The sequence below is a fragment of the Electrona antarctica genome (genome assembly GCF_951216825.1).
Source record: "Electrona antarctica genome assembly, chromosome: 8".
NCBI classification, from domain to species: domain Eukaryota; kingdom Metazoa; phylum Chordata; class Actinopteri; order Myctophiformes; family Myctophidae; genus Electrona; species Electrona antarctica.
The window spans coordinates 6,951,559-7,022,682 of NC_136789.1; the positions used below are offsets into that span (position 1 = coordinate 6,951,559).

The 71,124-nt window shown below is 40.9% G+C and overlaps 8 protein-coding genes across 9 annotated transcripts; all 8 read right to left on the reverse strand.

The window, feature by feature from the left end:
* Nucleotides 1-921: 921 nt before the first annotated feature.
* Nucleotides 922-15,365, reverse strand: LOC306927952 (transmembrane protease serine 2-like). The gene is made up of 14 exons (XM_079507841.1): nt 15,246-15,365; nt 14,815-14,867; nt 13,001-13,193; nt 12,179-12,271; nt 11,587-11,703; nt 11,127-11,256; nt 10,346-10,462; nt 8,927-8,967; nt 8,352-8,520; nt 6,504-6,676; nt 6,296-6,391; nt 3,990-4,132; nt 3,647-3,799; nt 922-1,416 (listed from the first exon to the last, which is right to left on the reverse strand). Exons 2-14 carry the CDS (start codon nt 14,827-14,829, stop codon nt 1,408-1,410), a joined length of 1,449 nt encoding a protein of 482 aa, XP_079363967.1. The 5' UTR covers nt 14,830-14,867; nt 15,246-15,365; the 3' UTR covers nt 922-1,407.
* Nucleotides 15,366-16,967: 1,602 nt separating this feature from the next.
* On the reverse strand, nt 16,968-27,019 carry acat1 (acetyl-CoA acetyltransferase 1). The gene is made up of 12 exons (XM_079508060.1): nt 26,866-27,019; nt 26,266-26,313; nt 25,999-26,116; nt 25,752-25,847; nt 24,931-25,031; nt 24,021-24,164; nt 22,993-23,143; nt 21,652-21,747; nt 20,692-20,805; nt 19,543-19,607; nt 18,480-18,637; nt 16,968-17,371 (listed from the first exon to the last, which is right to left on the reverse strand). The coding sequence occupies exons 1-12, from the start codon at nt 26,914-26,916 to the stop codon at nt 17,251-17,253; spliced, it is 1,263 nt and encodes a 420-aa protein (XP_079364186.1). The 5' UTR covers nt 26,917-27,019; the 3' UTR covers nt 16,968-17,250.
* Nucleotides 27,020-28,531: 1,512 nt separating this feature from the next.
* Nucleotides 28,532-32,394, reverse strand: LOC306927931 (collagenase 3-like). Its single transcript, XM_079507818.1, has 10 exons — nt 32,291-32,394; nt 31,840-32,090; nt 31,518-31,666; nt 30,583-30,711; nt 30,298-30,459; nt 30,042-30,171; nt 29,787-29,923; nt 29,511-29,673; nt 29,268-29,371; nt 28,532-28,799 (listed from the first exon to the last, which is right to left on the reverse strand). The coding sequence occupies exons 1-10, from the start codon at nt 32,384-32,386 to the stop codon at nt 28,594-28,596; spliced, it is 1,527 nt and encodes a 508-aa protein (XP_079363944.1). The 5' UTR covers nt 32,387-32,394; the 3' UTR covers nt 28,532-28,593.
* A 4,708-nt stretch (nt 32,395-37,102) lies between these two features.
* On the reverse strand, nt 37,103-37,624 carry LOC306927616 (translationally-controlled tumor protein homolog; the record flags this gene model as incomplete). Its single annotated transcript, XM_079507417.1, has 1 exon — nt 37,103-37,624. One exon carries the CDS (start codon nt 37,622-37,624, stop codon nt 37,103-37,105), a length of 522 nt encoding a protein of 173 aa, XP_079363543.1.
* A 752-nt stretch (nt 37,625-38,376) lies between these two features.
* On the reverse strand, nt 38,377-39,147 carry LOC306927781 (proteasome subunit alpha type-3-like; the record flags this gene model as incomplete). The annotated part of the gene is made up of 1 exon (XM_079507633.1): nt 38,377-39,147. The coding sequence occupies one exon, from the start codon at nt 39,145-39,147 to the stop codon at nt 38,377-38,379; it is 771 nt and encodes a 256-aa protein (XP_079363759.1).
* A 1,890-nt stretch (nt 39,148-41,037) lies between these two features.
* LOC306927932 (collagenase 3-like) lies at nt 41,038-44,225 on the reverse strand. Its single transcript, XM_079507819.1, has 10 exons — nt 44,099-44,225; nt 43,587-43,834; nt 43,295-43,443; nt 43,054-43,182; nt 42,753-42,914; nt 42,510-42,636; nt 42,263-42,396; nt 42,010-42,169; nt 41,819-41,922; nt 41,038-41,386 (listed from the first exon to the last, which is right to left on the reverse strand). The coding sequence occupies exons 1-10, from the start codon at nt 44,195-44,197 to the stop codon at nt 41,277-41,279; spliced, it is 1,422 nt and encodes a 473-aa protein (XP_079363945.1). The 5' UTR covers nt 44,198-44,225; the 3' UTR covers nt 41,038-41,276.
* A 6,532-nt stretch (nt 44,226-50,757) lies between these two features.
* On the reverse strand, nt 50,758-55,543 carry mmp13a (matrix metallopeptidase 13a). 2 transcript variants are annotated; one of them, XM_079507658.1, is made up of 10 exons: nt 55,461-55,543; nt 54,364-54,611; nt 54,098-54,246; nt 53,752-53,880; nt 52,746-52,907; nt 52,507-52,636; nt 52,255-52,388; nt 52,003-52,162; nt 51,812-51,915; nt 50,758-51,149 (listed from the first exon to the last, which is right to left on the reverse strand). In XM_079507658.1, the coding sequence occupies exons 2-10, from the start codon at nt 54,519-54,521 to the stop codon at nt 51,040-51,042; spliced, it is 1,236 nt and encodes a 411-aa protein (XP_079363784.1). In that variant the 5' UTR covers nt 54,522-54,611; nt 55,461-55,543; the 3' UTR covers nt 50,758-51,039. The 2 variants fall into 2 exon arrangements, with proteins under 2 accessions (XP_079363784.1, XP_079363783.1); XM_079507657.1 differs by lacking the exon at nt 55,461-55,543 and adding an exon at nt 54,830-55,029.
* A 6,341-nt stretch (nt 55,544-61,884) lies between these two features.
* Nucleotides 61,885-70,444, reverse strand: LOC306928082 (collagenase 3; the record flags this gene model as incomplete). Its single annotated transcript, XM_079508001.1, has 12 exons — nt 61,885-62,006; nt 62,100-62,203; nt 62,667-62,826; nt 63,232-63,368; nt 63,904-63,996; nt 65,612-65,669; nt 65,917-66,078; nt 66,337-66,462; nt 66,581-66,729; nt 68,346-68,599; nt 69,514-69,524; nt 70,414-70,444. 12 exons carry the CDS (start codon nt 70,442-70,444, stop codon nt 61,885-61,887), a joined length of 1,407 nt encoding a protein of 468 aa, XP_079364127.1.
* Nucleotides 70,445-71,124: the final 680 nt, after the last annotated feature.

The following is a 71,124-nucleotide window of genomic DNA, read 5'->3' on the forward strand; positions in this document are numbered from 1 at the left end:
CAACAGGAACACCGCTTTAAGCACATCCCCTCTCGTATATCTGAATCTTACGGTTACCATATAAACCTTTAGCCTCCAATCGGTCAAGAGCCAGTGTGGAGACTGGAGAGCTGCTTTGGGCATCCAGCTGAGTTTGTTTGTTCAACACGCTGGGGTCCTCTTGCCTGCCCACGTCTCATTTGAGGCAACAAGAAAAAGGCAAATAGATGAAAGGCGACCCCCCCAGTCGTGGATGATGCAACAAGGGCCCTCATTCTAAACAGGCAGCTTTTCAAATTAGTGGCTAATTGTGGCATCTGTTAACGCATTGAAGAGGTGTCAGTGAGGTATCATGGGTCTGTTAATTGGTACAAACAGGTAGCAGATGTAGGCTCTGGGATTGAGCATCTGCCAATTAGCAAGCCAACCTCCATGAGCACTGATTAGACAGCCATGCTGATGCTGATGGTGATGGTGAGAGATGAGAGTTGGGAAGGAGATGAGAGGAACAAAGAGAGAAAAGGTCTCAAGGGGACAGGCGAAAAAGTTAAAGAGTTAAAAGAAGATAGTTAAAGAATTGTCACTCCTGTCTCCCAGCAATGAGGAAGAAGATCAAGACCTGACGTGTGTCACTCAATGGAGGAAATCAATTCAGAGTAGACGGTGCCAGTGGAACTTCAAACAAGGCGCTGGTTTAGAATTTGTTTCTTGTCATGCAACATTGTAGCCTAAGGGGAAGTGGTCAATTGGACACATGAAACAGTAATATGGTAGAAGAACATGCTGTGCCCTATCTTGCAAATGCTATAGCACCATCTTGAGGCTAAAATGTCTAACATTTTTTTTATCACAGCTCATTCAAATGCAATGTCAACAAATAGCCACCAGTAGACGCCATACCAGTTCAGCTGATAAAATGTAATGAGCATTTGACTTGTACCCATATGGACGCATGGGTTCAGATCAGATTGGGGTGACAGTAACATAAACCACAAAACTCAGATGGAAACAGCTAAATTAATTTATTTTTTGTTTTGGCCTAGTAATTCACCATACACTAGGCTATTTATTAGATATCAATGCACAGTACAACCCCAATTAGATTACTTCTGCTGACAAGATCAGCAAGGAATGATATTGTTCTGCTGGCATAAAAATAAAGCAGTTTTATAAAAAGTCACACGATTCCATTTAAATAGTAATCACATAAACTGTACATATAAAAGTAAATATTCAAATAAATGAAACAATGAAAAATCCAACATTAGACTAATTGGGGGTTTCCCCCATACTAATCAATTTGGGTGTAGGGTCATTATATGAAAAGGGGGAGGGGGAGGTGAAACGGGTTGGGAACACCACAAGAGAAACGTGTTAGTTAAAGTGTTGTTTGATCATCAACATGGCTTCTCTTCAGTGACTTCTCCATCAATAATTCTGTTAGGATAAAAAACAACATCAGTCTTAGTAGACATCTTATGTGCTGTTATATTGTCTTGCTAATTAGTTATTTCAACATGCAAAGGGTTTTTGATTTGCTGGTCTAGTTGTATGAACTACCTCTCAATCTCAAAAGACAAGTTTTTTGGATACAAGGGAGACAGCAGCCACAAATCAACACAATACAACAAGACAAACTACAGGAGGTGCTACTTCGAATCCAACTATAGTCAGTTGCACAGAGAAAGGCCAAACATCCCTGATGAATGTGTCACAGTTCCATCATCAGACCACAAAAGTGTTAGAACACCCATGTGTCTCTAGTATCGGACTTAGGTGAGACTTATTTTCTTTTGTGCTCAACATTCATGGAATATGACTCGTAAATCGTTGCTCGGGGCAATGTATACAAGATACAGAAAAGCCACAGAGGAGGAGAACTCTCCAAGTCTCCTTGGAAGAAGAGCCATGGCCACTAATGGTGGATGAAGTAGAATAATCTGATAAAACAGTAAAGTTGGGTTGTCTCATGTAGGTCCCCAGAAATCTGAATATCCCAACATACATATAATAGACCAACAATAACAGTAAACTACACACTCAGCTGAAACTGCTACAGTACACCAATGAATCACAGTCACAACAAAAGTATACCAATCGCAGCAAACTACTACTGTATATAGCCGGGGAGCCACAACGCCCAAAATTGGACAGGACCTGTGATGTCATGTGGTGCAAACCACTCCAACAACTGGCTTTGTACCCGTGTACCCGTGTTTGTTCGTACCAAAAAAACAAGCATGGTTGCTATGGTTAGCAACCAAAAAAACGAGCATGGTTGCTATGGTTAGTATGTGACGTCACTGACATCACAGATATCACAGATATCACGTCAGAGTGAATCAATCTCTATATAATCAATCTTATCGAGAGTACTTATGACATAGATGCTTTCCTGGTTCTAATGTACAGTAACTATAACAATAAATGTGTAGTTGCACCACTCAGTTCACACGGGTGTGATTTTTTCTATTCATTTGGTCATTAAGGTCCACAGAATGAGAGGCCTGCTCTGCCGGAAACATCGCGAAAAAATAGTTATGGCCATTTTTGTATACCACACCATACTGTAGAGTGGACAACCAATATACGGCAACATTTCCCAAATTTCATCATGCTTTAAGTAGAATGTGACAATTATTGTGACATGTCAAACTAGGGGGTTTTCATGATTCTGAATCCATTCCAAGCATTAGTTTTGCATGAAAAACACTCCTTGGCCTAAATTCGGCCATAGCCACAAAATGTGCTGACCTCATCACTTTTGTGCTGACCTCATCACATTTGTGATGACGGCTATGGCCGTTTTTAGGCCAAGGAGTGTTTTTCGTGCAAAACAAATGTTTGGAATGGATTCAGAATCTCGAAAACCTCCTAGTTTGACATGTCACAATTGTCACATGCTACTTAAAGCATGATGACATTTGGGAAATGATGCCTTATATTGGATGTCTATGGTGTGGTATACAAAAATGGCCATAACCTTTTTCGCGATGTTTTCGGCAGAGCAGGCCTCTCATTCTGTGGACCTTAATGACCAAGTGAATAGAGAAAAATCACACCCGTGTGAACTGAGTGGTGCAACTCCCCTCTCCCCCCCCCCCCCCCTCCTCTCTCTCTCTCTCTCTCTCTCTCTCTCTCTCTCATTAGCAGGCAACAGTGCAGCACTATCTCTCGATCTGTTTTGGCACAACAGCGCCCCTACTGGTACTCATAGTCATACTGGTGCTCATAGTCACATTAACGTCACATAGGTGAACACGGACATTGCTGTTCCTTGGAGTGGTTGCACCACTCAAAAAAACACAAATAAAAAGTACAGCATGACATCACAGGTTAATCCTTAACCGTTGAGCTTTTGGGCCTGTGGCTCCCCGACTAATACAGCTCAACTGATGTTACAGCAATCACAGCTAAGATACTTTAGCATTCCGCAAATGCGGTGTAGTGTATGTTTTGAAAATGCACTTGATAAAAAAAAGTTTCATAATGAATTGAAAGAGAGTCTATTCTAGTATTGAATAAGAATCCAATACTAGAATAGTACAAAATGGCTACAGACTGGTTAAGGCTACGGTACCTGTGTTGCTTGCAAGCACATTCAAATTAAATGATGTAGGCCTACATTAGGTTTGGCTATTGGCTTTGGTCACCCTTCCGTAAATACCTTCATTTGTTCATATATCCAGTCAATGAAATAGGAGACATTTCCATAGATCCCAGGCCTATTCTTCCATGCACATCCTATACCCCAGCTTGTGTCCCCTACCAGCCACCATACTTGTCCCTCCTTGGCAACCAGGGGTCCTCCACTGTCACCCTGCAGTAATCAAGAGCAATTTAGTGTCAAGTTAGTGATGCAGGGTTACGCTATAATGTGTATGTGCTGATCTCCTAAAACCTCCAAAAATATATTTTCAAGCTAATAACACCAGACTCTTTGTCTGTGCCATCTGTGTGCAATGTCTAAGTTATTAGTTAGCATTATGTATGGGGGGAGAGAGACTGACCTGACATGAGTCCACTCCTCCTTCCAGTTTGCCAGCACATATCATGGTTTCGGTTACTTTTCCATCCAACACCTCCTCTCTGTTGCATGTGTCTCTGCTGTAAATAGTAACCTCGGCCTGCATTAGTGTGTCAGGGGAAGATCCTAAAGGCAAAATTTGAAATTGTACTTAATGCTTACTCCTCCATTTACTTGTACATTTTAAAAACTCCACTGCCATTCATAACAAATGTAGCAATGAGAATAAATTGTGGGAGAGTTAGATGAGATTTATCAATGGAGTGTAAAATCTGCCTCAAATTCGAGCATTGGTTTTGGAGTACACTCACATCGGCATGGCATTTATGAAGTGATCCCAAACTGCTGATCATTCCTTAATTTCGTTCCGAGCGTTAATAAATGTGACGGCTGAAATAAATCTGGCACACCCTATGAAATCAAGCCTCGCCCTCAAACAACGTATGGAAACCATAGTTACATGTAGGAACAAGCCAATTAAAACGTTTCCCCCGCTTGCCTTGCTGCCCGCCTCCCCCCCCCCCCCCCCCCCCTCACACACACACACGTTTGTAGGCTATATATTAATTTTACCCATTTGTGCGCAGTGTACGTTAAAGCAGTTATGTAGCCTAGGTAGGCGAAGACGATCCCAGTGAAACTGCTCACTGCTGTGAGGGCTGTGGGTGAGTGATGCCTGCACCGCACGTTAATGAGAGATAACCATGGCAAGGCAGTCATAAATAATCAACGTTTATGGAGTGATTGATGAATGAATCATAAACATATGGATGAAGGCTGGTGTGTGCTGGTGTCGCTGTTTAAACGGCGCCCGCCGCGGTCCCGTCCCATAAGCGCTTAGCCTATCTGACCAGATCTGCCTTTTATCTGAATTACTGTTAAAGCACTTATTTAAAGGACAACTTTAGTTTTTTTCAACCAAGGTTCATGTTTTATGTTGTTATTAGATAAAGTAAAAGATGAGTGTTCATTTTTTTTCATTTGCTGCTTTCTTTCGTTTTAGGGATTTTAGCTGTCAAAACAGCTAAAATCCCATAAAACGAAAGAAAGCAGCAAATGAAAAATAATTAACACTCATCTTACATTTACTTTCTCTAATAAAAACCTAAAACATTAAATGAACCTTGGTTGAAAAAACTAAAGTTGTCCTTTAAATGGGTGAATGATTAAGCCCCTTACACCTATAGCCTACAATTGCAAATAGGCAAGCTATATACTATATGCTGGAAATAAAGGCGTGCTGTCCATTTATGCCTAAAGATGTTTTTTATTTATATAGGCTGCGCTCCCGAATCATCTCACAAGTGTGCTCGCATATATATGTTTAACAAGGCCAGTAAAGCACTGTTTGATTATTTGTACATTGTAAACATGTTATATTGTTTTTAATTGCGCGATATTAATTGCTTGTAAAGTTGGAAATCTCTCTTTTTACATGTATACACATACAGTTTTATATTAACATTTTAGGAGTGAATACATATGTTTAGATGCCTGTGACAGCCTGTCAGCTGGTCAGACAATGCTGCTCCGCTTTTCTACGACATAAAAACAGGTGAAGACAAAGCCTACAACAGCTCCCTGATATTTGGCCAGGCGCACGTTCAAGTTCAAGGACATGCGGGAATAATAAATGCCTTCCAGTGGGACGTGCATCAAGGACCTCCATAGGGAGACGCTCGAGAGCCATCCTAACCAGATTGCCCGGTAGACAGAGAGCTTTGCCTTCTGTCTCAGCTCTCTTTTAGTCACAACAGTGCGGTTCAGCGAGTGCAATACCGCCCCTGCCGCTCCGATTCTCCGGCTGATCTCCTTCTCTGTCCTCCCCTCACTCGTGACCCAGAGATACTTAAACTCCTTCACCTGGGGGGGTAATGTCTCATTCCCTACTTGGACTGCACAATCTGTTACCTGCTGAGAACCATCGCCTCAGATTTGGAGATGGAGATCCTCATCCAGAACAGCAGCCGTACCCAGACAGCAGAGAGCTCTAGGACTCAGAGCAGCAGTCGTACTCAGACAGACAGCAGAGAGCTCTAGGACTCACTGACTCAGAGCAGCAGTCGTACCCAGACAGAGAGCTCTATAGGGACGTCGTACCCAGACAGCAGCAGAGAGCTTTAGGACTCAGAGCAACCAGCTTATAGTTGCTGGTCTGTTACGTTAATGTTCTTTGTTTGTTTGTTTGTGATATAGTTAGAGGCCTTGAATAAGCTCTTTAGGTTTTCCTGCGTCCTCCTAGTTATTTTCATGTCTTTTGTATTTGACATCCAGCCTATGCTGCCTCACCTTGTGATCTTAAGGCTCCCCATCCAGTGATCCAGGCTTGGCGCCCAGGGGAGAAGTTAACACCAACATTGGGAAGACATACAGGCCTCACTTCTCCTAAAGCAGAAATATCAAGCTGGAAGTTGGACAAATATATCCACCAGAAATATACAGGTTGCATGGACTACAAAATAGTTGTAATTCATGTATGTGTTGGAAAATCACTTACGTGAAAATGTGAGAGGTGTACTGAGCCTCAGCAGAGCAATGTCATTGTCACTGGTTTCTGGGTCATATCCTTTATGATTGATGATTCTTTCAACTTTATTGCTGCTAATCCAGCTCATTGCAGCCAAGCTCACATGGCCAGAATGCACCGTCCACAACGCAGGCTTGGAGTACCTAAGGAGGAAATGAGAAACAGGTGACAGGTCAACTATGATATATATATTTTTAAAAAAAGATAGATTTGATTTGAACACACAGCAAAGAGCAGACCCGAGGCTGGCCTGCACGTGACGTGGACTATATAAACTTGGTGCACCAGTCCAATATGTACAGTAGGTTTATGGTCAATAATGCACAGAAGAAATACAAGTGTTCCCGCATGTCGGATCGTTGGTCCGTCGGATCGGCGTGTACATCCCGTGTCAGCAACAACCCATAGTAGCACTCAACTTGCTTAATTCAAACTTAATTAATAATAATAATAATAATAATAATAAAACTTTATTTGTATAGCACCTTTCATGACATGCAATGCAGCTCAAAGTGCTTTACAGGGCAATGACGAAAGATAAAAAAAGAAAAAGGGAAAGAAAAGCAAGGCATAAAACAACATTAAATTAATAGTAATAATGCAATACAGTGAGGACATGAATAACAACAAAGAATTTAAAGATCAACTAAAAGCAAGGTTGTAGAAGTAGGTCTTGTGCTGTGCTTTAAAAATGTCTACAGAGGCTGCCTGTCAAAGGTATAGTGGGAGTTTGTTTCACGCTGTCGGCCCGTAGAAGCAGAAAGCTGCTTCACCGTGTTTTTTAGTTGCTATTTCTTTAGGCACATCGAGCAAGCCAGCTGTGGAGCACCTGAGGGGGGCGGTTTGGGACATATCTAGGCAGGCAGTCATGTAGGTAGGAAGCTGCGAGACCATTGAGAGCTTTATAAACAAGTAAAATCATTTTAAAAACAACTGGAAGACAATGCAGTGAAGCTAAAACTGGAGTAATGGTAATTGAAGCTTATTTGTAACTTTTGGAAAATGTAAGCTGTTTATTATCATTTCTTCCATGGGTGTAGCCCTGATTCCAGGTACAGCACCTATATGAGGTGCAGCACGCTACTGTAAAGAGCACAATTAGGCAATTGGAAACACATGCTGATCAACCCCATTTCCCACCAGGATTAATTAATCTAACACGCATTGCCAAGGTTTTATCGCGCGCAACCCTTATTCTGAAGAGCCAAATATCCGTAACCGGAAGTTACAATGACAAAATGCTGTGTGGGGTGTCTTGACCGGTTGTTGTTCTCTTGGTCGGTGGTGAAAAAACCCGACCGCGAGTATCATAGCACCTGCTGTTTTCACCAGAAACGACATTAATTTCGCCGATTTGGAGATACAGGCCATTTAAAGCAGCATATAGAGTGCAAGTGGATGCGTGCCCATCTTCAAAATGGCCCACTTTGACTGTTATGCTAACGAGATCTGATCCGATCAAAACATGGATTAAAGAATATAAACCCTGGAAAACGTAGGCTACGGTTCTGGCGGGCTACACGACTAATTTAGTCCTGCGGTTACTACGGTTCTGGTGTTAATCCTGGCCACAAATGCTTAAATAATAACTTAAATTGAAGTTCTTACTTTGTACTAGTGAGTCAACTCTGTCTGCTGTTTGTGTGTGTGTGTGTGTGTGTGTGTGTGTGTGTGTGTGTGTGTGTGTGTGGAGTGTGGTAACAAAGATACAGATTATATTGAATGAGGGTCTGTGGCCTAAACCCTAAAGCATATAAAACTGTAGGTCCTTAGAATTTAAAAATGTTGAGAATCAGTGGTCTAAAAGAATAGACTCACGTTTGGAAGCAGTGAGCAGCAGACAAAATCCAGTATGGGCTGATAATGGAGCCTCCGCATACGTGCTGACCATTAATTTGTAGACTGACCTGCCATGGCCAGGCCCCCCTCACTGCCTGTGTGCCCCCCACAATACGAGTCCTGGGGGCTGCATCACTCACACCACATTCTGAGGAAGGGATTTAAAAACAATTCCACATTTAGGCAACAAGTTCATTCACAATTAAGCACTTAAATGTTTATTTTATGTTTATTTGACTTAAGCCTTAAAATAAACATTTAAGTGCTAGTATTAAACCAGGACACCATGCAAACATCAAATGCAGCACCCATCCAAAGATGCCATCCAATTCTAAACCATACACTTGTAATCTGTAATCAAACAAACATATATTTATATGAATAGTATACTGTAGCATTTGTAATAAGCAAACTAATCACCTAGACTGGCCCGGAATCCAATAGGCAGAGCCCAGATTATTACCAATGAAATGTTCACTTAACATATTTTACTGGTCTTTTCCAATTTTCACAATTTCACTTATAACCAAAGTAAAGTTAAAGCAACAGCTTACCAATACAGCGCAGGCTGACAGCAGGGACTGTGCAACTTTGACTGCAAAGGGGAGTGACACACAAATTAGTTTTATGTAAAGCTACAGTATCTGTTCATGTACTACCCTAGTTCATGTACAACTTGCTATCTGCATCAACAACCTCCATTGACATTCATGAAACAGAAAAGTTCTTCTATATCTGAAGAACCAAGGCCTGGCCCGCAGGCCTTCATTTTGAGGCCCTTTGAGAACTCTACCGCTGGGTTCTGTACTGTATGAACGGCAGCTCGAGTGTGACAAACAGTGCATGTGTGAGTATTGAGTACCAGGACACTATTAATAATAGACAATTCGAAAATACGGAAATAAAATATCCGCATTAGAATGAAGACAACTAGCTCCATTCAAACTGCATTTTACTGTGGGAGGAGTGGGGAAAATGGAGAACAGGGGCCATCTATGAAACAATTCAAGGCCAACATGCAGGACAGGATGATATTTTTATTGAGTATTAGAAAAATATCATTTTGTTCTAAATATCCATAGGCTGACAAACATAGTAGTCCGGCAGCCGAGGTGGACGGGTGGGAAATTTGGTATATAGTCTTTTTTATTGGCCTAAAATATTGTCTATATACATACATTCATGAATCCACTTGCTGACCGGCTGAACGTATTGGGCAATTCTTTTTATAGGGGTTTCTTGTGACCCTACCATTAACATCCTATGGCAGGCAAAAATGTCAAAAATGTCAAACTTTCCCTTTGCTTTAAGTAGCATGTGACATGTCAAACTAGGGGTTTTTCATGATTCTGAATCCATTCCAAGCATTAGTTTTGCACAAAATACACTCCTTGGGCTAAAAACGGCCATAGACATCATGACAAATGTGATGACGTCAGCACATTTTGGGCACAAGTGGCTATGGCTGCTTAATTGTCATATTGTGGAAATGTCCATAGACATTCTTTTCCTAGAAATACCACCCTACAAGTTTGTTTTTTTCAGCCAAGGTTCATGTTTTAGGTTAAGTAAAAGATGAGTGTTAATTGTTTTTCATTTGCTGCTTTCTTTCATTTTATATTTTGTTTTTATTCGCTATTATACATAATAGACAAAGAAGTGGCTAAATGTGCATTTTTACTATTTATTTTCCTTCTTTTTTTTACAAAATGTTATAGCGATTTCTTTATTATTATTTACTATAGTCCTACTAGACCCAAGGAACTTGTATCTGGCCACAAAATATCACAGGATCTTTCTCTAATAACAACCTAAAACAAGAAAACAAAAAAGTTGTCCTTTTAACCCTGTAGTTGGTTGACTGGAGTCTCTCAGGGCTATATAGTCTCCATGACTTTTCTGATTTTACTCTACATAACATTAAATATCTTCGCTATGGAAATATGGGGCTTTGTGATCTGGTCCATACGTACCTGCGTTTTAGCAGTGACTGGATATATTTTCCAGGTGTATATCCAGACTTCACTTTCATGTAGCCTCCATGCGCCATGGATCCTACACTGATCTGAGTAGAAGAGACATAGTCCCCTCTGTGGAATATACAAAGCAACAACATCTCTGTGTTCATTTTACTTGACTGTACAAATGGAACCAAATGGGCCTATATTTCTTTTGGTTACATTTGTCACACCTTGAGACATACAAACAGATAAATTAACACTGAGAAAGTGAGAATTCATTTTTGGCTAAAAGCCTCAACTGATGAAAGCTGAATTTAACTGAGTTAATCTGTTTGTCAAGCTCAAAATCAATTTGACACCAAGGTTAATGACCACTGGATTTAAAAATGGCTGCAGGGGGCTCAGATCCAGAGAGGTGTCACAGGCAGTGCTGGGTCTGAACACCTTGACACCTTTTACTTTCATTAAAAGTTTGGAGCCATACATAAACTTGTATGTCCTTCAGACAGTCCAGCAGTGTATACTGTCACACAAAAGTACAAAAACTATCCGATCTATTTTTGCTCATCAAAGTGATTAATCTGCCTGTGGGTTTTACAAACATTGAACCAGTTAAAAGTATTAACAAGAGCTTGTGACTAAATAATACGTCTGGGTCAATTGGAACACATGGTTATTTTATTATAATTTTCTTATTTTTAAACATTTCCTGAAAAGTAGTAGTTTTGGATATGTAAGGTTTCCACCCAACAGCACTGGTAAGAATACATGACCAAGTGGAGCGGTACTGCACCTCTTGTATCCGATTTGTTCACACGTAGCTTTTCCGTATTGGTCATTCCAGTCTTCTGCACACACCGGCCTCCATGTTTGGCCTTCTGGAGAGTAGCTCTGCAGGAGGAAGTTGGTCCCATGGAGGCGAACTAGATAGCAGAGAAGCTGGCGTTAGGATTACTAGTTCACTTCCAAAAGGAATTAAGGACATTAGACATGCAGTAGGGCAGTGGTTCTAAAAGTGAGGTCCTTGAGGGTGTTCCATGGTTTCCCCAGTTAAATGATTGATTAGGAACCAAATTACTCTCACTGAGGATTTACAGTGTAGATTTACTTGCCAGAGATAAAAAGATTGTAAGCGTTCAAAATATATTGAAATCTGTAAATAGCCTAAGATATGTTTAAAGTGTACGCTGTTGAACCTCAAATGCATTGACCAAACATGTGGTGTAAGAGAGTGCATGCGTGTTTGTGCTTACAACACTGGGATTCATCTTGTCCCTTGGAACAATCCTTGACACCGTCACACCACTGGGAGGCGCTGAGGCACGCCCCACCATCACCACATGTCTTCCCCAGCAGACACTGGTAATACACTGTAATGCACGCACACACACACGCACGCACGCACGCACGCACGCACGCACGCACGCACGCACGCACGCACGCACGCACGCACGCACGCACACACGCACACACGCACACACGCACACACACACACACACACACACACACACACACACACACACACACACACACACACACACACACACACACACACACACATTTGCAATAAGGCTCTAGTAATTTATAATGTGTCCTTCCTAGAAATGTAGCGGAGTCAAAAGTACAGTATTTGTCTTTGAAATGTACAGTAGTGTAGTGAGAATCATAAGTGTTCAAAAATACTAACTCAAGTACAGGTACAAGTAAATGTACTTGTACTGTTACTGTCCACCCCCACATGAAACATACAATACAGTAGCATACTTTTATCTTGGATGATCAACAAAATGATGACTAATGTCAGAAGGTCAACATCATTTCAATGGAACATGAACAATAACTTACAGAAGTACCACAGCAAAGCTCCTGTCACTGCCAGGACGGCTAAGACTGACACTACGGCACACAGTATCCATCTACACTGGATTCTCTTCCGTTCTGAGTGATGGTACAGACAAAACACAGGAAAACACTTTTTTTGTTAATTAATGTTTTTTCTTAGCTTCTTGATTCAAGGTTTAACAACATTCATTACAGTAAGAATCAGTTGTAGGTATTAGGATTCAACTAATATTGCAGTCCACTGGAGTCCTGCAAGTAAAAACAATACATTTAAAATAGTTGTGGTGGTTAGGTACTATGGAAACATGCAAACTCTTACATTTACATAATTCTGAAAGGTACAAAAACAGTCATGCAACATACTGTGAAATAATAATCAATACATGTACATGTACATAATAATCAACATAATTCATCACTGTCGGGAAGAAACTACCTAACTACATTTTTTAAGTTTTAGATTTTTTTTCCCACAAATGAATGCTATTAATTGAACACCCTTTACGTCTGTGTGTTGGTTAAAAAAATATTGAACCATGAATGAAAAGTATTAAAAAGCGCTTCGGACAAAACCTCTTAACTCTTAAACCTCAAAACCTCTTAACTCCATTGGACCCTCAAACTGGTTAATTGATTTGTTGATATTTAAAACTTAAAACCGCCCAAGACACATTTTCACATCAAATTCATCACGCCATACATCATGTCCTCCTAATAAAGCACACTTCAAACCGCAATATGAGCAAACACCGCACCTAGAGAATTACACATTACATACACATTATGTAAGAATGAGGTGTACTAATTGAATAAGGAGTACTGTACCTTTCCTCTGGGTTGTCGGGTTTTCGGCTTGTGCAGGGGTCACAGGGTGGTGTGTGTTAATGACGCTGGGGGTGTATTGGGGTACACCATCTGAGGCGTGGTCTGACGGGAGAGGGGGATACACCGGGGCATAAGGAGGCGGTCTTTCATCCCCATATTGAAACCCTCGGTTTACATAGTCGGGACCTGCTGTCTGGGGGAAATCAGAAGGAAATTAACTATTTAAGATGATTCACGGTTCTCAATAACAGTGCTTCAACCTTTTCAGGCATTTGAACTGGAGTGGGGAGTCTAGGAACGCCCACCCCGACAAGCTTGTGGCATTTGAGTTGAGGCATAAATATTGTGAAAATAGCAGATCTACAACCCCTACGACACCTTGCAATGCTGAGGTGGTGTGCTTGTAGATCGACCATTTTCACCATTTTTGCCTCTTTCTTATATTATTTGACAATTTGGCCCGCCCTGGGGGTCACATGTTGAGAATCGCTGCTCTATAATCCAACAAAGACACATTTAATAAAGGAAAAACAATTTGGGTCTTTAAGTATATATAATGTTGATATTGGATTGATCAAGTCGGTAAGACAAAAATAATAACATAACATGTTTTAACCACTGAAACACTAGATAAGATAAGATAAGCTCTTTATTGTCACTGTATGAGACATACAACGAAATTCTGTTTAGTGCAACCACAACATATAACAGTATCAACAGAGAGAACACAAAGGACAAAGAAAAAAACACTGATGGGGCAACTAAACTTCATGGCATAAAACTGTTAGTCCGTCATAGTCCAGTCCAGTCAAGTCATCTCAATCCATTAATAAGTATTCTAATGCACCGTTAAAATAGTAGTAAAATACACCAATAAAATGATAAGTAGATAAAATAAGGGGGACCACACAATCACACATTTAAATAGATGGAACAGAGTCCGAAGTTATACTATACATAAATACTGAGTAAACCAATACTTAGTTGATCGATATCGGCTCTGAATTCACCATTCTTCTGATTGTTTGGTTCCTGACAGGCTCTTTCTGCCTTGTTCTGCCTTGGTTCCACCTTGTTTATGTTGAATTTGCTAAAACATCATTTTTGGAAAAGTTACTAATGTTGCTATGGAGAGGGAAGTCTGAAGCTCTCTGGTTAAGCTGTTGCCCCCGCGACCCGACTACAGATAAGCGGTTGAAGATGGATGGATGGATATAGTATAGATTTTTTCCCCACACATTCATATAGTATGGAGTGTCAAATAGAATCTAATATTCATTAGTAGGTAAGACCGTAGTAGTCTAAATGTTCTTCTGAATACTATACAGTCAAGACTCCATGGCATGCAACTGTCAAGGAATCAGGATGGTGAGGCAAACAGAGTTGGAGACAAAGGTTTAGACGAACACAGCTTGGTGGTCAAGTAGTTCAGTTATGAAAGCAGGGATCGGAACATAGCCCTACACAGAGATAAGAGGGAGCTTGAGTCATAAGACCAGGCAGTACTCAAAATAATAAATACCTGGCCTGTGCCATGACGTCTTGACTATAATATTCAGAAGGCCAGAATATATAAAACCAAGGATGATCAACATGAAAGACAGACTAATGCATCATATCTGACAATTAAAAGGCTGAGAAGAAAATCACTGCCCTGTGGCAAACATTTTTGTGGACTTGTGTCCTGTTGTATGCAACTCTGATGAAGACCTCACTGTCTGCTGAAGTGTCATTGATTCATATCTTGAAATATTTTGCATATTGTCATGCAGTGGCATTTGCATGTGCCCTGCAAACACAGGAACTACATTTACCTGATCATTGTTCATACTGATGCCGCTTATAGTGGTCCAGGAAGTTGCCAAACCTGTTAAAGGATAAAGGTCAACAAGCAATGAGGTGATATGTCAAGATATATTGTTATATCAATTCATGAAACTCAAATGGAAATGTGAATATTTCATACCGGTATATGCATATTTAGTTACATATTTTGTCAAGTCAAATAGTTTTGTCAATCAGCCAAATAAATACAGATGAATGAAAGGCTTTCTCCGGGTTCAGTGTACAGTACACAATAACACAGTGACAACACCGATTTAGGCTTAAATAGAAAGCACACTAGACATACCCTATTATGAAAATGAACTGATCACATTTCCCCAAAAGGTTCATCCATTAACTGCGTATGGTGATTTTACACACCATTATTTGTTTATTTTATTCCAGAATTTGTCTGACTTACCTTGAAACTCCAAAGTTCTTTTAACAGTCCGATTCTGTCTATTTGTTGTACTCTCCTCTCCTCTCCTCTCCTCTCACTCTCTGAATCAGGACATTCCTCCGCTATGCCAGGTAATGAACAGCCATGGCCACACCTTTCCCTGTGTGTGCTTAAGCTAGTGTGCCAGTTGATGTGTGGGGATACTTGAAATGACATAAACAAACAGTAAGCACTCTCTGATATCGGCCAAACTGATACTAGAGAAAGACAAATGTGTTCTTCCTAACCAGGCCTTGTGATTAAGTGAATAATGTGAAAGCAATGCGTACACGTTCACAGCAGTCCCGTAGAGTCCAACCAACAAGACCACATATTGTTTCCTCATTAGCCAAACATGGGTTACTAAGTACTGTAGGTCAAGTAATATGGCCCTGCCCTTAACGTATTACTGTTTATCTATCTAACATTGAAACCTGTTTCCTATCCAATAAGATGAAAAGGTTTACCTAAAAAGTTCCAGATTGCTGAAATCAAGCAAAAATAAGTTATAAAAAAACAAGTTAAAGAAGAACTTTGTATCACCAAATGAAAACGAAGATTTCAACAAATGCAATTTTACTTGATTCAGAAGTGTCATTTATAAGAAAAGGGTAAACTTAATTTGTTCCATAACACCTGACACTAAACAATGGCCATTGAAAACCAGTTTCACCTGCGGTTTCTTGAATGAATACGGTCAACACAGGATGCGGTAAGTGGTAACATAAAAAATTTACAATCTAGTTGGTTAATTAAAGCAGCCTCCCACTACACCACTCCTGCCGTTTAAAAACCTTAGAATGTGAGCCAGAGCGTCATCATTCAACAAGAGGTCCATAACTGGACACTATTAACGACCTCTTTCTGTGGCAAAATAAGCACTAATTTAGTGTAGTAACCCTAGCTAGTAACATAAATATATTAACCATTTTGATGCCAATGCCTCTACAAATAAAGAATCAAAAGATTATAGAGGCAAGAAAGCAGATTTGACGCTTACACTGTGTGTAGGATTCTCAGTCTTCACATGCCCCAAGTTTCCCTTAGTGTTTAATCAGTAACTGGGTATTGTCTCCATCAGGTACTCGCAAAACTAGCATAAACTGAGTTTGTGAAAATGACTTCACACAAACTGCAATGGCCTCAGGACTTTGAGACTTAGTCAATATTTAACATGGCATATGACTGTTACGTGCTAGGAAAAGGAAATACTTAAAAAATAGCTACAAGGAAACATATTTGAGTGTACAGTCAACTGTACACCTATCTGACTGTCAGTAAGCCATCATTACTTTTTATGTACATGGTGATGATCATGTACAGTAGAGTATGTGGATTGGTTGGATATATTGGAATCATTGAAAGAAATTGTCCGAAAATAATCGGACAATTTCATCTGTCACTTTGTTTTAGGGCATTGAAAAATACAATCTCTGACACCTACTGTACAATAGCAAAACAGATAACTGTATAATTAACCAGCAGGAATTAGAACAATGCATTAACATTGTGTCATGTGTATATTAATGACAAAAGAAATTTCACTTGTATCGAAGGAAGTTGCACCATCTAGTGGCCAAGTAGTTTCAGCTTATTCATAGATTATCAGAGATATTTACCAACCAGTAAAATGAAAACAATGTAATCAGCAACTATTCTACAACAATAAAACTAAAGAAACTACAGATAGACCAGCAAACACCATTCAATTTCATAGAAACAATTTATTCAATATGTCAAGTAAATACTGTATCAATCTTCAAACAAAGGAGTGTCTTTAACATGGGAGTGTTCAATTAATTTATAGGGAGTTTGTCAAGTAAGCCAGCTGGTATTTAAGTTATGTAAGTCAAAACAGATGTATTATACAGGGCAAAAGGAGTCTATTGATATGTTAACAATACTTACAGTACATTAACAATACTTACAGTACATCCAACAGACAGACATATAGTTTGTCAAAATATATTATGTAACGGAGATGTTTCTACAACTTCTGGATGATGATGGAAGAAGCCCCTCCACCTCCATTGCAGATACTGGCCAGCCCATATTGGCCTGACTTTAGGTTGTGCACCATATGACCTACGATCCTTGCGCCGGACATCCTGAGGAAAAACAAACCATCTATTAACTAAACCCCTTTCAACCTGGCATTCCTATTGTGGGGCATTTCATTCTAGGCAAACGTTCATGTTCAATTCATTTATAATTTGTTGACTCCGAAAATACCTGATCTACAACCTCACAAATGCATCACAATGTGACGCATTGTGAGCTTGTAGATTGGCCATTTCCATCGCATGACACGCTGACCTCATCATATTTGTTTTTAGAATGAGTGTTTTTCGTGCAACTAATGCTTGCAATGGATTCAGAATCATGAAAACCCCCTAGTTTGACCCGTCCCATGCTACTTAAAGCATAATGACATTTTGAAAATGTTGCCTTACCCGAGCGGCAAGGACGGAGTTCTCCGTTCAATCAATTAGTAATGCCCAGCGCTCAGGACGGAGATTAATAAAAGGACGAAGATTTATTGATATCAAAAGCGATCGCATCGCTTCACAGGCTGGGAGCGTCTGTTGCGCAACATTCAATGTCATTTCCGGTTGGGACGTCATCGAAAATGTTCCCCCCCATTTTAGCCGATGAGACCGAAAATCTTAAAACGTGAATAACTCTTGATCTAAATCATTCCGTCCAATTCTAAGCAAAGATTATGTGCCCATCGTGGTCCCGTCGCTAGTCATGTTCGAATTAATCATACCTCCCGTTGTTGTCGATCGCCTCGGGAGTGTTTTGGCTACATCAGCTACATTCGGGATAGCGGCTGGTGCGTTGCTAAATGTGCTCCGCTGCTATAAATTGCTGGGTGCTCTGATTTAATGGATTAAATAACCCTGGGCGTTTGTTGTGTTAATGGTACCCCATCTTATTATGCTAATTATGAAAATTGCCCAACATATGCATTAGCATGGCAGTTTAAATGCTGGGGACCCATACTCAACATTTCTAACATAAAACTTTAGGGTACTCAAAATGTCCGGGTTCACAATGGGGCTCTATGGGCTGGCAAGTAGACTATTCTCGCTCCCATCCCTACCTCCACTCTCTATTTTAATATTTTGTGTCCAATCAAATCTGTGATACATTTACCAATATTCCAGATAATAATTCCAGATTTCCACAAATCCTTCCCAGGCAGGTGCTTACCCAATAGGATGTCCCAATGACACAGCACCCCCGTTGACGTTGACCTTGCTGGGGTCAATGTCCAGCATTTTCATGTTTGCCAGAACAACTACGCTAAAAGCTTCATTGATCTCCCACATGGCGATGTCCTCCTTCTTCAAGCCCCCTGCCTCCAGGACCTAGCAGACAGCAGAGAGAGAGAGTGTGTTTTCAGTTTCCAACATTTGTGCATCTTCAAATGTGGGACAGCAGGTATACTTGCTGGGCATGAGCTGATGATTATCACCCTCACCGGCTTCCCTCCCCCGAACACGGGCCAAAGCCGGACATTGCGCCACCTGAGCTCCCCCATGTGAGTATTTTTCACTTTTTGATCACCGTCAATGATCTCAAAACAGGGGCAGCGAAACTTGCTGAGCAATGCTGCCTCTCCCGTGCTGGCAATGTCCATTTCTGGAGCATATTTTGCACACTTTTATTTAGTGTTTTGTTGCAAAGGAAGAATCCACACATTAACATACTAGAGTGCACATGTGGACTATTTGTGTCAACTTTTGTCAACTTTTTGCCAATAACAAAATGTCCAGACATTTTTTCAAATTTCCATACTCTTCCAACTATAGAAAACAGTAAGTCATATTTCCATACCTGTCCAGGCACCCTGTATGACTCTGATGCAATTGGATTACATGGGGGAAAAAACGATGGTACAACTTCCCAGTCATGACCATGTAATCACTGTAATGCAATGCTGCACTTAAAAATGTCACCTGGGGCGACAGGACCTTCTCTGTGGCTGCCCCCTCCCTCTGGAATGCACTCCCCAAACATATATCAGAGATGTCCTCTCCCTCCCTACCTTCAAAACCGCACTGAAAACTCAAAACTCGCTAGTTTGGACTAGCCTTGTTCTCTCCCCTGGCCCCTACACATGTAAAGCGTCATTGAGTACTTATCAAAAGCGCTATATAAATCGCAGGTATTATTACAATGATGTGGCTGGATCATGCTAACTGCCATGCGTTGTCAACCCCCTGCTACCCCAAAGACCGATTTGGATAGGAAAAAGCCTGCTTTCGCTCACCTTTGGTACAGCGAATGCTGGAGCGATGGGAAAATCAATGGGTGCAACTGCAGCATCAGCAAATGCTAGAAGTAAAAAGAAAAAAACAGCTGCATTATTATTATCTGCAGGGGTCCGCTATAACTGCCTCTGTGTCCGTTTCAGTGCAGTAGTTTAGGTAGGAACCAAAATTCTCTAAGGCGGAACTATTGTGTTCCTATTTCCTAGTCGTTCGTTTCCGCTCGGACATATTTGCGGTGCCCACATACATCAGCCAATGACAAAACCAGCTGGACCAGAGTAATATAGTAAGAGAGTGGCGACACTAGCGTTGACTCCCATTGTAACAATGGAATGCGGAAGTGCTCATTCTATCTCAATGGGATAGTTCCAGCCATAGGACTAATGTTTGGAACTATAGCCCATAGGCACCCGCTTTGCGGCGAGATCAAAGTGTGTCGCTACTCTCCTACTCTACACTCTGACTCTGAGCTGGACTAGAGGACTAGCAGCTGGTAACAATGATACTCAGCTTGCTATTGCATAGCAGCTGGTAAAAAAAGTGGAAAAAATAAAAAAAAGCTCAACAAACAAGAAACCGGATTTGAAATCACCACCTGCCAAATGTGGGTAAAATGTAATGTTGGGTCATGCCGTCAAGTAAAGTTACAGAAAGTAACATTTCTGCAACAATTCTCTCATTCAGTAAACTGCTTTTATTTTTGCCATTGTTTTTTGATAAATATGTATATTTTGTATATTGCAATAGATCTTTATGGACTATATTATTTACATGTTTGTTTGTTTTTCGTTTTTTCCCTCCCCTTTGATTTTTGCCCCTTATTGATTGAGACTGCTACACCAGCCTCCCGGTCAGATTATTATTATTTTTTAATATGACTAATAATTAGTAGTAATAGTTAGTGTTGAATTGTGTGAACAGCCCTTTGCAGAGAATAAGGGCTATACAAATACATTTTACTTGAGCTGATGTATACAGACATTGTAACAGCTGTTAAAACCTTTTTTTGCTGCAGTACAGATGAAACACACGAATGCCAAAGCTACTGCTATAGAGCAATATCAATGTTCATGAGTAACATTACTACAGACCTATTGTTTTTCCAAAAGCTTAAGTATGTGTGGTATATCTGAACAAATGCAACTTACAAACAACCCTGGCCAGTGGAGTTACATTCAGCCTCTTGGCAGCGTCAGCAGTCATTAAAACAAGAGCTGCAGCCCCATCGTTTAGTGTGCTGGCATTGGCTGCTGTCACTGTGCCTACAAAACCGAGAAAACAGAGAAACAAACGGAGAAAAACTTCAAAATGAAATATATACAAAATGTAAGGCATTTCAATACTGTACCAAATAATTAAAGTATCATCCTTTCCAATATGCTTTAAACATTTAAAATAGCTCTACAATGAGAACCTTTAACTAGATATTTTCTTTTTTTACATGAATTGTGCAATATAGCTCTGTCTATAACTTATCTCCATATTGGGCTAACGTTGAATGTTGATCACATAATTGTAGATTATTACCGGTAGTTTAAAGTAAACAAACAAAACATGGCAGTCCATGGCTATATTTCATAATAGTATTAATGCCCTGAATGTGACTTTACATGATTTCCACAAATTACATTACTACACCAAACAATAACATCTTTGCCAAAAAATTGCCGATCTACAAGCTCCCAACGCATCTCATTGCAATGTCATCCAATGTCATCCCTAGAACAGGGGTAGGTTTCAAGCATAGAGTATATATATAATAGAGACTGAACTGGCGCGAAGCTCCGCCCCCCCAGCTATTCATGTCAGTGGAAGTTGCTCAGTGGCGTTTTGAAGCACCCGGAAGACTGCCGGAAGTACCGTCTGAGAACGTCTACTTCCGCATTTGACCACCAAATTTTGGTGGTCAAATGCGGAAGTGCAACCGAGCGCTCAATGTTAAAGCCCAGCTGCACGGGGTTTCCCGGTCATGAATCCACGGGTTCGCCTGTAGTCCCTCCTCCTACCACTAGGGAGGAGAGCTTCAACGTTGGAAAGCCTGCCTGCCCCCTTGGTTTCAAGTGGTTACTTTTCCACCTTCACTCATAATTTGTCTGTTCCATACTCACCATTCTCCTTTTGGAACACTGCCCTCAGCTTGGGGACTTTGCTGAAGTCAACACGCCTCCATTCCTCATCCTCTGATACCACAACATCAGGCTTGCCTACAGAAACAAGTCATTATTATTAATTACACAGCTTGATTGAATGCTTGATTCTGATTCAATCATGATATTCAGCAGTCTGTTATTTCTCAATAGCAGACTGCTACAATGAAGAACAGACCATTGCTATGGATCAGGGGTTTTCAACAGGTGGTCCATGAAGGTATTGCATGTGGTCTCTGACCATGCATTTAGTAATGTAGGACAGTTAAGATTTATTCTCTTCCACAGAAAAGTGCACTAATGATCTGGTGACCTATCATGATGCGTCAATGTTGTCAGTTACCGGAAAGTCGGAGGTCATGAAATTCATGAAGTTAGAATCTCAACCTATTTTCTGTTGACTGATGGTGTCCTTCCAATAGGTGAGGGGGCCGTGGTTTTACATTTACTGTTTTCATTTATTTTTAATAATTATTTTTGATTTTGTAAGAAGGAGCTGAAGCTGGAGGAGCTGCGGGCAGCAGGAGGTTCTTTCCAAAATAATTATTAAAAATAAATGAAAACAGTAAATGACAAACCACGTCCACCTCACGTATTAGGACATTATTAGTCAAGAGAACCTGTGTTTTTGATGAATCCATCATGGTTAAAATGGAGTTTTAAGTTATAATGGCTTTGTATAGGAAGGGGGCGGGGCAGTTAAAATGAATATCAAATATCTAATTACTGAATCAAGCAACTTAAGAACTGCCCGGGGTGTTCACATAAGCCTGAGTAGACGATGAAAGTGACGTTTTTTCTCCAACACCACGCGTATTTGAACCATTTGATAGACTTATGAAATATTATACAACATATTTTAATAGGGCAGAGGCAAGGAAGCAACCAGGTGCTCAGGAGGTGTGCAGGTATACAAAATATAAAAATAGTAAAAAGGTGCTCCTGGCATCAATCGGGATAACACATCCTACTATAAATGTGCCACGTCTCTGCGTGTGTGCACGGTTGTAATGCACGTAACTCGAGAACCGTTTGACCCACGCGTTCCACACCCCCACAGGGAGTGCAGTGCCAGGTATCGAGTCGGTGCCTGCCAGTGGGCCTAATGAGGCCAACTCCTTTCACCTGTGCAATGTCCAGACCTCTGCCTCAGCCAATTGAGGCTCAACCAATCAGGCTCTGCCAGTGGGCCGAGTTGATTGCCAAGTACACTTTTCAGTTTGCAGTCTTCACACACACACCTATTGAACCCACTGACATCAGGCAAGAGGCAAGGCAAGACACTTGTTCTCCATACTGTACCTCTCTGAGGGATGCTAACTGGAACAATCTCTTTAGCCAAAACACCAGACTCATATGCTGCTTTGCTGCGTGTGTACGAGCCAATAGCATAGGCATCCTGCTCTTCCCTGGTGATCTGGCTATTCTTGGCTGTGTTCTCTGCACAGTTGCCCTGGTAATGACAATCAAGCATATGGTACAGAGACACATTAAGGGATATATAGATAACATTTCGGGGGGGAACACAGAAAAGATGTTAAATCAAAGTATTGCTTTTTCCCCAAAATATATTTTGATTATGAAATCATTTGACGGAATTAATAGTCCATCTGTAAGATGACTGATCTTTGGTGGTTCCTATGGCTTGTGAGCCAATACCATAATGACGTTGATATCATGTGGTATATGTTTCGGCAGTGATCACTCCACAGTTAGTGTGTTATTTTATCGGGCATGACCGTCTTAAACAGAGTCAGACACAGCTTTGCTTCTAACACTTTAGAATGAGCAGAATCGGCCCGCGCTGCCAGCGTGGTGGTCCGGGACTCCGGGCACCCTAGGCTTTAATGCCAGCCTGACAGTGTGTTGTGTGGTCAAAACCTGATCCGATGACCTTTGCTGCGCGTCACTCCTCATCTCTCTCCCCATTTTCTGTCAGTCTACTGTCCTATCAATAAAGGCATAAAAAGCCCCCCCCCCCCCCCCCCCGATCTACAAGCTCGTCTGCTATTTTCGGTACACAAAAACTGAGCGCAACCAACCATTCTACTGGATCTCTTCTCCACAATCCCTCCCTAACATTTCAGTCTAGCTTGTATTTGTCAATATAATTGTCAATATATTTTATTCTTAGTCATCATAGCTTAGTTTTTTGTCATAGTTTCAGTCGACGAAATCAACAGTCGCAGTGGGTCTCAAAGTGGGGGTCCGGGGTCCCCCACGAGTCCTTGGCAAGTCAGGAAGATAGATAGATAGATAGATAGATAGATAGATAGTCCGCCACCCCATCATCAACCCAATGAAATAAGAAAAGAAAACGGCACTATTACCATGTGAAATTTGTTGTAGACATCAGTGAGGCCATCTTTAACAATGAGATCTTCCACTTTCACTCCTCCGTAAAATGGAGTCTCTCTGTCCATCACATACGGTACATTGGACATACTCTCCATGCCTCCTGCCACCATCACATCCTAAAAGAACACATGCAAAAAAAACAGCACTAAAACACACACCTTTTCAGTTCCAGGATGTTGATAAGGTGTCCTAATAATCAAGATAACATCTGTCAAATCTTGTTTTTGGTCACAGCAATTGCGTTCGCTGATAAAGACCTTTGATAGCACATTACAACATTTCAATGTTAACCTGCACATGAATATCTAGCCTGTGACAGAACTGAGATTAATTCTAAAATGTGGTGAATTGTGATAGAGATGCATCATCTGTGAATTTCAATAATCAGGTTGTGCACATAATCTTTAAGCCAGGAGGACCCAGAAATATGAATCCATATTTATCACAATACAAACCCGATGTAGTATTTGGTGCTGCAGTCTGCACAAAAAGTCGACTTGACTTAAGTTGAGACGGTCCGTTCAAGTACTACAACCATATGTTACTCATAATAATGAGTTGACAATTAATTGTTTAACAGAAACGTTTTAAACACAGAAATTACTCAATTACATAATGTTACATTATGCATTGAGTAATTGAGTGAATATCTAATCTCCTGCGCTGCCCAAGTTTGGGTCCCGACCTGCACAACTGTACTAGATTAATACAGTATGAAATGGGCATAAGGAATCAGTTATGGAGCCACCTGTTGGTTATAGAATAATACCGTTATGTAACTGACCAACATAATAATGCAAGAACCCCACCCTCCCTTTGAGTCTCAGTTCTGGTTTTGTCTTCAAAGCCAGTAGGAGAACTATAGTGTAATGGCTATTTCACCTGGTGTCCACACATTAGACTCTGAGCAGCCAACATTATAGACTTCATTCCAGAGGCACAGACTTTGTTGATGGTTGTTGCTGGAGTGCCAAGAGTCAAACCTGTAAACAGGGAGGCAGGTTGGCTTTTCAAAATAAATAATGGCAATCAGGTGTTTTAAGTTTGTGCGGGTGTTATGCGTCTCTGAGGGATCACTATCATTTCAACTTTGCCCCAATATTTCTGACATGTCCTCACTTTGCTTTTTAACAACACCCCACGTGCTGTCAGTATAAATAAATAACTCAAGTGTTCGCTTGAGTGGCTGTAATCATAATGCCAGCCTGAAGACCTTTGACTATAGACTATGTAGATGCTATTGCATCCACTTCTAATATCTAGTATGTTCATTGTAGTTGCCTTATGTTTTCTTTTTTTTTTCTTCTTCTTCTTTTCCATTACTGTCTGATTTTAATGTTTTCTTATTTCTTCTTATTGTACAAGCACTTTGTAACTATAAAGTTTATAATTATAATAGTCAATGTCTGTTACCAATTCACATTGAAATGTGATCTCGTGTCCCTGATAGGGGAAGTCAGCTGGCTCAACTAGGCTTCAAGACTTGTCTCGCTAAGGTAACCTTGGCATTGTTATACAGGCATGCGGGGAGAGGCCTTCAGATAATGAGTTCACTAGGGTAGAGGAGATCCTCTTTCTTGTATACGTTAAGAAAATTATATTTCTCAGGAGACTACAAATATCTAATTTGTTCCCCATGTGATACAGTATTGAATCTATTGATGATGTGGACAAAAAAGTAATCAACTGTGTGCGTATCATACCTGCCCCAAGTAAGGCTTGTCTTGTGGGAGCTTGTCCTTCTCCTGCCTGCAGCACATTGCCCATGTAGACCTCCTTCACCTCCTCAACAGGGATCCCTAAATGCAAGAAATGTGACATCAAGTCAAATTAGTCAATGACAAATGGATCTTTACCAAAATACACTATGCATTTTGTGTGGTGACATAACTCGGTCCCGGGTGCTGTGTTTAAGAAAGAAAGGTTCAATGGCCACATCTAGTTTCATACCTGCTTTGTCAATGGCTCCCTTGATGGCGATGGAGCCCAGTTTGGTAGCTGGAACTGATGATAAGCTCCCTCTGAAGGACCCCATGGGAGTGCGGACTGCACTGACAATGACCACTTCCTGAGATCATATTATTACAGTTAATATAATTTAGCAGAGCTTCTTTGTTTTGTATATACATTACCTCATAAGTTACATTTAAACTAGATTATTGGCCTGAAATAATCACATTTTTAAATTGTTATTTGTTTTTAAATAAGTGTACTCACATTTAGAGAAGGGCGAGATGTATAATTCCTTGACAGGTACTTGTGAACCTGGAGTGACAGAAAATAGCCTCTGCTAAACTGTAGCATCTGTTTGAAGGTATTTTTGCTTTTTTGCCATTCTAAAGTTCAGCTCTTTTCATCTCTAAAGATCAAGGTATTTCTATAATTTTACAAAAGATGCTATTACTTACACAGTTACACGTGCCCCTACCCTACTATAACCTTGAGCCTTTCTAAATAAAAAACGTTCGGTAAAGACACGTGCATAAGTTCAACGGACCAGAGCTAAGTTAAACCCACTGCAAAAAATATAAACAAAAGCTGAAGGATCTAACACTTTGTTCAAGGACGCTACTCCTCTGCCAACAATGTGTTAAGTTGGCCTTGTGTTTACAACGTGCATGTCTGTCTGTAGCTCCGTTTGGAACCTCTATGTCTACGCTGAGCTAAAGCGTAGATATACTATAGAGGTTCCAAACGGAGCTAGTCTGTCAGTGAGTGTGGCTAGTAGCGCACTAGCATGTTTGCGACATCGAAGATAAAAGGTTTTTATGCAGACGTGCCCAGGTCACCCGAGGTCACCGCCCTACTAGTACTCACCAGCCGCATGCAACTTCGAGAACGCATGGTTAAAAGTCCACTCGATGACATAATGTTATGTTGCACTAAAACAGCAGACTGATTCACAATTTCACACAGACAGAATGGACAGAGTCTTCACCTTCAGCCTTACAGCGGGGGGAGGGGCAACTTCATCAGCCAATCGCATGTGTGGATGCGTGTGCTCGACGTCATCAGAAACTCATGCATTTTGGTTATTGTAGTCCAACAACCTAACGCAGGTGCCACCGGTAGCCCACAAAGTAAATTATGCATTTTCTTTAAAGATTAAAAATGGCATAATATAATGTGTGTGTGTGTGTGTATGTGTGGGGGGGGGGGGGGGGGGGTAAGATCAGTGGAGCTCCCTCTGGCTATGCCTCAGTACTGCCACTGGCTTTGGTTTTATCACTTACCCAATGCATCTACTATCATCATGTATACCCATAATTACTGAGGAGAACAGCCTTATTGTTATTTCATAACAGTGGTTCATGAATCATGAGTCCTGACTTCTGCAAGAGCAATAGGCCTACATGTAATGTGTAGGCTATGCAATGAGCGATGGGGTTATTAAGGAACTTATATGTTATACAGTATTTTATTTTTATTATTTTATTTTATTTGCACAACAGTTTATATACATACATGCATAATATGATAGTTCTTTCCATGGGAAAGTTGACAGTTAATTGTTGTGCCGGTAATGTCTTTACATTACATATGATGTGAATGTATTTATATTAAAAACAAAAAACAAGAAACGAAAAAATATATATGTATTAAAAACACAAAAAGTAGGACAACAAAAAATAAAAAAGCACATACTGAGCAGAAATTTAAAAAAAAATGTTTTGGACAAAGCAAGGACATACTACTACTATATAGGCCTAGCCATTTGAAATAAGGAGTAAAAATGAAGAAGAAGAAAAAAGAGGTTTAGAAAATCCATACATGACAATATTATGGATGCCTTGCCTATCATCCAGTTACCCACTCTGGTATTCAATTTACATATTACGTTTCTTTTGTATACATATAGGTCAAGAGCAGTAGTATATATCAGTGATAGGCTATTCATACAGTATTCTGTATTCATATCTACACACAATTAATTAAAAATAACAGCAGTATAGTACCTAAATCCAAAACATATATCCATATATAGATACCAATATGTCTAGACAGCTTAATAATGGTAATAAACATATTACATGAATTGACATTCACAGTGTTGTTTTTGGCTGAACATTTCTATTTTAGTTATAGTCTTTGGAATGAAACTTCATTTAGTCACATAGTCACCTGGAATGTTTTAGTGTTAGTCTAGTTTTAGTTGACTAAATATTTTAGTCAACTAAATAAATCTACGGTTGATTTAGTCAACTAAAATGGCTGATTTTACACTTGCTGAAAATAGCCGATCTACAAGCTCACAACGTGTCGCAGCACGACACGTTGTGATCTTGCATGAAGTTGGTTTAATTCAACTTGAGTTGCAAGGAGTTGCATTGGTGTGGTTGACCTTAAAAAAACCCCTACCCGACCCTTTGGTGTGGTTTGGGCTTTATGCAACACAGCATCTCTACAATCCGGTCAAAAGATCAAAGCAGACTCACATATGAATCATGCTTATGTTTCTGCATTGCTTATTTCTCACCTCTAATGAGAAATAGGTTTTAGTGTAGCTACTATTTCGCTGTAAATGAGATTGTGTTGCCTATTAGGCTACTTGGCCGCCATGAAAGTTACAACAAAACAAAAAGCTAGCAATGCCCAATGAGGCATATATAAATGTGATACCGAGTCAGTTGCTTGTGCTCCTAGACCATGAGCGCAACGCAGCCAGTAGCTGTTCCTCAGCACACGGAACAGCCTCCTAGTCGGCATGTAGTACTCATACATGTAGCGTCCACCGTACACATAGGTGTAACCTATAGGGGATAAAGGGTTGCAAAAAAATAAAGTTAAGTATCAGATGATGCCACGAACGAAGGTGCAACAAAAAAGATAGACAGGGAATTCATGTTGTTTCTCACACACACACACACACACACACACACACATACAGTACATGTACATGTCACTCACTGGCACCTGAGCACTTGAAGCAATTGCTCCACCGTGATAATAAGAGATGGAGCATTAATTATTCCCCTACTTATCATATCATAATATTAATAATTAGGGCTACACACACTAACATTATCCTAACAGTATACTATACTGTACTTATAGACATATTTGATTTGCAATGCATTCGGTTAAAATAACTTGGTTCATAGGATGTGTCTGTCATGTTGTGGTAATCACTGTGTCAGGGTGACTCACCTCTGTATTGGAAGGCTGCTGTCACCTTGCCGTCAACCCTAACCCTAACCCTAACCCTAACCCTGACTCACCTCTGTATTGGAAGGCTGCTGTCACCTTGCCGTCAACATATGGGAACAACTCGTTCACTGGTTTGGGGAATCCCCTGTCCATCGTCTCACTGGCTTCATCGTAACTGAAGCAACACAAATAATGATGATGAGAATATGATTCACGGTTCTCATTCACTCATGATCAGAGAAACGAACAACATACTGTAGAACACATGTATCTGATACAATATCATGAAAATGTATACCGTCTTCTGAGCATACCTATAGTAGTTGTCACCAACAAAGAATAACGTCTTGCGTGTATGTTCATCGTAGAGGGCAGCATCGATGTTCTTTACATCTCTGCTGGGTAAACGGAAATGGGTGAGGTCTTTGGGGTAGTCCTGCACAAGATCGTAGCCAGAGAATGCCCATACTCTGCGACCTGGAAAAGAAAAGTACAAGAAGAGTTTGTAATGTGTAAACCTGTGTAGTGTACACTTCAAAATACACTAATGGATTGATGAAGTGCTGTAGGAAGATGAAGAGAACGCATGCCTTTAAAGAAGTAGGTTATGTCTGACTTATGACTCTCATAAGCCGCATCGATGCTGTCAGGACCATTGGGCCAGTAGTTTGAGATGAGATGCTGCTGTGGTGGGTTGCTGCTCCGTGGGGAGCTTCGCCAGAAGAAGCTGATAATGAAACAGATAATGTCAGAGCATTACAGCTTAGCATCTAAGCCATGAGAAAGCAATGGCATTATTATGCTATTTTTCTGATTCTTGGTCATCTGAGGTGTAAGTATTATACCTGTCTTTGAAGAAGATCATTTCCCCTCGCAGTGTGCTTACAGCATCCAAGACCATGGTTGAGTCACATGCATCAGGGGTGGTGGGGGGCTTGGGTCCAGGCTTACCTGGGCTTACATCAGTATTAGCACCTGCAGGTCAAATCAACATAATATAGATAGCTGAACTTAAGCATAAGTCCTGCAGGAATACATTTAGGATTTGGGCCATTTTATATATATATTAACATAAAATAATAGAAAAGAAAATGTTTTTACCATAGAGAGACTGGATACCATTAACGTCATCACGGGGCAGAACAAATTTGTCTGGGTTCATATAGCTGTAAGTGGGGTACATGAGCGCGCCAGGGTCATCAGAGTGGGATAGACCCAGCGAATGGCCAAACTCATGGGCTGCTACCATGAAGAGGACAAAACCTGCATTAAAGAAAAAACACAAAACTTATAGTTATAGAAAGACTCTGCTTGACACTGCAGTTTTGATTGCTGCTCTGTGGATTTGTCTATCGGCTATAATTGTCCACTGGTTAACAAACTCACCTCTGCTGGACTTGAAAGTGAATTTCTCATCCTCATCAAAATGTGCATCTCCTCCGATGCCATTGGATGGTGCAAAGGCATGAGCTAAGGTGCCACCTGGCCCATCGAAGGGGTAATAATCACCATGCGCTTTAAACAAGAACATATTTATGTGAGCGACTGTTAATAAGAAATATAGGCCTAGTCAAATTAAAGCATGTTCAATCAATGCTATTTAAGTTCCTCCTAGGTCTACGGCTAACATACAGTAGCAGGGCTAGGATTCTCTGTGATTCATATGTCAAATATACAATGTATATAGAGAGATGACTTCCGCACACCCGGTAGGTAATTTGGAGCAGGTGTGATGATGACGAGGCAATGTGAAAGGAGAGACACCCGCACACTGCCACTTGCTGGGTTCAGATCATTTATTGAAGCAACGTTTCGGTCTTGCAACCTTCCTCAGGCTTCTAAAGAAGCCAATAAAGGCTTCTAAAGATAAATGCTCAATAAATGCTCTGAACCCAGCAAGTGGCAGTGTGCGGGTGTCTCTCCTTTCCACATTAAATATACAATGCTACCATGATTTTAGCACAGAACAACACCTTGCCTTTGCATGTCTGTCATGTTTTTGCTACTGTTTTTTTGAACAGGGATGAAATCTACCTACTCCAAGCCATCTACTGATGGAGAAATGTCTTATAACGTGCACCAACTTGTGCTCCTACAACTGGAGATGTCAACAGTAACACACACACACAATATACAGTATCTGCTCTTATCCTGAAGTCAAACATTGTCCTACAGTTCCACACACTGTCATCCTTATTCATTAATATGAATATTATCAAAGCATGCATACAACACAAACATAATTACAGTGGACTCTGTGGTTCATTTGGGGTATAGATTTGACACTTCTATTTGGTAAATGAGTGTTATTTTATACTTACAGTCGCTGCCAAATGAAATCATGATGTCAGCGGTGCCTCTATCAATCTTTGTGAATCTCAGAGGGGTATGGTTGGCCCACACTTTTAGAGCACTCGCCATGGTGTCATCTATTTCAGACTTAGACATGTCAGGGGTGTAGTTCACAATCCTGCGGGTCAGATAGAAAGATAAATGCACAGGCACACAGTTGTTTGTAAATTGTCTAAAAGCGGAAGGTTTTGTATGTAAACTTGTCTAGAACCTGGAAGAATCCCTAGTATTTATCCCACCTTGGATAAGAGGGGATGTGCATGTCTGTACATGTTTGCATAGATCCCTCACCTGTAGGTAATGTCCTTTTTCTCCCACTTGAGGTTTCTTCCAAAGGTGGTGAAACGAGAAACAGTGACATCGGGAACACCACAGCGAGACTTCTTCATCAGCGCTATCGTCTCAGTGTCCAGCTCTCCAGTGATGTTAAGCCCAAAGAACCTCTGCATTTCACCAAGCTTGCTGGTCATTGGGTTGTTCCCCGATCTGGACTTTATAGGACCATCCTCCTCTGTCATGTTGAAGAAGTTCTTCAGGTAGCTCTGCAACACATATTACATAGATATGACAGATGGATATGGAGTGACAAGATAACAAACATGAAGGCAAGAATATGGATGCAGAAATTCTGTGTTGATTTACAGGAATACTGAGGTGAATCTGTGTATAATAGAGTGTCAATTACTCTCAAACTTATCATAAAAATAAAAAGTATATTGTAAGCTACAGAGTAGATACCTACCTCTGCTAAATCATCATCTTTTACAGCATTGTCTGGTATAGGCAGAGCATAAACTGCAGTTGCCAAGCTTAGAATGAACAGGCTGAAAGAGTTCATGCTTCTTGGTTAGTTGCATCCTGAGTTTCTGTGGGGCAGGCAGGTCTTATATATAGCCTACTCGTAAAGAGTTGAGCACCACCTACATGAGTCATTGAAACCAGAAACATGATCCATGTGGATAATAGAGGAAGTTTTGATAAATAGGTTTCCCCCCAATGAACGGTGGACTGTGGGTGGGCGAAACAAACATTTAACTTTTAACTAGATTTTCAGAGTACTCTAAGTCCCCGGCATTCAATAAATATCAAAAGGAAGAATGTGAATACAATTAAAAAGCCTTTACATTGTGACATGCCAACAAACAACATGTTTAGACCTGTATCTTCATTAAGGCATGATGGATGAACACCAGCGAGGTTGAAACATGTTGACATTTTTTATCTGAATAACCATGTCCCAATGAAGGCTTTTTAATTGTATTCACATTCCACTTCCTGATAATACTAAATGCCTGAGACTACTCTTGTAGTTATAATTGTCTTTCAACAACTAACAAATGTGTTGCAATACAATTATACCGGTAGTTATACTATAAGTTTGGTTGACATGTTGATTTATGTCTAATTATCTGTACAATCCACAATAGTAAGCAATAGTAAAAAATAAAAAAAAAGGATAACGTAAAGAAAACAGTGATTAGTTTGTTTTCAAGAGGTTTTGAGCTGCCTGTCTGACCAGTACAACCACACACTTTTGTTACTATGTTTTGAGTTAGTATAGGGTCAATTTGCAATCCTCCTTGCTCAACCATGACAGAATATTTAATTTCATTAATTAATTAATTAATTAATTAATTAATTAATTAATTAATTCATTCATTCATTCATTCATTCATTAATTCATTAATTCATTCATTCATTCATTCATTTGATTTTGTTTTAACCACATTAACTCTGGCGTCCCTATATGGGCATGCCATTAAACAGTAGGACAAAACTTTCATAAATATATATAAATACAGGTATATAAAAAAATACAACAAAATTATCTAAAAGCTTACATTGTCATTGTGAGCTTGTGTGCTTGTGAGTACATTTTATTGATGACTTCTATTTCAGCATGCTAACTTTCCAGGAAGAGCAAGGCTGTAGTTTCTATATTAGCTTGGAATCCCCAAAGATGATTGATTGATTGATTGATTGAAGAATTTATTAACAGTTTGCAGAATTACAGTACATTTCAAGCACAAACTCAATACAAAGGCTGTTAACTGTGAGTGGACGACCCAATTAAGCATTACACTTGTTTCCAACAGGGTCCACCATGTTCAAATCATCAAAACATTTAGAGACGTACAAATAGACACTTCTATAGACAGAACAGGAATTCATCAAACATTGGTAGGCATTCTGAACTGTCCATAGCCCACCAATGAGAAACAGAGTGAGTAGACAGAAATCGTGCCATCTTATTAATTGGTGATGACCAATTATATGAAGATAAGGTGAGTCGAGGAGAGGGCTATAGGGCTTAAGAATGGGGGGTTTCACATTATTTTCTTCCCCCACCAGGTATTTTTGGACCTCATTATATGAAGATAAGGTTGAAAATGGGTGAAGTGCTCCTCCACACCTTGTGTGCCTATAAAGAAGCTGAGTTGAGGAGAGGGCTATAGGGCTTAAGAATGGGGGTTTTCACATTCTTTTCTTCCCCCACCAGGTATTTCTGGACCTCACCTTTAACTCCAGCCAACTGCTGCTGGCCCAATTGAAACATGTTGTCTCATGTCTTTACAAACAATTATCCTGTTTCATTGTCTCGAGTGATTTTCGTCTTTGGCTCCTTCATGGTACTTTGGCTTCATGCCAATGAATCATGTTACGCAGTGCAGTAAACAAATCCATCATCTATCCATCCATCTTCAACCGCTTTTCCGTAGTCGGGTCGTGGGGGAAACAGCTCCACCAGAGAGCTCCAGACTTCCCCCACCAGAGCAACATTAGTACAGTAAACAAATCATCAATGATATTGAACTCTAAACCCATAAAGCACAACTCAAAATTACACAGCAAGTTACTGGTGGTTATAACCACACCAATCACATTCCATTCCTGAAATGTGGTTAACCAGACTAGAATTTTACAGCATATTATGTAAGAGCCATACTTAAGTCTCAAGATTTAGCATCCATTAAACCATTAAGCATTCTATTTACACTTTATTACTTTATTCATGAAAAGATGAAGACGCACTTCCCCAATGATTTTCCATGCAACTGTTAAAACGCATTATATTTGTCATTATTTTAATAATAAAGAAATGTATGAATTATGCATTTTATTGTACGCTGAAACCATTTTAAATATCATCATCAAAATCAACTACAATTACAAGAGATTATGTTTTAATAAAATAATGCCATGATCTCTATCCATTTGATCTAAGTGTTTACCTTGCTTACTGTAAATCGCTCTGGATAAAGAGCATCTGCCATGCTTAAATTGTAAAATTACAACACTAAACTATTTGTGAAATAGATATAATCACTCCCCTAATTGTCCATCCTATATACAGGTTTGCTTCAGTTACAACACACATGCACGCATCGCACATGTAACGCCCAGGATTCGAACTCTGGTCTCCCGTGTGAAAGTCCAGTATTAGACTTGAGAGCTACTTTAAAAATGACCAGCACAACAAGATCTACCCACCAAAGATTTTTTTTTTTGTTATTATTAATTTTTAGGGCCATGTCATGTGATCTACCTGCACAGCCATTGTGATACTGGTAGATCACGATCTACCTTTTGGGCACCCCTGCACTAGACCAAAGGGACATCCCTATGGACCAGGGGAAATATTAGACTTTGGCTCTGGAGGCTACTTGGACAGCTTTGTTTCCCCTCTCCATGCAAAAAAGATTGCCGAGTGGCGATCTACAAGCTCACAACAATGCGTTGTGAGTTTGTATCAGGTATTTTTGGCAAATGTTCCTGGGGTTAAAGTGGACAAATGTGGGATATGCATTAAAGAGAGGAGCTGCCCTCATAGGAGACCACTGCGTGCAGTAGAAACACCTATTTAATGCAAAACACTTTGTGGAACATGCATACATTGCTAAACAATATAGGTTACTAGGTTACATGGGTATACTTAAAGTATAGCTACTTGAAGTTGTGACTGGCAGTCACATTCACATGGCCACATGGCCATCTTTTCGCAGATCTAGTAAGCCTGGGACCGAGGCTACATGGCCATGCAGCCTCATCGAAGTAGCTACACAAGAGAAAACAAACAAAACTGAGCCTCCATAAAGATTGTGCAGTGCTGGGAGTTGCTACTTACAATGGGTTGTACAACTGTTGCACAACGCTTAAAAGCTCAGACACCCCTGGAATTTCCCAAGATTCAATCTATGTGTGTCATCATGTCAAATGTAGACATGGGTGGAAGGATGGACATGGCTCAAACAGTATATTGTTTTATATTGCTAATCTAAAATCTGATTAAAGGTGCTGTAAGTGATATTTTCTGGTTAAAAATATAATCTATAGAAGTGTTTGTTCAGTAACAGTTGTCATCGCTCCAGTAAAGAAATTATTTTTTAGGTCACACTACCATTTGAATCCAATCAGAACAGCCCCAACAAAAATAATTTATCAACACTACAGGACGATGTCCTGTAGGGGAAAAAAAAACATCAAGGGAACATAGGGCTGACGAGGGAACATACGTAAGACTGGCCCAGTTGAACATCCACATTGCTTTGACGTCTGACCACAGGGGCACGTAAAATGCGAAAGGTTGAACCGTAGAATTACGCTTTGAATCATACAGGATTCATGTCAGTTCAGAAAAAGGAGACAAATGTTTCTTTATTCTTTCTTATTCTGTAAAACACTTCAGCAATGATCTTTGAAATGACACCTTCTTCCTCAAGATGGTAGTGTCCACAAAGGGGAAAAAAAGGCAAAGCATGAGCTTACTGTAAATCTGAGGGGAAAAAACATCAACATTTTCTGGAGAGAAGGTAGACAGACCTCTTTGCAGTAATTTAGTTTCCTGCCGTCTCTCGGGGAGCCAAAATTAATGGTAAAATTATAATGGATTAATAACTTACCAGTAAGCTCTATTTCAGAAGTGACACATAACAGCGTTTTGTGAGCTTGTGGAATGGCTATTTTCACTGTTTCTTGTATACGTTCTTTAATTTATTTTTAAATTGTTTTTAGTTATGAAATTCTTTTGAAATATTTAGTAAACAACTGTAGGAAACATTTTTCGTATTATATTTTACTCATGACCCATAAGAGTTTGGGAAACACGGGGGGTCAGTGCATCTGGGGTTCAGGTCTGCTATAATGGCAGGCAGCTTTCACATCTACATCTCTAGTAGTAATGTTGGTTTTTCCTCACTTGGGGCCATGGATTGTTGTGGGACAATCTTTTCTTGGCTCCCGTTCACCGTTACCACAGTGATTTATGTTGCTTAAAATGGGTGGTCATGCTCAATGTATTGCCATTCTCTTATATCTTTCTAGTGGCACAATGCCTAAAAAACACAGCAGTTTTACATTTGGAATAATACCTGGCATTGGGCCACAATTGAGGGGAATCTAAATGACTGCGAAAATGGCATTCCTCTTCAGTCATAAAGTAATTCGACACTAACACTTTCACCTGACCTCTGGCCTTAGATTTGAGGGCCAAAATGTGAATAATGGTTTATCCCGTGTTCAGCAGACAATCGAAAAACAGAAGGTTCCGGATTCTTTAGCATTTTTCTTGCTCCAAGCCGTCTTTGAAGACGACCATGTATGGTGTGATGCCATCTTCACGGTAGTCCAGTAGGGCAACCATGCCTTCCCCAGACATGGACTCTCCCATGAAGAAGTCGTAGTTCTTAAAGTTCGCGAGAATCTTCTTCACCTCCTCCTGGGCGCCTGCCATGAAGGGCTTCACTCTTTCTGGATCGCTCTCCGCCAGTCTTTGCTTGACCGCCTTCATGTATTCCTTGATGTGAATGATGTAGCTGGCTTTGTCATAGTTAGTCTTCTGCAGTTTGTGGTTGAGGACTATGTCCACTCCACTGACTATGGAGCTCTCCAGGCCGTCACACATGTCCAGTTCACTTGGATCTTTGGATTCGTTGGCTCCCAGTAGGGCGCCATCAATATCGCCCTCTGACCGGCTGACCTGCTTTCCCTCGACCTCCATGATGACCCCTTTATCTGAGATTCTGTAAACGTCTGAGAACATCTCATCGCCCGTAATGATATCCTTGTAGATGATCATGTTTGCTGTGGTTTTGGTATTTGGTATTATTATACCTATTATTATTTTTAATTTATTTGATCAAAAGATGTTCTCTTTCTTCCCTCGTCGAACTGCTCTGCATCTGTATCGGGTGCGACTGTCCACAGAATATGGGTGCGACATACCTATATACTATAGACATAACCATATTTAGACAACAGAGATAACCATATTTAGAGAATGGACATGACCATGTATAGACAATAGCATAGGTCAGGAGACCACTGCGTGGAGTAGAAACACCTAGCCAGACAGGCTGACATTCCTGTGGCAGACAGTGTAAGTATTATTATCTGGTGGGTGGTTGTTTCCGTTGGGGCATGCATGCCTCCTGGCAGAATGTAGTTTTTTCTCTGTTGTCCAGGTTGAAGTTTGTCAAAGCAAAAAAAAAAGGACATAAATGGTCCATGAATTAGAAAACACAACAAAATAATCTCCGTCAGGCCGGTCTCCCTACTACCCAGAATACACTTATGTGGTGAAACACAATCTCCATCCCAGGCCTTCAGACTGATAGGATAATAATTCTCTCATGGAAGAGGATGTGTGTGCATGCATGTTGTGGGTTCAGTCAATATAAATATGTAGATTTTGGACTTTGTTTCTTTTTCTTGATCTCCATTCCCCTTGACCCCCCCTTCTTACCTTTGTGGATAAAACAACCCACTTTTACTTTGTAAATGTGACAATAAAGGTAATTATGATTCTGATTACGAGTCAGTCAGCTATGTTTACATGTTTACATCTTCATCAGAGTCATCCTCTTCCTCCAAAGAATCCTTGGCGTATTTCTCAGCCTCCTCTCTGATGTCTTTGGGAACCAGCTCGTGTCGTCCCTTCGTGACCTCTCCCACCCAGCTGAGTTCCAGTTCAAAGGCCTTGTCTTTGACCTCATCATGGACAATGTGGATAATTTTAGCAACCTCCTTCACCAGCTCCCTACAGGTCAGGTCTTTCATTTGCAGTTTTTCAATCTCAGTCTTGGCCGCCTGCTTGGCTTTCCCAATGGCACAGCCCCAGTAACCATGGGAGATCCCCGAGGGGTCCACCATGAAGAGTTGAGGACCTTCATCTTTATCGTAAGAGCCCATGATGAAGCTGCAGCCGAAGGGCCTGACAGCACTGTACAGCGTGTAGGCATGAACGTACATGGCCACTCTGTCAGACAGGTGCTTCAGAGGGATGTCATATTTATTGTTAGATCTGAAGTTAGAGGCCTCTTCTCTGGCAATCTCAGACAGAGCGCGAGCATCTGCCAGCAGACCCGCTACAGCCATGCCAACATGTCTGTCTATGTTGATGATGCGTTTGTTAGAACCTTTTTCGTAAAGTTTAGACTGAACCAGTTTCTCCACCCCAAACACAACCCCATCTTTACAGCGAATTCCTATGGCTGTGCTGCTGTTCTCCACAGCCTTCATGGCGTACTCCACCTGGAACACCCTACCATCTGGAGAAAAGGTAGAGGCAGAGAGGTCATACCCTGAGCCAATAGAACTCATTTTGGTTGAAAATGTAAGTGCTGAAATTCAGCTATCCCTCAGTCGGTGAGCCAGCTCCTCCAGTGAAAACTTGGTGAGGTTTTGGCGTTTTGTTGGATAATCGGGAAAGAAGCCTGATAGTTACCCTACTGGGACGAAAGAACAGACCATTCAACCCTCCAGGCCGCCCTTTTTATCTGCCTTTGATGTCACTGTGATGTCACTTTTGATGTCACACTGAGAGGGCACGAAGGAAGGAGGGGTTATGTAAAAAATAAATCACACACGTGTGAACTGTGAAGTGAGGGGCGCTCACATCATCATGCATACTGGCCAATCAGAATGCCTGTTGCCTGTGATTGGTTAGCTGATTTTCCCGTTTACATATGACGTACATTTTCCCTTCAATGTCAATGGCGTTTAATGTTTTGATGTTTAATTTACGTCATATTTAGCGGAATTTTGACCTAATTTCTCCGTTCAATGTCAATGGCAAATCTTGAGACGTGCAGTGGGGACAAGATTTAGCGGATATTTGACCTGAATTCCCCTTTCATTGTCAATGGCAAATCTTGAGACATGTGGGGACAAAAGCTGTATATAGCGCCCCTCAAAAAAAGGACTGCCACCATTACAGGAACCAGAGTGACAGACTGTAGGCTACTTATATGTACTCAAAGCTTGTCAAACAATGAAAACAATGAAATGTAGTGTGGCATGTTCATCAGTAGTACAAACTTGATACAATTGTATAGCATGATGGCCAGTTCATTGTCCACATGTAGCATATAAGACTGGCCAACTGAAGGAGTTCATGCTAACTAAAATGATAGCGGATCTCAGCATATGTCTGCCTGAGCATGTTTTGGCAAAGCTAAAAAATACAGACACCTTTGATGGTTTACACTTACAGAATGACAGTACCAGTAGGCCTACAAGGCCTGCACCTGCCATTTCTCTCAATGATGTAATGCATACTATTTAATAACTTCTTTATGAATAAATAAAGCTATATATGGTATATGTGTAATGTATGTCATAAATTATCACCTGGAAATTAATTCATTGTTTGGCAATGATGAATGCCTCAAAATGACTTTATTTTATTACTAAGGCATATGTAGCCTATTGAAATACCTGTAAAATGCTAATATATCCAATGAAATGCATGCCAAAAGTATAAACTGTGTTACTATCTTTAAAATAGGCTGCCCTGCTGCCCATTTGATTTGTATATGAACTTAATCAAATTGGCATATATGAACAAATCAAACGTCCAGCCTTTGGTGGACCGTATATGGGCTTGGGATATAACTGTCAACTTATTGTCCTTGTGTTTGCGTGTCTGGGCCACGTTATTCACAATCACAAACCTGTGCTCCGGGAGGGTTGCAAAAGACAAATGCAAAGAAGTTGGCTAAATAATGTTTTGTCTCAGCTATTATGGGCAGTCTGTCTATCTGGAGAAGACAATGTTTCATTTATCCTTGAGTGGCTAACGGAACAAATATATATTTTTTATATACCGGTAGTCATCAATATGCTATCTGTTTTCCCATGTGTTAATTAGCATGTGCAGCAGTTGTATCTGGTTTGATGTAATGTAACCTTCTTCTGATGAGTGTTTGGATCTATTATGTATCACACTTTTTGTGCAGATCCAAATCAAATAATTCAAATGTGTGACTTGATTTCATTTTGAGTGTCATTATTTTACAAGTAATTGTAACAGACTCTCTTAGAGCAAGTCCTTGTTTTTCTCTGTTCCGCCAGAAGATGGTGCCAGATAATCTGTTTTCAAAGGGCTGCCAATAAAAATACAGTTGAACCTTAGAAAGGCACAGTAAATCGCCAATTATCAGTCTAAATTATAACAGTATACTAGATAATAAACCACAAGAGCACTTTGAATCCATTATAGTTTGCGTTTAATTTTCAACATACATTTTGACATAGGCTACAAAACAACATCACATAAACTTTTATTCAAGTTTTTTTTATACAATCTTAAAATATATGTTTGTACACTTAAATAAATGATGTAACAATATAAATTAGATTTGATTAAAATGTATATAATAATGTGACTGATCAAATAATAATACTGATACATTGTCATTCACAGGGCCTTCTTAAAAGACTCAGATGATCTAATAGTTATTGCAACGCAGGAAGTATCTGTTCCTCAGCACACGGAACAGCCTCCCACTCCTCAGGCTGTACTCAAACATCAGAGGTCCACTGTACACATAGGTGAAACCTAGGGGACAAATGCAAAGAATAAAGTTAAATATCAGTGGACACCACTAATGAAACAGACAGAAAGAGAAAGACAAGGTGATCATGTCAGTGAGACACTGTTTTGTACTAACAGCACAAAATTGATATTGGTCATTTAGGTGATTTTCTCATTTCTGTACGCTTTGCTAGACCTAGCCATATAATACATGCTTTATCTTTACAGTATGGATGCATTGTACCGTGTGTACTATGTATTTATCCCTACATGTCGCCACAAACATATAGACCAATTAGAATTCTTGCCACTGTGTGCATGACATCAGAAGCTCCTCTAAAACCCTGAAGTGCCTGCCAACTACAATAGTTACTGTACTTACCTAAATAACTATTGCTAAAGGTTGGGCCATGTACGTAATTATTAGACATTATCTGTTGTTTAAATATCACCCACCTCTGTATTGGAAGGCTGCTGTCACCTTGCTGGTCATGCCTGGAAGCAACTCATCCACCAGTCTGGGGAATCCCTCATCCATCGTCTCACTGGCCTCATCGTAACTGAAGCAACACAAATGATAATGAGACTATGATTCTCTATTCTTAACTCGTTCAGTATTAACTCTCAACTCTGTCTTCTGAGCATACCTATAGTAGTTGTCACCAACAAAGAATAACGTCTTGCGTGTTGCTTCATCGTAGAGGGCAGCATCAACATTCCTTACATCTCTGGGTAAACTAAAACTGGTGAGGTCTTTGGGATAGCCTGGCACAAGATCGTAGCCATTGAAGGCCCACACCTCATTACCTGGATAATAATTAGAGAAGTGTTTTTAATATGTGTAAACATGTGTACACTTTATATATGATTGAGTGCTTTGAAGATGAAGAGAGCTTGTACCTTTAAAGAGGTAGACTCTGTCTGACTGACGACTCTCATAAGCAGCATCGATGTTGGCAGGAGCACTGGGCCAGAAGCTTGTGATGAGACTCTGCTCGGGTGTGACGCGCTGTGGGTAGCTTCGCCAGAAGATGCTGACAACAGATAATGCCAGAGCATTACAGCTTAGCAATTAAGCCACTAGAGAACATAATGCTTTTCTAATGCTGTTTTCCGATCCTTGCATTTCAGTCATATAGTGTTATACCTGTCTTTGAAGAAGAGCATTTCCCCTCGCAGAGTGGTTACAGCATCCAAGACCATGGTTGAGTCACATGCATCAGGGGTGGTGGGAGGCGTGGGTCCAGGATTGGGGCCCACATCAATATTCGGACCTACATGTCAAATCAACATCATCAAATATAGAGAGCTGAACTTTGGCGTAAGTCCAGGGAAATCACTTTTGGAGAACAGGTTATTTTTTTAAAACAGGTCACATTAAATATTTTACCATAGAGAGACTGGATGCCTTTAACATCATCACGGGGCAGAACAAAGGTGTCTGGGGTCCTGAAGTTGTATACGGGATACATGAGAGCGCCAGGGTCATCGGAGTGGGATAGACCCAGGGAATGGCCAAACTCATGGGCTGCTACCAGGAAGAGGATATAACCTGCACGAAAGAAACACATTTCAGGTCTGCTGTGGATACTGAGGGACAAGGAATTGTAGTTGTTTATTAATTGCCAGAAAAGAAGAAAGGTAGTGGATAGAATTACTCTGTATAAATGCCCTCAGGATAACAAACCCACCTCTGTTGGAACTGAAGGTGAAGTTCTCATCTTCATCAAAATGTGCATCTCCTCCGATGCCACTGGATGGTGCAAAGGCATGAGCTAAGGTGCCATCTGGACCATCAAAGGGATAGTAATCCCCATGAGCTTTAAACAAGAATGTTACAGTATGTGAGTGACTCAATCAATGCTTACATTCTAGCACTCACACAAATCATTTATTTTACTTTTTGGTAAATTATAGTTATTTTCTACTCACATTGGCGGCCAAAAGAGATCATGATGTCAGCGATGCCGCTGTAGATTCTTGTGAATCTCAGAGGGGTAACATTGGCCCACACTTGCAGAGCTCTCTCAATAGAGTCATCTACTTCAGACACAGGCATGTCAGGAGTGTAGTTCTCAATCCTGTGGGAGAGATTAAATGAAAACAATGTGAATTATTCTAACAGTTTGTTGTGTCTTAAACATGCCTGTAAACCTGGAAGCATCTGTCACTATCTATATTTTGTGTGGCTGTACATGTGTCCGAGTTCACAGTGGTCTCCCACCTGTAGGTAAGGCTGTTTTTCTCCCACTTGAGGTCTCCTCCAAAGGTGGTGAAACGAGAAAGTTTGACATCGGGAACACCACAGCGAGGCTTCTTCATCAGCGCTACTGTGTCAGTGTCCAGTGTTCCAGTGATCTGAAGGCCAAAGAACTTCTGCATTTCACCGAGCTTACTGGTCAGCGGACTGATGCCCCGTCTGACAGTGGGTCCGTTTTCCTCTGTCAGGTTGAAGAAGTTCTTCAGGTAGCTCTGCAACACATTACATTACTGGTTAGATATGGACGGGCAGAATAACACATCACATGAAGGTCAGTCAGTGGGTCACAAATGTTGATATTATGTCAATACTGAGCACTGTCTAACAATTAATTTAAGACAAGACTTTACATATAGTTGTCTTTATATGAATACTGCGGTATGTACACCATGAAGATTAGGTTTAACTTAAAATAATTTTGTCATAAAGAACACCGGTAGTTCTAAATAGTTTTAAGGTACAGAACGGTTACCTACCTTTGCAAAATCTTCATCTTGTACAGTGACTTGTGATATTGGCAGCAAATAAACGGTGGCTCCCAAGCTTAATACAATGCATAGGCTGAGAGAGTTCATGTTTCTTGCTTGGCTGGTTGGTTGGTTGTGTTCCTGGTTGGTTGGTTGTGTTCCTGTGTGTTTATATACATGCATGACCAGGAGAGTTGAGCAACAGCTACTTGAGTCATCGAAATCAGAAATTTCCTAAATCGATGACAGAGGACGTTTTGATGACTTAACTAAAGTTATGTTGACACAGTAAAGACATGTGGTAAGTCGTTTTATCTGTAGTGCTACACATAATTATATTGAATCATAAAAAGTGGCAACATCAAACCAGAAATGGGAAATTGTCATGTTGACTGCCTCAAAATTTGTATTCACAGGGGTATATTTCAAACGAAAGCACTTAAGTCAATGCAGAAACTGCTGAAACCATGAAAAGCAGACTTGTTTACATAAGGGTCCTCCAGTGTGTGTGTGTGTGTGTGTGTGTGTGCGTGCATGCGTGCGTGCGTGCGTGCGTGCGTGCGTGCGTGCGTGCGTGCGTGCGTGCGTGCGTGTGTTAATGGAGGTGGTTGGCACCGCTCAAAAAGATTAATAGTGGAAAACTACAATTTAGTAATGGTTCTTTAATGGCTGGACACTGAAAGGAATTGCACAATATATTGCCTCAAGTAAGGTGACCATCAACCACATTGTGAGAAACCCATACTTGAAAGATTGTGTTGTAATAGGAATTTAGTACACACAGATGGTAAATTGATCAATGCTTTTTTCTCAAGTTGACTGGACTATTGCAGCGCCTTATTTACCAGCATCCTCAAGAAGTCAAGAAGGTTTTATTGTATTGAACAATTACATCTTCGTTCTCATTTTAAATGGTTGCACTTTGCTGATTATGTTGCTGATTCTGTTGTTGTCAATCATCATTATCATTATTATTTTCTTTATACTTTATTACTTTATTAACAAAGACTACAGTATGCAGTAATAGTATTTGCTCTCTAAAGACATGGGCACCAAAACATTCCACTGATGTCCACTATTAAATAAAAATCACACCCGTGTGAAGTGAGTGGTGCAACTCCGTGTGGGGGTCCCCGGAACTTCCAGACTTACAGGAACGCACCCAGGGTGCCGGCCCGGTTCTGGCGAGCCCCCCGCGTCCGAAACGGTTGAGAAATGACAGTTACCGTGTGGGGGTCCCCGGGGTTGGTCCCCTGAACTTCCAGACCCACAGGAATGAGCCCAGGGTGCCGGACAGGTTCCGGTGAGCTGCCCTGTGTCCGAAACGGTCGAGAAATGACAGAGTTACCGTGTGGGGGTCCCCAGGGGGTATACTGTACTGTACTGTCACACCCGAAATCATCATATATACCGTTAATATGGGTGTGTGTGTGTGTGTGTGTGTGTGTGTGTGTGTGTTGCTATTTTCGTGCTTGGACACAGCCAGCCAGGGACCCAGGGACACAGCCAGAGACACACAAAGCTCCCTATAGCTGTACTGTACTGTACTGTACTGTACTGTACTGTACTGTACTGTACTGTACTGTACTGTACTGTACTGTACTGTACTGTACTGTACCACCCAAAATCATCATATACTGTATACAGTTAATATGTGTGTGTGTGTGTGTGTGTGTGTGTGTGTGTGTGTGTGTGTGTGTGTGTGTGTGTGTGTGTGTGTGTGTGTGTGTGTGTGTGTGTGTGTGTGTGTGTGTGTGTGTGTGTGTGTGTGTTAGGCTGCACAACAGTGACACTTGGTGATGAAAACCAAACAAACGCTATTTTCGTGCTCGGACACAGCCTCCCAGCCAGGGACCCAGGCTATAGGAGTGGTTGCACCATTCAAAAATGTAACAATTTTCATATGCGTTAATACATTAATAAGTATGATGAATGTCATGATTACACTATATTATGTATTGGTTAAGTTCCCTCCATAATCACTGCACTTAATTGTACCTACAAATCAGTTATTCTGATATAATAGGCAAAAATAGATCAACATTTGGCAACATACAAACACTTGGCAAAATAGGCGATTCAGTGAAAATAGAAGATCTACATGCTTACAAAATGTTGTTGCAAATGCAATGCATTATGAGCTTGTAGACTGGCTATTTTTGCTATTTGATGTAGGCTACAATGAAGTACTGTAGGTGGAAAGTTAACACATAGCCCAGACTTACAGGCTGATTTTAACTTATTCACACCTGGGCTGGCCAGGGACTACTTCTGAAAACTATAGCGCTCGGGCTAATTCCAGCACATTTATAGTAATGATTATTAATATGCACAGTCTCTGAGAAATACACTGGAAAAAAACAAAACAAAACTCATGCAACACTGTATGAAATCACTGCATACTTACTTACTGTACCATGAGGCAACGATCGACAACTGAGGAAATTACAGATGATCAAACTGATGTCAACATGATTTACTCAAAAAGGAAAAGGATATGGCAAGATACAATAAGTGAGGAAATTGTCGAACATTATAGTACGCCTACTTCCAAAGAGTTACCAAATATTTGCATTGTGTTAAAAACAGATGTCAAAACCTATTATTGATTTCAGTATGTTCTATGAGTAAAAGTCCATCTCAATTGATTATTTATGTTCTATAATAATAATAATAACTAGAAGAGTCACAATTTTGAAAAATTGCAAAGTGTGGTTGCCGCAGTCTGGATGTGATAGTGACCAACAAAAGATCAAAGGGTGATCGAGCCTTCGCGGCTGCCCGCAGGCTCTGGAATAATTTGCCCAATTCACATCAGAGCTGCCCAGTCCATCATATCTTTTAAATCTTTGTTAAGACCCACTTATTCTCCTTGACCTTTAGTGTCAGCTGAGGTAGCCCTGTTCCCCTCATTAGTGCAATAGTCTGCTTTGTTTGTGCCTTTATATTGCCTGCTAAAGTCTGCTTATATTGTATCGTTTTGTTTTTATTGGACATATCCCTTATATGTCCATATATGGAGCTCTTTTTATCCATCTGTCCTTGGCCCTTTTGCCCAGTATATGGGCATATGGGCCTGGCCATGGAAACTTGAGAGAATATCAGTTTCCTTATTAGGACAGATTGAAAATAACTTGAACCCCAGCATCGCTATCAGGTAATTGAACACTCCCTAGGAAGCAAGGTGGGCCAGGCTATATATAGAGTTCTGCATTGCCACCCTCACACAAACACATTGTTACAAGCTCTGCTTTTGTTTGGAAGTAAAAAGAGTCGAATAAACAACTCATAATGTAATGTTACTGAGTACACATGTCAGTGTTACCAGGGTTGTGAAAAAAGCTTCTGAAACAAGAATTATCTCCATCCTCTGCATGTGTTATATTGGCTAATTAGCTGCTTAGCTTTAAGGATATGTGAAATTTCACTTTGATATTCCTTGGTAAAGCAACAACTAGCTGTTTGATTGTGATACTGAGATAGGCTATGCAGGCCTGGACTCAGTGGCCGTATTTAAGTACATGTACTCAAGTATTGTTCTCAACTTCAAGTACACTTTTGAGGAGCTTTAATTAATTTTACTTTACTGGAGTATTTCCAAATTTCAATACTACTTTTACTTCTACTCACTACATGTTAGTGGCAAATATATTGTACTTTTACTCCACTACAATTATTTTAAAACATTGTAGATTTGGATTATTATTATTACAAAACATAGGCCTACATTCATTAACCACTTCAGCCCTAATCTGAAAATAGACGATCTACAAGCTAACAACATGTTGCATCGTGTGAGCTTGTACATCTGCTATTTTCAAAAGATTAGTAAATGTAGTATACATTTTATACATTTAAAAACTTGTGAAACAGGACATTCTGCATAATGAGTATTTTTGCTCATGGTACATTACTGCTTGAAGTATATTTTGGTGCCAATACTTTTGTACTTTTCTCTAGGTCGTCCTCAGACGAGAACTCCATCGTCGCTTCCACTTGACTTTTAGTCAAGTACATTAATACCACACGTAAAATTGTATTTCGAAAATACTGCGTTGGTACTTTTACTCAAGTAAAGAATTTGAGTATGTTTTGCACCACTGTTCAGAGTAAATCACTTTACACACAAGTGTCTTTCTGTCTGTCAGTGTCTGCTGTGGTTATGTGTTGTAAAGCAAGTGGTTCCCAAACTAGCCGTCCCCAGATGACTGACATTGTGATTGTTATTTGGATTGGACACACTCACACACCACACAACTGAGTCAAATGAGTAATTGACATCACCATCTTCCTCTGTGTACATATGACATTTTCAAGGACTAAAAGGGCCTTTTAAATGTGTATTTATTTATGTGTATTTATAATAACGTTGAATTGTTTGTGTGTTAGTTACCTGTCTCTCGATCCTCTGCAGTCCCGAACCTCTGAATGACATCACTTTCTAGTCTGGACAGAGCAGAACTTCGGTTTAAAAGTAGAGTATGATTCGACCCTAAGCAGCCCCTGCAGCAGCCTAAGCCCAGAGCCACCCACGCTAGCAGAGTGGACAGCAGTCCAGGTGTCCCATCTCTGAAAGTGGCCGGGAAGGAGGGTGGAGTTGGTTTGTGGAGGTGTTTTTTATTATTCTATGTGTATGGCAACCCAGCTGTTTCAGTGTCTGGCTTGGGGGCTTTAGCTGGTGAGTCTCCCCAGCCTTTGGTGTTTGGAGTTCGATGTTGCGAGCCCCTGCTTTCTCCAAATCCAAACCAATTCACCAGTTCACATGGAGGCCATGTTTGATATTTGCATTTAAAAAGCAGGGTGGCAATGGCAAAATGGCTGCCGTGTGAATATGGTTTATCTATGGGACTCTGAGCTGGGTGTGTGACTGCACTGCACACCTGTTGTGACAGGAAGGATAAATCGGTCATCACCATGCACATTCAGGGGGAGCCTCTGTCGTAACAATTTACTACTGATCTTGCCCCTCTGCAATACATTTGTTTGAACATGTTATTTACTTGAAGAGCAATAATGTTTTACAATTGAGTGAATGAAATAAAGACGCAGTATGGCATGACTCATGAGCACTGCACAACGGGCAAGTGGACAGTCAGGTAATTATTTAACATTAAAGAGGACAACTATTAGTCACATGATGTTATTCACAAGACAATTACGTGTTCTACTACGGTTACAGTGTTCTTCCTCTAAGCCACAGTGGAAGTACACTAGCCCAGAAAAAGGGATCTATTACAAGAGAGCATTAAGCCATGATTAAGAAGGTAAGATGTGTAGACCACCAATAATGACCAACTGGTGTATTCACCTGTATGCTATCTCCCTTGATATTACCTAATAGAACCAACTGATATATTATTCCATACATTGATGGCTAATAAATAGTGATTAGTGGATACCGGTAAGTTTATTATTTTATTTTTACTCGTACAGTATGGCCATCAAACATTTGCTTAATTTGTCAGTAGCTTATGTAATGCTGTTTTCATAGTAATGCTGCCAAACTTTCACAGACTTGCACAGCTAGAACTGGTTTCAACAGCTTAAAGTGGACATTCTATGCTTGTCCCCTTTTGCCCATGGAGATCCCTGATGTCATATGGCCACATGGGCATGCTGATATTCCCTTACGTGGAGATCTCTGTCCTTTTGAGTTTTTGTCACTTTTTTGCCCATATATGGAGATCATTGATGTCATCAGTATCATGCCCATATATGGCCATTCCCCATATATGGGACACATTGAGGTTAGATGCCTGAGTCATGGGACATGAGCGTGATATCAGAGAACCGCTCGTCAGCTGGCTGTCCAATTTTTGATATATGATTTTATTCCTTTAAATGTATTATAAAGGCTTTTAGCTTAAAAACCACTCAGATAAAGCATTTTCACTATTTCAGATTGAAATCATAAACAACCTTGTTCTGACTGCTGCTGGGGAGTTGTCAATCAAACTTGTGGTGAGGGTCAAGCACACATTCTGAGCACTGCAGCATTGACACCATTTCAGTGCAGTTTAGCTACAGTGTATGTTGCAGTGGGTTGTTGTGATTACTCTCTGATGCTCTTTGAGTTAGAAATAGAATGCAGCCCAGGCGGTGGCGTAACCGTCTGGGCACCCGACTGGTAATCCAGTCGCAGTGTGCCGCGGGTTCGACTCCCGAGCCCGACACGGCCTTTACTGCATGTCTTCCCCCATCTCTCTCCCGTTTCCTGTCAGCCTACTGTCTGTCCCTTCAAAAAACCAATAAAAGGCGTAAGCCGCAAAAAAAATATCTTTAAAAAAAAAAAGAAATAGAATGCATAAAGGAACACTGGGGATTGGTGTAATACTGTAAATGACATGGATGATATGAAAGTGTCTAAATACAACATCACCTTAGTGATGTCTGCATAAAGTGATACGTATACAAACCGTGAGTGATAAATAATGTAGCCTATGTTTCCTTTTCATGATCATGTGGATGTATGGCTCCAGGTTCAGGAATCAATAAGACTATATCAGTATCAGAAGTAGCTCTCAAAAAATGAAAAGGCAGCAGTTAAGAAGTAAATGTTTTATTGTTTGTCTAGCCAGCACATGTGGAAGACACTGACTTACAGTACTGTATACAAGTACAATACAGTATACATTTACTTTAGGTTTAATACAAAACAGCTCCACATTAAAAGTTACTTTTATTATATATATATATATACACAGTATATTAGTAGCCTGTATTGCAGTGCATTCATATACATCTTCAGATTGCACTTATTTCAGAATAACAGCAGCATTGTAAATAAATACAATTGTATGCTCACTTAAAAAATAGTAAATACATAACAAAATATACGGTAACTTATATTTAACTTATATTAAATAACATCTGATAAAAATGAAAATGTAAACATTCACTGTCATTCTAAGTGCCTTCTTAAAAGACATGAGGTCAGCAGGTCAGATGAACTAATAGTTATTGCAACGCAGAAAGTAGCTGTTCCTCAGCACACGGAACAGCCTCCCACTCCTCAGGCTGTACTCAAACATCAGAGGTCCACTGTACACATAGGTGAAACCTGGGGGACAAATGCAAAGCAAAAGTTAAATATCAGTGGACACCACTAATGAAACGGATACAACTAATGAAACTGCAACAGACAGAAAGACAAGGCGAGTGAATTTTGCGCAAGAAGTCATTCTCAAGCTGCACACACAAAGATTTGTTTTAGGCTTTTCTGCCTTTATTGATAGCATCAAGTGAAGATTGACAGGAAAGAGGGAGAGAGAGAGAAGGGGAGAGACGCAGCAAACGTCATGAATGGGACTCGAACACACGAGTCCCAACACATACTATGTGGCATGCGCCTGGACCACTTGGCCGGCCCTGCACACATAGCTTTGTTTTCAAACTGAAAAGCTACATTGCCTAACTAACTATCAATAGCTAAAGATTGGATATTGAGGCCACGTCATTATTAGACATGTCTAATAGAGGGTATGCGCATGCATAAAGTGAATGGCAGATCGAGTGGCAAATCGAGTGGCAAGATGAGTGACAAAGTGAGTTTAATGTTGATTAAAGTCATTTAATGCATTCAAATATGATTTTTCTGTTTGGATGTATGGACTGTCAATGCCAGAAAGTAGTTTTCTGCCACTCAGTAGGCATTTCCACAGAACTTCCTGGTATGATGATGATGTCACGCGCATGCCCTCTATAGCAGTAAATATCACCCACCTCTGTATTGGAAGGCTGCTGTCACCTTGCTGGTCATGCCTGGAAGCAACTCATCCACCAATCTGGGGAATCCCTCATCCATCGCTCCCCTGGCCTCATCGTAACTGAAGCAACACAAATGATGATTTGACTATGATTTTCTATAAATTGTTCAGTAATTAACTCCCAACTTCTCTGTCTTCTGAGCATACCTATAGTAGTTGTCACCAACAAAGAATAATGTCTTGCGTGTTTCTTCATCGTAGAGGGCAGCATTAACTTTCTTTACACCTCTGGGTAAACCAAAACTGGAGAGCTTTTTAGGATAGCCTGGCACAAGATCGTAGCCAGAGAAGGCCCATACTTTATGACCTGGAGAATAATAATAGAAGAGAAGAGTTTTTAATATAAACACGTGTACACTTTAAATAATTGAGTGCTTTGAAGATGAAGAGAGCTTGTACCTTTAAAGAGGTAGACTCTGTCTGACTGACGACTCTCATAAGCAGCATCGATGTTGGCAGGAGCACTGGGCCAGAAGCTTGTGATGAGACTCTGCTCGGGTGTGACGCGCTGTGGGTAGCTTCGCCAGAAGATGCTGACAACAGATAATGCCAGAGCATTACAGCTAAGCAATATTAAGCCGCTAGAGAAAACAGTGTTATTCTAAGGTTGTTGGCTGATTTTCGGTCATCTGAGGTGTACAGTAGTATTACTTGTCTTTGAAGAAGAGCATTTCCCCTCGCAGCGTGGTTACAGCATCCAAGACCATGGTTGAGTCACATGCATCAGGGGTGGTGGGGGGCTCGGGTTCCGGCTCAGGGAGGCTCACATCAGTATTAGCACCTGCAGGTCAAATCAACATAATCAAATATAGAGAGCTGAACTAAGACATAAGCCCAGGAGAAATTTATAATAAAACAGATAATATTAAATCTGGATGGGTTTGTTTTACCATAGAGAGACTGGATGCCATTAACATCATCACGGGGCAGAACAAAGGTGTCTGGGTTCCTATAGTTGTATACGGGGTACATGAGAGCACCAGGGTCATCAGAGTGGGATAGACCCAGGGAATGGCCAAACTCATGGGCTGCTACCAGGAAGAGGATATAACCTGTAAGAAAAAAACACAAACATTACAGTTCTGCTATGGATCTACTGAGGGACAAGGAATTGCAAACCCCACACGTCTCATATTTGCCAAAGGAGAAATTAGGTCATATGTCCGTCAAATATGACGTAAATTTGTGGCTGGCAACACAAACAATAAATGCCATTGACAATGAAGGGAAAATAGCAAACCGGCTAACCAATCACATAAATTCAGTTGTTCATGAGATGATGTATGATGATGTATAATGATAAGAGCGCCCCTCACTTCACACGGGTGTGATTTTTGAGGGGCACTAGCCCCTCCTATTAACAGCCTTTGTCCACACACGTCTCAAGATTTGCCATTGACAATGAAAGGGGAATTCAGGTCAAATGTCCGCTAAATCTTGTCCCCACACATCTCAAGATTTGCCATTGACAATGAACGGAGAAATTAGGTCAAATGTTCGCTAAATATGACGTAAATTAAACATCAAAACATTGACATTGAAGGGAAAATTGACGTCATATGTAAACGAGAAAATCAGCGAACTATAGCAACAGGCATTCTGATTGGCCAGTATGAGATGATGCATGATGATGTATGATGATAAGAGCTGAAAATTCCGCAAAATATGACGTCAATTAAACATCAAAACATTAAACGCCATTGACATTGAAGGGAAAACTTACGTCATATGTAAACGAGCAAATCGGCTAACCAATAACATGTCGGTGGGAGTGTTTGGTCAATAAGGGACCACCTTATGTACCTTATGTAGCAAGTTTTTTAAATAATTGCCAGTAAAGAAGAAAGGTAGTGGATAGAATTACTCCGTATAAATGCCCTTGGGTTAAAAACTCACCTCTGTTGGAATTGAAAGTGAAGTTCTCATCTTCATCAAAATGTGCATCTCCTCCGATGCCACTGGATGGTGCAAAGGCATGAGCTAAGGTGCCATCTGGACCATCGAAGGGGTAATAATCACCATGCGCTTTAAATAAGAACATATTTATGTTAAGAAATAGTAGCACCATTAAAGCAGTTTCATCCATGCTATTACCGGTAGTTCCTAGGTCTATGGCTAACAGACAGTATCAGAGCTACGATTGTCTGTGTTCCATTGTAAATCAGCACTGAACAACACCAATAATTTATTTGGGGTGTAGATTTGACACATTTGGTAAATTAGAGTTATTTTCTATACTCACATTGGCGGCCAAAGGAGATCATGATGTCAGCGATGCCGCTGTAGATTCTTGTGAATCTCAGAGGGGTAACATTGGCCCACACTTGCAGAGCTCTCTCTATTGAGTCATCTACTTCAGACACAGACATGTCAGGGGTGTAGTTCTCAATCCTGTGGAACAGATTGGAAGATAAATGTGGAGACACATACAGCAACTATGTTGTTACTGTAAACATGTCCGTAAAGAGTCAGTACATGTGTGTCCGAGTTCACATATAGGTCTCCCACCTGTAGGTAAGGCTGTTTTTCTCCCACTTGAGGTCTCCTCCAAAGGTGGTGAAACGAGAAAGTTTGACATCGGGAACACCACAGCGAGGCTTCTTCATCAGCGATACTGTGTCAGTGTCCAGTGTTCCAGTGATCTGAAGGCCAAAGAACTTCTGCATTTCACCGAGCTTCCTGGTCAGCGGACTGATGCCCCGTCTGACAGTGGGTCCGTTTTCCTCTGTCAGGTTGAAGAAGTTCTTCAGGTAGCTCTGCAACACATTACATAATGACTGGTTAGATATGGAGGGGCCAGATAACACATCACATGACAGTCAATAAGTGGATCACAAATACTGTATTGATATTATGTCAATACTGAGTACTGTTTAGAAGAGTAAGATGATATCTTTATATAGTATATTATAGGTCTAAAGCTTGTAGTATTGTACTAAAAGATTAGGTAAGATCTATTAGAGAGGATACCTACCGTTGCAAAAGCTTCATCTTGTACAGTAACTTGTGATATTGGCAGCAAATAAACTGTGGCTACCACGCTTAGTAGAATGCACAGACTGAAAGAGTTCATGTTTCTTCGTTGATTCGTTGGTCGAGTTTCTGTGTGACTGCCAGGCGGGTCTTATATACACATTAGACCGGGATAGTTGAGCAACAACTACCTGAGTCACCAAACATTCCCTATATGGATGGCAGAGGACGTTTGGATTGATGATGCAGCTGGTTTAACTGTTATATGATTAGATTAGATAAGAGCAAGCTGTATGATCCACAGAGGAAAAATCAGGTGTCAAAGGTAAGAGTCAAGAACTAAACCATTATAAGAATACATATACATATACAAGAGAACACTAAGCTACTTGCCCTAGATAACTGCCCAGGATCTGATTGAGTGAATTATTATTATTTTTTGTAATCAATTTTTCTTTCATGACAAAAACAACAATTGAATTCTGGCATTATTAATGAATTAAAAAAACACACAAATACAGGATAATGTATAAACATAGTAAACATAGTTCTATGACCAAAATAAAACTAAACTGAACTGAACTAAAAGAAAACTAAGAAACAAAAACAAACAAACAAACCCATGCACCCACCTCTCCCTGTTATGGGCTGGCTGTTTTTCTGTTGCGTTTCTGTTTTTTTCCCTTTTCCCTATATGGTCTGGCATGGGCGTGTGACTGACTTCCTGGGCTGTGACGTGCTGTATCTACCTCCTGTGGAACTGCACACCTTGGGGTCATCACCTCATCAAGCCCAGCTGATAAAAGACCTGGCTCGTTGCTCCAGCCCTTGCCAGTTTGTCAGTTGCCGATCGGTAAAGTTACTGTGCCTCTGAGCTCTATGTTTTTTGCTTGCGATCAACTTTATTCTAACTCCTCGTCTCCTTGTGCCCCCAGTGTTCTACGCCGCCTGCCTGCCTGCCTGCCGACCAGCTCAACATAGCCCAACACAGCCCCCAGCCTATTTTTGTTTTTTCACCTGTTTTGTGAATAAATACCTGAGTTTGTATTCATCTGGTTCTGAGTTCTGCTTTTGGGTCCTATCATACTAAACCCTAACACTCCCTCCCAGGACCAAAGATGTCACAAATTTCTTACCATTGTGTAAAAAGGACTAGATCCTAATTTGATCTGCAATGTTAGACCAAATATTAACATTTTCTTCTTTTGCTCCATGTAACGTTGCCCTAGTGAATTATTGAACGTCAAAGTAGTTGAACAGACGACAGCAAGGGTTTCAGGCCAAAAACATATTGGCATATGCCCTTGGTGTATCTCCCAATACGGTGCATGCACTCCTACTGTAGCTCTTAGTCTAATTAGTTTGGCTGTGGCCAGGCTTGACTGCTTAAATCAGCCAGCCCACTCCTGCTGCTGTTTATATATTACTGCTGTTTTATTTGAAATGTGCTTGAAGGTAGGGTAAGTGATATATACCCTATGATATAACGATATACCCGTGTGTGTGTGTGTGTGTGTGTGTGTGCGTGTGCGTGTGCGTGTGCGTGTGCGTGCGTGCGTGCGAGTGCGTGCGTGCGTCTTAGCACCATGTCTGTTTGTACCATGACCTTTGACCTTTACAGCTTGCACACACACACAGAACAGTACAGTACGTGTACAGTACACAGTACAGTAAGTACTACAGCACAGTATGCGTATACTATGTGTATACTACACTACACTACACTACAGTACGAGTATACAAGCAGTACAGAGTACAGTACAACACACACACACACACACACACACACACACACACACACACACACACACACACACACACACAGTGTACAGTATAGCACAACGCGTACAGTACACAGCGGGCAAGGCTTAAGTTTCGGTGGGTGGTGCTAAGATGAAAACCAGGTATACTTAATGAACTGGTGGGTGTGGACACAAAACAATTTCTGTACACTTTTTTGAAAAACAACTTCCTCCTAATATAATCATAGGATCTGATGATGGGGGGGGGGGGGTCACGGCACTCCATCTTTGAAGCACTATATTCTTATAGTAATATATAGTAATCATTGCTATAGAGTGTTTTCAGGGGTCTCCCCATCTCCAGTTCTATAATAAACAGAAAATACACTGACCATTTAACAAAAAATCATTTACATGGTGAATCACATCTTGATGACATCATCAAGATGTGATTCACCATGTTAAGGATTTTTTTCAGACCTCCAGTTCTAAGAAACACAGAATCGGGGGACTTTTTTATTATTTCCACACAACAGCTCTAAGGTATATTAATGACATAGTAAAATGTTGAAAATGAGTGATATTCCCCTTTAAGCCATATCTTCCCAGTGGATTGATGATACAGCAGCTGTGAGTCATAAACTGGTTTGATTGACAATGTTATTTTTGGTCTTTTCGAGCTACCTGTTTCCTGACCAGTAGAATTTACTTTACTTTACTTTATTTGTTTATTTGGACAGGACAATGCACAATACACCGGATATAGCACAGTTGCTAATTTTCATCCGCAGTCCTCACAAGAAACACAAAACAGAAAAACAGACAGTCAAACAGTGGAATACATTTACATAACATTAGGGAACACAGCATAAAAAAGAAATTCACCTAAAATAATCATGAATGGTTGCAGCTTTGGTTTTCAAGCAACCATTTTTTCAGATTGTATTTAAAAGAGGGAAATGTAGCACAATCCCTTATACGCAGAGGAGGGCCATTCCATGCTACACAACCCTGTACTGAGAGGACATTTTGGCCGAATGTTGTTTGCCGGTGTTTTATTTGAAATGTGCTTGAAGATAGGGTAAGTGATATATACCCTATGATATAACGATATACCCCGTGTGTGTGTGTGTGTGTGTGTGTGTGTGTGTGTGTGTGTGTGTGTGTGTGTGCGTGCGTGCGTGCGTGCGTGCGTGCGTGCGTGCGTGCGTGCGTGCGTCTTAGCACCATGTCTGTTTGTACCATGACCTTTGACCTTTACAGCTTGCACACATACACACACACACACACACACACACACACAGAACAGTACGTGTACAGTACACAGTACAGTAAGTACTACAGCACAGTATGCGTATACTATGTGTATACTACACTACACTACACTACAGTACGAGTATACAAGCAGTACAGAGTACAGTACACACACACACACACACACACACACACACACACACACACACACACACACACACACACACACACACACACAGGGGAACAGTACAGTATAGCACAACGCGTACAGTACACAGCGGGCAAGGCTTAAGTTTCGGTGGGTGGTGCTAAGATGAAAACCAGGTATACTTAATGAACTGGTGGGTGTGGACACAAAACAATTTCTGTACACTTTTTTGAAAAACAACTTCCTCCTAATATAATCATAGGATCTGATGATCTTTTGTTTGGGGGGGGGGGGGGGGGGTCACGGCACTCCATCTTTGAAGCACTATATTCTTATAGTAATATATAGTAATCATTGCTATAGAGTGTTTTCAGGGGTCTCCCCATCTCCAGTTCTATAATAAACAGAAAATACACTGACCATTTAACAAAAAATAATTTACATGGTGAATCACATCTTGATGACATCATCAAGATGTGATTCACCATGTTAATGATTTTTTTCAGACCTCCAGTTCTAAGAAACACAGAATCGGGGGACTTTTTTTTATTATTTCCACACAACAGCTCTAAGGTATATTAATGACATAGTAAAATGTTGAAAATGAGTCGTATTCCCCTTTAAGCCATATCTTCCCAGTGGATTGATGATACAGCAGCTGTGAGTCATAAACTGGTTTGATTGACAATGTTATTTTTGGTCTTTTCGAGCTACCTGTTTCCTGACCAGTAGAATTTACTTTACTTTACTTTATTTGTTTATTTGGACAGGACAATGCACAATACACCGGATATAGCACAGTTGCTAATTTTCATCCGCAGTCCTCACAAGAAACACAAAACGGACAGTCAAACAGTGGAATACATTTACATAACATTAGGGAACACAGCATAAAAAAGAAATTCACCTAAAATAATCATGAATGGTTGCAGCTTTGTTTTTCAAGCAACCATTTTTTCAGATTGTATTTAAAAGAGGGAAATGTAGCACAATCCCTTATACGCAGAGGAGGGCCATTCCATGCTACACAACCCTGTACTGAGAGGACATTTTGGCCGAATGTTGTTTGCCGGTGCGGCACTTCGCAGTCTCCTCGAGTGGTTGCTCTGGTACTAATTCCCCTATCGGGGAATTCATTCATCCTAAAATTTAGGGTCAAAAAAATGAGCCTCCAGAGGATGTTACAATGATGATATGAGTGGGGCTTCCTGTCAAACAATTTTAGCGCACTCTTGTAGAGCTGTTCTATGGGTTTGAGAGTAGTCACACCTGTGCAAGACCAGTTTGTGAAACAGTATTCAATGTGTGATAGGATCATACAGTGAAGATACGATCTGGCCGCTCCAACTGTCAGGAATGGTCTAATTTGTTTAAAATTTTGAAAGTTGAATTTAATCGTATTAGTGACTTTCTTCACGTTTTTTAAAGGTTAGGGTTGAGTCTAATATGACTCCGAGGTACTTGAACTCTGGGACAAGGTCAAGTTCCTCTCCACCCAGAAACACACCTGAGGACTCCAACACAACTGGTCTTTTGGAGAAGGCCATGCCAGGTTAGAATTATTGACACATCTGCATAGCTTTTACCATGGGCAAGTACAACTTGCAGTCCTGCTTGCTCACATATTGGATTATTTGATTTAAAAGGATGACGGTTTTCTGATTCTTTTCTCATACCCTGAGGCTACTGTTGACCCCAGTAAGACATGTTGTCTCATGTCTTTACAAACAATAGGAATCCTGTTTAACTCAACCCAGCAGTAAAAAATAAATAAATGAATCACATACACAGACACTGCTGTGTATGTGAGTCATTTAAAAGTCACATTAAGGTACAGCTATCATCACTTTCATAAAGTCATCGTAATCCTCCTATCAATTTAAGGCTTAACATTTACTGTGGAATTACAAGGATGGTGGGCATTGCAGACTTATTTTAGTGGAAAACTACAATATAGTAAGTGTCTTATAACACTTAAGGAAATCACATTGCTCAATACATTGCCTCAGGTAGTGGACCATCAACCACTCCATGAGAACTCTGGAAAAGAAAGATTGTGTTGTAATAGGAAAAAGTACAGACAGATGTTTATCTCTCTCTCTCTCTCTCTCTCTCTCTCTCTCTCTCTCCTTTTTACCAAGAATATCATATTTGTCTTTAAAGGCAGAAAGGTAGAGGTGCTTCGATCAGGTTTTTGGGGACTGATCACTATTTCTTTCCTCATGATCGGCTGATATACCTATACCAATCTTGTGCGTAAGGGGAAAATCCATGTCAAAACCTTTCCTGTGTGTGTGTGGCGAGGAAGGGGAGAATGTTTAGGCCTGTCACAAAGATGCAAAACGATATTATACTATATATGTGAATGTGATTGACTTTTATACCACTAAAATGGTATAAATCGTTTGTCCAGATCAGGTAAATTGCCGATCACCGATCTAGTCATTTGGAGTGAAAATCGTCCGGGCACCGATCGGAGCACCTCTACAGAAAAGGCACGGGAACAACAGTTTCCCACTGACGCAAAAAACACATATTATAACACATTTGCTCCACTATTTTCATTATCTCATTTTATTATCGCTCTTTGGAAGTAAGTTTTACGCATTTTAATATGGTTTAATATGAAGAACTATTACAAAACTATATTGATGTAATAGATTTAACTACTTCCCTATTCCCACGATCTAGGTTCCCTTTAGTTCATTTAGACAACTTGTAATCATAACAAAATATTTCACAATCACAGTACATACACATCACCACCATGACCCTCAGATTAGAAACATGTTCTCCCCTTCATTGTAATTCTTTACTCAGATCCCCATTAGGTCAGTGGACTGAAGTATATATTTTTTCTTGCGGTTGTTTCCGCTACCGTGGTCATAATCTTCCTGGGGGCCCCACACACACGCACGCACGCACGCACGCACGCACGCACGCACGCACGCACGCACGCACGCACGCACGCACGCACGCACGCACGCACGCATGCACGCACGCACGCACGCACACACACACACACACACACACACACACACACAAAACCATCACACGCACGCACGCACGCACGCACGCACGCACGCACGCACGCACGCACGCACACACACACACACACACACACACACACACACACACACACACACACACACACACACACACACATACATACATACATACATACATACATACATACATACATACATACATACATACATACACATATATATATATACATACATTACTTTATTGATTTATTTATGGGACAGTGCACATTAATGATCATTTCAATCAATAAGCATGATAATTAGGCCGGATTTAGCTAAGATCATTTCCATCTGTAGCAACCCCACAGCAACAACATGACAAAACAGAACATACGACTGTGTAAAAATATATTTTAAGAATATCATACTTAGTTTAAACCAAACTAAAAACCAACATACTGTACATACCCCAAAGTCCAATACCTAAACTAAATAACTAAAGCCTAATTTAAAAAAAAAAGTATTGTTTCCTGTGACCCATTACCGATTCCGTTATCGTGGTCACTAATCTTTCTGGAGTCCACATAAACCATCCATCCATCCATGCACATCCATCCATCCATCCATCCATCCATCCATCCATCCATCCGCACACACACACACACACACACACACACACACACACACACACACACACACACACACACACACACACACACACACACACACATACACATACACATATACGCAACATAAAACCAAATATTTGTTTGACTGACACAAAATCAAAGTAATCAAAACATCTGCTAACATAACAAGGCATGTGTAGCAGTTACAACATTTGCGTGGTCTCTCTCCTTAGTTTCTGTGTGAGGCATTTTAAGTATTTGCTTAGGATTTTCAAGTAGATTAGAACATGGCTTTGTCAGTGCAGGCTGCTTCTTTTATTGCATTCCAGCATTTCATTAGCAGGCCCAGCAGAGATGACATATTTGCGTTTGGGGTCATATTTGTACTGTACATTCCCTTTGAAGAAGAAGACAAACCCTGTGGGTGAAGGTATAAATTATCCAGTGTTGTACACACATGTTGTGAGAACATTAAACATTACGTATGCAATGAAGAGAGAATAATGGATACCCTCATAGGAGACTGCTGCATCCAGAGGAGTGGGAACACCTGGCCATTCCTGGGATATAGGTGTTGGAGAACCCTTCTCCATCATCATCTGCTCTTCATCGTACCTATAAATCATACAACATGTCAATGCTGGATGACATCCAACTAGAACATAACAAAGCTGGAGTTAACTGTGTGGCAGCTGAAATTATAGGCTATAAGCTGAAAGCTCACGCATACTGTACCAACATCCACCACTCTGTAACAAATGACTGTACACTTGTACAGTACATGTTTTTAGCTGAACACCAACTGAGGGTAATGGCAGTTGACCGCTGAGATGTCAATGTGTTTACTCAAAAAGGAATAGGGATTGGCAAGATGCAGAATGTGAGGAAATGGTATAATATTACAGTACTTCCAACAAAAGCGTTACCAAATCAGTGGTGTCATAACCAATATGGATTTCACCATGTACTGTGAGTGAAAAGCCATCTCAATTTGTTTTATTTATGTTCTATTAATAATGTAATAATATATTTATATTGGTTATTCGGTGAGACATTTGTGTTTGTATGGACTAAGTACCTCCAACACTCATGACCAGTGAACAACACAGTGAGGCGAGCTTCACGGAAATGGAGAGCAGCATCTACAGACTGAATCCTGGGAGGGAAGCCCAACTCAGAGACGTTTTTGGGGAAGCCCTCTAGGAGGCTCACCTGATGGATCACCCAGTACTGCTGACCTAAAACAACCAGAGTACTGTGTGATTATCTCCAGTGCATTTCATTTCCATGATATATTCCAATGGTTCTAAAAGTGGGGCCCAGGGATGTATCGGGGTCCTTGAAATTAAAACATTTGTGAACCACTGATATATTCACTTTACTGTATTTAAAGTTAAACATATTGTTTAATTAACTTAACATACTTAGTTGACGCTTTGTCCCGTCATTTTTTTCGTCTACACATCTCTTTGCAGAAAATTACAATCCACAAGCTCTCAACCATGTGTTGTGAGCTTGTAGATCTGCTATCTTTGACAAATGTTTGCCCGAGACATATGTTTGCCCGAGACGAAAATGTTTGGCCGGGACACCAGTGTTCATGCTCAAATAAGTGTGTTTCAGAATAATGCAGTGAGGTATACCTTTAAAGGCCACCAACAAGTTCCTCTCTACGTTTTCATAAGCAGCATCCAAGCTTGGAGGTAGGATGTCTGTCCACAGACTGTTTATCAGAGAGATTCTTGTCTCATCAAACGCAGAATGTTTGCGCCACATAAATCTGAAATGGCATAAAAAGCATAGTTTCTGCGTGGAGTTTGCATGTCCTCCCCGTGTCCCCTAGGGTAGGTACCCTCACAAAAACATGCAGTAATCCTGGTCTCTATACTGCCTCCCCCTGGTCAGCCAGGGTGCCTGATGGAGGGGAAAGGAACTGTTTGGAATAACGAGTTCCTTCCACGTGCTACGTCATACTGCGGAAACTCCCCCTGTCAGGCAGCAGCCTGCATGCTCACTCCTCAGGCATTGAAGGAAGCATGAGCTTCGGGGCTCTTCCCAAGTTGGCAGAGGGAGAGTAGCGCTCAGGATTACAGCTTTACTTAGGGCAGGCAATTGGCATCAGGTAAAAATTGGTTACAAAATCATAGGATATAAAAATTGAACAAAAACAAAGCAGAGTTAAAATATTTAATGGTGGACTACCTGCATTTTTTTAATTTAAGCGACTTAATTTGAAGGCCTACATGGATTAGAGCCTACAGGTTGGATTTGTCAAACTTGTGTATGTGTACAGTAGTAATACAAACGTACTGTACCTGTCTTTGAAAAACAGGACCTCCTGCTGTAGTTCTGTTATAGCATCAAAAGACAAATCGGGGTCACATTTGTCAGGTGTTTTGGGAGGGGGCCTCCTCAAGGACAGTGACGAGAACGTGGGATTTATACCTGCAAAAGGCATAAAAAGTTTCCTCCTGTTAAATGTATTACACTGAAATATGAAAACTGGAGAACATAAGTAAGTAAATTAAAGCTTGTGATATAGTGTTTTTAGGTGCAGTTGCAGATACGATTATTGGATCCATGCTGTCATCTGCCACACCATATTATGTCTTATCCTATACTGTTTGTTTGGGAATATATGTATATTTGACCATTCCACTGACAGGGTGACAACAATAATCATGCATCTGCAACCATTGTGTTCACCATCTTGTGCAGGTTTTTCCGAGTCTTAAACTCACAACCTCTACCAGTCGTTCTCAAAGTGGGGTCTCATCAGAGTTCCTTATGGGGGTTCCAAATTGACCTTAGAGGTCTGTAACTCTCTGAGTTATGGGAGTCCTGGAAATTAAAAGGTTTGAGAACCTGCAACTTTTCACTGAGGAAAACTAAATAAAAGCTATATGATGACTAAGAATAATGACAATTGAATGACAATTTCGTCAACAAATAAAAACTAGACTAAAATGTCAGTGGAGACTAGTGGAGAATAGATCCAGTAGAACTAAAAGACAAGTCATTTTATGCGTGGTTGCATGCTGAAAATAGCAGATCCACAAGCTCACAACACGTCATGTTGCACCGCGTTGTGAACTTGTAGTCTAAAATCAGCCATTACGACGGCATCAAGGCCGGCCAAAAGACATTTTAGTCGACAAAATCAACTGTAGATTTAGTCAACTAAAATCTTATGATATTTAGTCGACTAAACTTAGACTAACACTAAAACATTTCAGGTGACTAAAATGTGACTAAAACTAAATTAAGATCTGTTCAAAAGACTATGACAACACTCCATTAGACCACAATGTTTTGTATATTCTGCTTATTCCTCCTTGTGTGTTTTTCAGGGCAAGACAAGGCAAATGTATTTGTATAGCTGCGCACATTTCAACAACAAGGCAATCCAATGTGCTTTAAATGTGATTTTTGTGAAGGGTTTGAGCCAGGTACTGTACACTCTAGTCTAGAAAAACACATTCCTTGGTTTTGATGTCATTGACATCTTCTCTCAAGATAGATTCTGCAAAAAAACAACAAAAAATAAAGAAAAACATGGGAATCCATTACCGAATGGGTTCCCAGATTGTTGGCATCGAGACAAAATGGTTTCACACGTAAGTCATAAAATTCAAAAACTGTTAGGAATTTCCATTGGGGAAAAAGAAAATCTCACTAAAACACACCCAGCATATTGCACTTGGTCCCATGTTCATCAAAGCAATAGTTTGCTAGCAGCACATTAACTTTTACATTTCAAGGTCTTCCCTTAACTCTGACAGTATGCAGCACATGCACCCTAATAACAATATGATATACGTTATGCTGTTTCGTTGTTTTTTCTCTCTTGAGAATACTCAGATTATGGAGACATCCGGGGGGTGCATCAATTAAGTTCCTGCACATCACCTGCTTGGCCCGATGCTCCAACAAACACAATTGGCCGTGTTCATGGTTGGGAGGCTGGGTGGTGAGGGTGTTTTCTGTCACTGTGTTTTTGTGTTTTTTTTCGGGGGTTTTTACCAAACGCCTGCAGTCCGCGAGGCTACTGTTAGCAACTTCTGCAGTTTGGTCAGGGCACCTGTTCAGAGGGTTGTGGAACTGAGAAGAATAGATTGTTTCTCCGCATATATGTAACTATTCACAAGAAGTAGCTGGTGACTTCATATGTATAGAATGAGACACACGGTTGTCTACACCCTCCCACTACCAGATGACCAATTGAAGAGGTTGGCAGTGCCATGGGGAAAACTATAGGAATTGGAATAATAACTAACCTGGGAGAAAAAGAGAGAACATTCTTTTTAAAAGATATTCAGATGACTCACCATATACATCTTGGACATCTTTGACATCTTGGAAGGAGAGTTGAAATTCAGCTTGAGGGGCAAAGTTGTATGCTGGGTACATGATGGCTCCTGGGTCAGAAGAATGGGGCAGACCAAGAGCATGGCCAAACTCATGTGTAGCCACACCAAATAAGTTAAACCCTGAAAAAAAAAAAAACATTGCCATTCATCATTGCTAAAATGGTCAGTTCAAAATTCATGTTATCTTTTTAGATGATAATAAATTGCCAATTGTACTCAAAATGGTACCCAATATTCAGCTTATCATAAGCTGAATATTGGGTAACATTTCACCCTACTCCAAAATATAACTACAGCAGATGCTAAATCTGTAAGTTTGTTAGTTTGAGCAGATTTATCAAGTTCAAGTTTTATTGCTAGCTAAGTTATTGCCAGTACCAGTAGTATTAAAACTCCAGTCTTCATCTACATCAAAATGGACATCTCCTCCAATACCCAGCCCAGGTAGGAAGGCATGAGCTAGGATACCTCCTTTGCCATCAAAGGCTGCACCATCATCATGATCTGTGAAACGACATCCAATTCAATTGCATTTAAACGTCAACATTCATGCATCACCAGCAACATGGAGCTGCACAACTTTTAAGGCATCACATAAAACGAAAACCTCTCTGGATCTCACCGCCGCTGTAGAAAGAAATGACAATGTCAGCCTCCCTCCTGCTCCGTCTGCGGAAGCGAATGGGTGTGACCTCTGACCACAGTTTCCATGCTGCTCTGAAGACTTTGCGTGCCTGCGAGGCCTTGATGTTCTGACTGTATATGGAGATTCTGAGAAAACAGCAAAAGAGACAGGCCATCTTGCAGAGAACAATGGTTCTCAAACTTTTACATTTCAAGGTCTTCCCTTAACTCTGACAGTATGGAAGCTAATGGACCCTAACGGCTCCATTTGGTTCCATACTGTCAGAGATACAGACTTGTAAGGGTCAACCCTTAAAGGAACCCTGCATATAGATAGAGTCCCTGGTATCCACTTTGAAAACCACTGTTGTAGAGGATCAGTCTGTTTGTCTGTGTGTTTTTTTTACTTATATTTTATAGATATTTTATAAAAGATACGGTAGCCTAAATGAAGAAAGTAATGGTTAAATCACGGCCCCCTCATGCATTAGTTCTTCGCAAGGGTGAGAGGGCTGTGATTTTTCCATTACTTTTTTATGTTTATTTTATTTGAAAGTGACGCAGCGCGACCTGGCAGCGCGACCTGGCACAACACAAACGGGACGAACCAAGGCGAATATATATATTCAAGTCTGAACGCAGCTTTATTGTTAACTAGAGCGGTGCCCGTGGGGCTTCTACAGCGGTGCCCGTTGGGCACTGGCCTACTTGGAACGATGAAAGTTGGAAATGTATGGCCAGCCCAGATATTATGTCTGTGTCCCTTTTATGCCCATATATGGAGTTTTTTGTCAGGCATGGACAAATATAGAGTCTATGCAAATGTCAGAATGATGTCAGAACAGGCCAGCTCCATATATGGAACCTAGGCAGGGGCCCTGTCCAGAGCCCGGGCAGAGGCCTTTTTGGGGCGGTTCTGGACAACCGTGGGTCCGACCGACTCGACACCGGGGCACTGCACCTCCTGTGGTGGTGTGGAACGCCGCGTGTGTCGAATTTGAAGGCGGTGGGGTGAACAGTTCTCGAGTTAGGTGGATTACCCACAGACAGACAGAGACTTGGTGCATTTATAGATAGATTATGAAGCAAATACATCTGATGGATATAAATCCCATTCACTATATACAGTATGTGTATGGTTTAATGTTTGTTTTTAGTTAAACAAACATTAAAAATCACAACCGTGTGAAGTGAGGGGCGCTAATATATTAAAGTCTAACTCATGTTGATTAGGTGATGTAATGGTGATGTAAAACAAACGATGCCAACATTAAACGCCATTAACAATAAAGAGACAATATGACGAAAACGACACAATATGACGTACATTTTCCCTTCATTGTCAATGCGTTTACAAAACAAACTTTGAACTAAAGACAAACATTAAACCTGTGTATAGGAGGGGCTAGTGCCCCTCAAAAACGCCATTGACAATTTACATAATTGTGTCCCTAACACAAACATTAAATGCCATTAACAATAAAGAGATTTAATCTAGAGTTTAATGTTTGTTTTGTCCGTGTTTGTTTTACATAACCATTACATCACCTAATCATAGCAACATGAGTTAGACTTTAATATATTAGCGCCCCTCACTTCACACAGGTGTGATTTTTACCATTATATACACACACTCAACAGCCAGAACAGAATCACCAAAAACATGCTTTAATTTGCAGAATGGCTAATTGCTCTTTAGACTTGAGTTAGGAAAATACGCTGCTACAACCACTTCTCTGGATTTACTGGTTTAAATCCCTCACCTGTAGCTGATGGTTTTCTTTTTCCAACGTAATGTCTCCCCAAATGGCTCCACATCTGACAGACCACAGCGAGGCCTCCTCATAACTGCTAGAGTCTCTGGCGTTATCTCTCCACTTTCAGGAAGACCAAAGAAGTGCTGCATCTCCTTGATCTTACCACAGAGTCCAGGCACCTGATCTGTTCTGCTGTTTTCTGCAGCCCTCCTGTGTTTCTCTGACTTGGGTTTGTAGCCATAAAAGTTCTTAAGGTACTCCTGAAAGCAGATAGTTCATTCAGTGTGCAAGATGATTTATTATCACAGCTGACGAGAAACAAACTGAATGTAAGCCAAGTAGACACTTCTCAGGTGTTGGAGACAGAATAGGAGACATTTTATCTAATTTCTTGATCTTCATTCATTTTTAATGCCGGAGGCACAGACATTCCATTTGAATTGGTCCAAAAAATAAAAATAAATAAATGCAGTAATCACTAAGCAATAAAATGAATGTAAATAACAGTACTACAAGGGCATTTATCTCTTAAATTTGTCACAATCTCTGGCAAGTAGAATAGACGTACAAATGATCAGATGTGGATATAAGTGGATTCTTTTTTACAGTAAACATTCCTGAAATTTCCCTAAACCTTTAAAAGCAGTGTCGATGATAGCTTTTTCCTGGTAATTGTAGGTGTCATCATGTCATGCCATGAAAGGTAGACTCTAAGTTTATGACCTAAGGTTAAAATACTGTTGGTCCATACAAGTTCACATATTCTACTACAAAAGTTGGCTTTAGAAATTTATTTCTGCATAAATATGACCTAAAACCTTTTTTGTTTTGTTCTAGATCTGTAATACATGGTTCTCAAAGTGGGGCCAGGCCCTCTGGGTTCCTTGAGGGTGTATTTGGTTCCGATGTGTACCTGGGGCGCCCGCTGGCCAAGTGGTCCAGGCGCATGCCACATATTTAGGCTTTGGCCTGACAGCGCATTGCGTGTTCGAGTCCCGCGTTCGAGTCACTCTCTCCTTCTTTCCTGTCTATCTTCACTTGATACTATCAATAAAGGCAGAGAAGCCAAAAAAAACAAATCTTAAAAAAAACAAAAAACATGTGTAGCTGTTTGGTGATGATCACTCCGTTTCAACATGAGACACTGGTCCTTCAGTTAATTATTTTTGCCTACCATGAATTTGTCTACCGACAAAACAGATCAACAGATATGTCGCCATACCCACAACACTACACATTGCTCTCTCCCTGGAGAAAAGGAACTCCTATGTAAGAATGCTGATTATAGATAAACTAGATTACAGCTCAGCATTCAACACCATAGTCCCTTCCAGACTTGACACAAAGCTCAGAAACCTATAGGATTCAACCCTATAGCCTGCTGCCTGTGCAGCTTTCTGTGGTGATGATGGGCTCCAAAACGTTTGCCCCCCTGAATGTCAACACAGGAGACTCCAACCAGTACACTTATGGCCTAATCACTTGCGGCAATGTGCCTACAGGACTCAGAGAGGGGGAGAACCTGACACAATGGTGCTCGAAAAACAACCTGGCCATCAACATCGACGGGTGCATATCTTTGGTCCGACGTATACTAACAGTCCGACTTCTTTGGTCAGACGTCCTACGCCAAACCCTAACCTAAGCCATGGGGTGAATCTTAACGGGCCACGCATGTCGGAGCCACGGATGAGTCTTAACCGGCCACGCATGTCGGAGCCACGGGTGAATCTTAACCGGCCACGCATGTAGGAGTCACGGGTGAGTCTTAACCGGCCACGCATGTCGGAGCCACGGGTGAATCTTAACCGGCCACGCATGTCGGAGCCACGGGTGAATCTTAACCGGCCACGCATGTAGGAGTCACAGGTGAGTCTTAACCGGCCATGCATGTGTCTTAACCAGCCACGCATTTCGGAGCCACGGGTGAGTCTTAACCGGCCACGTATGTCGGACTGTTGGTACGTCGGACTGTTGGTACGTCGGACTATAATGTCTGCCCCCCGTGGGGGACTGTTAATACATTGGACTAATGTCTGCCCCCCGTGGGGGACTGTTGGTACATCAGACTAACGTCTGCCCCCCGTGGGGGACTGTTGGTACATCGGACTAAGGTCTGCCCCCCGTGGGGGACTGTTGGTACGTCGGACTAACGTCTGCCCCCCGTGGGGGACTGTTGGTACATCGGACTAACGTCTGCCCCCCGTGGGGGACTGTTGGTACATCAGACTAACGTCTGCCCCCCGTGGGGGACTGTTGGTACATTGGACTAACGTCTGCCCCCCGTGGGGGACTGTTGGTACATCAGACTAACGTCTGCCCCCCGTGGGGGACTGTTGGTACGTCGGACTAACGTCTGCCCCCCGTGGGGGACTGTTGGTACATCGGACTAACGTCTGCCCCCCGTGGGGGACTGTTGGTACATCGGACTAACGTCTGCCCCCCGTGGGGGACTGTTGGTACATCGGACTAATGTCTGCCCCCCGTGGGGGACTGTTGGTACGACGTACTAATGTCTGCCCCCCGTGGGGGACTGTTGGTACGTCGGACTAACGTCTGCCCCCCGTGGGGGACTGTTGGTACGACGTACTAATGTCTGCCCCCCGTGGGGGACTGTTGGTACATCAGACTAACGTCTGCCCCCCGTGGGGGACTGTTGGTACATCGGACTAATGTCTGCCCCCCGTGGGGGACTGTTGGTACATCGGACTAACGTCTGCCCCCCGTGGGGGACTGTTGGTACGTCGGACTAATGTCTGCCCCCCGTGGGGGACTGTTGGTACGT

Bases quoted from the DNA above. Each gene is read 5' to 3' on its own strand.
- LOC306927932 (XM_079507819.1), bottom strand. From the start codon at position 44,197: ATGAACTCTCTCAGCCTATGCATTGTATTAAGCTTGGGAGCCACCGTT. The intron at 43,835-44,098 runs GTAGGTAACCGT...AATGTGTTGCAG, and splicing joins AAGATGAAGATTTTGCAAAG to AGCTACCTGAAGAACTTCTT. The intron at 43,444-43,586 runs GTGGGAGACCAC...TCTCTCCCACAG, and splicing joins AAAAACAGCCTTACCTACAG to GATTGAGAACTACACTCCTG.
- acat1 (XM_079508060.1), bottom strand. From the start codon at position 26,916: ATGTCATCGAGTGGACTTTTAACCATGCGTTCTCGAAGTTGCATGCGG. The intron at 26,314-26,865 runs GTGAGTACTAGT...CTGTCACTCCAG, and splicing joins CTCGAAGTTGCATGCGGCTG to GTTCACAAGTACCTGTCAAG. The intron at 23,144-24,020 runs GTAATAGTGCCG...TGTCATTACCAG, and splicing joins TCTACAACAAATTTCACATG to GGCAACTGTGCAGAGAACAC.
- LOC306927931 (XM_079507818.1), bottom strand. From the start codon at position 32,386: ATGAACTCTTTCAGCCTGTTCATTCTAAGCTTGGCAACTGCAGTTTAT. The intron at 30,460-30,582 runs GTGAGTTTGTTA...TCTTTAATGCAG, and splicing joins CACTTTCAAGTCCAGCAGAG to GTTTTGTCCTCTTCATGGTA. The intron at 28,800-29,267 runs GTGAGTCAGGGT...TATCCCCTATAG, and splicing joins AGCAGCCTTCCAATACAGAG to GTTACACCTATGTGTACGGT.
- LOC306927952 (XM_079507841.1), bottom strand. The intron at 11,704-12,178 runs GTAAGTTATTGT...CGTGCATTACAG, and splicing joins AGCTTTGCTGTGGTACTTCT to TGTATTACCAGTGTCTGCTG. The intron at 8,968-10,345 runs GTACGTATGGAC...TCCCCTTTGCAG, and splicing joins CAGTCACTGCTAAAACGCAG to TCAAAGTTGCACAGTCCCTG.
- mmp13a (XM_079507657.1), bottom strand. From the start codon at position 54,928: ATGAACTCTTTCAGTCTGTGCATTCTACTAAGCGTGGTAGCCACAGTT. The intron at 54,612-54,829 runs GTAGGTATCCTC...AATGTGTTGCAG, and splicing joins AAGATGAAGCTTTTGCAACG to AGCTACCTGAAGAACTTCTT. The intron at 51,916-52,002 runs GTATGCTCAGAA...GTGTTGCTTCAG, and splicing joins GTTGGTGACAACTACTATAG to TTACGATGAGGCCAGGGGAG.